The sequence below is a fragment of the Rattus norvegicus genome, chromosome 3 (assembly GCF_021556685.1).
Source record: "Rattus norvegicus strain SHRSP/BbbUtx chromosome 3, alternate assembly SHRSP_T2T, whole genome shotgun sequence".
NCBI classification, from domain to species: Eukaryota; Metazoa; Chordata; class Mammalia; order Rodentia; family Muridae; genus Rattus; species Rattus norvegicus.
In genome coordinates this window covers 70,259,889-70,331,977 of record NC_141536.1, presented here as the reverse complement: position 1 = coordinate 70,331,977, position 72,089 = coordinate 70,259,889, and the positions used below count along the sequence as shown (strand labels likewise).

General features: G+C 34.8%; 5 protein-coding genes across 5 annotated transcripts; 1 reads left to right on the top strand and 4 right to left on the bottom strand.

Annotated features, from left to right (window-relative positions):
- Nucleotides 1-23,012: 23,012 nt before the first annotated feature.
- On the top strand, nt 23,013-23,978 carry Or8u10 (olfactory receptor family 8 subfamily U member 10). Its single transcript, NM_001000303.1, is given in 1 exon segment — nt 23,013-23,978. A coding segment is annotated over 1 exon segment (966 nt).
- Nucleotides 23,979-32,385: 8,407 nt separating this feature from the next.
- Nucleotides 32,386-33,318, bottom strand: Or5m9 (olfactory receptor family 5 subfamily M member 9). Its single transcript, NM_001000686.1, is given in 1 exon segment — nt 32,386-33,318. A coding segment is annotated over 1 exon segment (933 nt).
- Nucleotides 33,319-38,975: 5,657 nt separating this feature from the next.
- On the bottom strand, nt 38,976-39,920 carry LOC103691839 (olfactory receptor 5M3-like). The gene has a single exon (XM_087655328.1). The coding sequence runs from the start codon at nt 39,906-39,908 to the stop codon at nt 38,976-38,978; it is 933 nt and encodes a 310-aa protein (XP_087511454.1). The 5' UTR covers nt 39,909-39,920.
- A 16,556-nt stretch (nt 39,921-56,476) lies between these two features.
- Or5m3 (olfactory receptor family 5 subfamily M member 3) lies at nt 56,477-57,409 on the bottom strand. Its single transcript, NM_001000302.1, is given in 1 exon segment — nt 56,477-57,409. A coding segment is annotated over 1 exon segment (933 nt).
- Nucleotides 57,410-70,233: 12,824 nt separating this feature from the next.
- On the bottom strand, nt 70,234-71,217 carry Or5m8 (olfactory receptor family 5 subfamily M member 8). Its single transcript, NM_001000301.1, is given in 1 exon segment — nt 70,234-71,217. A coding segment is annotated over 1 exon segment (984 nt).
- Nucleotides 71,218-72,089: the final 872 nt, after the last annotated feature.

Sequence of the window (72,089 nt, the reverse complement as noted above, 5' to 3'; positions counted from 1 at the left end):
ATGTCCTCAGTAAAGGCAACATCCTTTCCAAACAATTCTACCTAATCCTTTCTAAACAATTCTTCCTAATCCTTTCCAAACAATTCTACCAACTGTAGAACAAACATCTATACATGAGCCTGTGAGGACCATTCTTATTCAAAAGACCATGGTGTGTCAATTTTAATTGATTAAATCTATTAGCTTTTTCTGTTTCAGTTATATACTATTTCTATCTCATATAGTTTATACTTACACATAACTCCTCATGTTGATATATTTAAGTAGGTGAATTTATGTGAGTTTCTTGTTTTTCCTAGGCTGAAGGATACCCATTCTTTTTGATTTACAATTGAAAAATAAAAGAAAAAAAAGCAGGTAATACTACTGGTCACATAGAAGAAAAGTGTGGCTGGAGTCATTGCTTCTAGTCACCATTGTGCTGTACAGGCTGTTGTGGCTCAGATTAATTTTGAGAAAACAGCACATTACTACCACACAAGTCTATGTTTTTAAAGTGTCCAATTTACATCTCTAGATCATATAAAGTCTATTCCTATTCTTTTAAAAAGGTTCTCTTGTTGCTTTCAATTCATTCCTTAGTTTGTTCTGAAGTTGCTATCTTCATGACTGATTGTTTCTCCTAGCATTTCAATCTCCGCTAGTTTTAGATGAAATCCATATATAAAGGCATCAGAAATATAATACATATTTCATTTATGACTGGTTTCAAACAAATTAATTTTTACTTTAATCAAGCATAAAATTGAAAACTCACATCATTTTAATCATTTTATAGTAAGAAAAATTTTAATATTAGGAATTCTCTATGTCTCTCACTTCCTTTCTCTTATGTGAATATATAAAGATCTATAAATCATAATTAGTTTTGTAGCACAAATTATTAAATTAACAGAAAATTTAAATGTTTACTGAACTGTATTAGTTAAGGAAATATTATTCATCTTTTATATTAGTTTACATTTCACAACAAATACATGAACAACTCCAACTAATTTTTCATTCGTTTCCTTTTCTTTGTCCTCTTCTGGTCTCTACAGAGTCTGTTTACCAATTTATTTTGAAATAAACTTACTTGGGAAATTTAAATTTATTCTTAAATTGATTGTTCAATGACTTTGATTATTTAGACTTTTACAGACCTCAGAATCTGACGTAGCAGTAATGTTTTCTACAGAAAGGTTATTTGCTAACTAAAGAAAGGAAACTAATGACTCACAAAAACACTTTTTTTGCTGTATTCTGTCTAGTGTGACAGGTACTCTTAGGGCTCTGTTAGCATCTCTCCACACAAATGGCTTTGAGTGTTCTTTCTTCCCTTCGTCCTCATCAAGACTTAGCAACTGAGCTACAAGTTATGTACACTGTGTAGTGCTCAGCCTCAATCCCTTCTTGAAGTCTCACCACCTCTACATATAAGGCAAATACATACATATTATATAGATTGTCATGAAACATGTTGGGCACCCTAGGTTGAGACTTATTTCTCTATATCCTTCATCAAATGACAGTTCAATCAATTATTTCACTTTAGATTTCAAAACCTAAAATTTAAGTCAATATTCAAGTACTAAAAATTTTAAATATGGTGGTGTCTGCCTCTAATTGCGGCATTCAGAGGCCAAGATAGTAAATTGCCGCCTTGATGATTTCTTTCTTAAAAAAGAAAGAAAAACAAAAAATAATGTATTTTATATTCCAACTGCTAATAGAAACAAAGGTCAGAGACTAAAAGCATTTGCTTTGTAAATATGATTGCCAGCATTTCAATGAAAAGCCATGACGCTCATAAGATGATTTTAAACATCTTGCCTGATCTCAAGGATCTTGTCCATTCGTCACAGAATGCTAATCTCTTTGGTGAACAATAGAGCAAATGAGAAGTTAAATTCTAGGAGGTTGTCTCTCATGTGTGTAGTGGGAAAATGCACACAAGAAATAAGGAAAGAAAGGCAGGGAGTGAGGGAGGAAGAGCCAGAGACAAAGACAGAGATGGAGGATTAAAAAGTACTAATTTAGGCAAAACAGATATCGTTCGGAAAGCAGTAAAGACATGAAATACAGAAGACCATTTGACTCTCTTTACTACCACAGTTCCCTAAGAACAAGCTTTGTAATGGGAAATTGGTGTGTCCAGCAGGATAGATTTGTACTTTGGTACCTAAACTCCAACTGACTTACCTTCTTAGCAATAAGTTGGGCTTCCAGAGAGCTTATTCTGAAGTTGTCTTGGTGATTTATTATTTCCTAGGTCCCTCTAGATCTCAAAGTCTCCTGAGGTACCCTCAAGTTATTAAATCTCCTTCTGTGTTTTCCGCAGTGGAAAACAAGCTGTACACATTACATTATGGATTTTCTCGAAATCTCTTTATTAGAATCCTGAAGGAACACTTTCGAACATAACAATGAAATATTTCCTTTAGAGGAAAAGTAAACGCGACCACTGAAGAAAACATAATAAAATGTAATGCTGTGCTCACTGTTACTATGATATCTGGCTCTATAAAATCAAAAGCAATGATTAGATTTTGGATAAAATCCACAATTTTAAAATTATGTACACCCATTCATTTTCTTATGATATTTAAAGATTGAATGGGTTGAAGTTTGCACAGAGTTTAATAAACTTCAATTGGTACAATTTGAAACATACAAAACCAAAACAATAGTAGTGTTAAAAATAGTAAGGAGATATCACTAATAATAAATAAGAAACAAGTTTTTCCAAAATCAACCTCTAAGTTAGTCAATAAGAAAAAATTATTAAATCTCATGGTAATTTTTATCTTTAATTAAAATGATGGATGATTCGTCTTTTAATATTTCTTATAATTAATTTATGTAGTTGTGTTTCTTCCTCTAATGTGTATTTGCTTGTATGTATAGGTAAGAGAGAGAAAGTGTGTTACATATGACTTAACATTCTAAGATGTTTACATTTTGTAAGTTTAGAACTTAATATACCATTTTCTGACTAATTTGTATCTCTCTATCTTCTATGTATAAACTTATTACAAAAGGTGGTACTTTTTTTTACTATTGCTCATTTTATAGGACTGCTAATTACCCATACAGTATTTACTTTTGTAAATAAAAATTTTAGAGTAGAAAATAACTACTCTAATTTTACTAACTCAAAGTAAGATTAAATTTTAATTTCAATCTCAAATTAAGTATATTGTAAGAAAAGTACTAAGTGTGTGTATGTGAGTTTGCAAAATGTAACTAAAACTATAAATATATATTAAGTCTTATTTACAGCTGTATCTTCCTCAAAATCTCTTGTTCTTTTCAATTCAGCTGCTACCTATAACCAAAGCCATTCATGACTACATTATCACATTCTATTGAGAAGCAGAATACTTTCATTATTGGGTGAATCCCATCTGAAATATAAAAAATTTTATGTGTTGTCTCATTCTTTGTCTTTCATAATTTCACAATAATATCATATAGTCTATTTTTTCCATCTCACTAATTTTAAATTTGGATTCGCCCTCTTCTTTTTAAAAGACATATATATATATATATATATGTATATATATATTTGTTTATATATACACACTCATACACAAACACACATGCATATACCCAAGACAGAAGAGAGTGCCAAAGTTACCAAAGGTACCTATGTTCTATTTACTAGGAACTAAACTCATATCTTCTAGGAAAGCCATAAACAACCATTCCACCCAACCCTCCTCCTTTGAGCTTTGTCTCTATTTCTCATCTTATAGTCAATCTTGTTAATAACCACAATTAAAATAACTATTAGTAATATATCATATTTTATTAATTTATTTGTTTACTTTATATCTGAATCACAGCTTCCCCTGTCATCTCTCCTCCCATTCTTTCCTCTCGCCTTACTGTCCCCTTATACTAAACTCTTTCCTTTCTCTGCTGAGAAAGGGAGGCCTTCCATGGATAGCATCATGATTTAGCATATCAAGTTGCAGTAGGACTATGTGGACCTTCCCCTATTGAGGCCAGACAAGGAAGACCAGTTAGGGGAAAGGGATTCAAAGGCAGACAACAGAGTAAGAAACAGTCCCTGCTTCTGCTGTTAGGAGTCCCACATGAAGATCAAGCTGTACAAGTGTTACATATGTGCAGAGGTCTTAGGTAAATTACATGACATGCTTTCTGGTTAGCAGTTTTGTCTCTGTGGGTATCTATGGGCCCAGGTTAGTTGATTTTGTAGGTTCTCTTATGATGCCCTTGACCTCTCTGGCTCCTATAGTCCTTCCTTCCTCTGCCTTGTCCACAGGATTCCTCAAAGTTCTGTTTAATATATGGCTGTGGGTCTCTACACCTGTTTGCACCAGTTCCTGTGTGAAGCTTCTCTAAAGACAGATATGCTAGGCTCCAGACTGGAAGTTTAGGAGAATATCATTAATAGTTTCAGGGATGGGGGATTTCTTATGTCATGGGTCTCAAGCTGGGCCAGTCTTTGGTTGACCGTTCCCTCACTGCCTCTCTCATCTTTACCCCATGCACATCTTGTAGGTAGAACAAATTGTGGGTTGAAGGTATGGTGCTTGGGTTGGTGTCCCAATACCTCCACTACAACTCTTGTCTTGTTACAGAAGATGATCATTTTAGATTCCATATTCCTCATTTCTAGTCATTTTAATTAGGGTCACAGTGATGATTCCTAAAAGTTTCCATTATTCTCAGTTTTTATCTTGTCCAAGTGATAACCCACTCCCACACACTGTTTCTAGTTCTCTCACCATCGCCCCTCCCATCTCTCCTCCCATCCTACCCCACTTGATCCCTCCTGAAACCCTCTCCACTTTCTACCCAACCCTGTCTCCTCCTTCCATCTGTTCCCTCAGATTATTCTATTTCCGCTTCTCAGTGAGATTCAAGCGTAGCCCCTTGTGGGTTATAGCATGGTTATCCTGCACTCCATGGCTAATATCTACTTACTGAGTACTAACTATATTTGCCTTTCTGGGTCTGTGTTACCTCACTCAGGATGGGCTTTTCTAGTTCTATCCATTTGCATTAAGATTCCATTATGTCATTTTTTTAAAATAAATGAGTATTATTCTATTATATCAATAAATGAGTATTAATCTAGTATATAAATGTGCCATTTTCTTTATCCATTTTTTCAACTGAGTGAAATCCAGATTGTTTTTAGTTTCTGGCTATTAGGAATGAAGCTGCTATGAAAATAGCTGAGCAAGTGTGCTTTTCATATGGTGAAGCATCTTTTGGGTATATACTCAGGGGTGCAATAGATGGGTAGGTCTTGAGATATAACTATTCTCAGTTTTCTAAGAAACCATCAAATTTATTTTCAGAGTAGTCTTACAAGTTTGAATTCCCACCAGCTGTGGAAGACTGTTTGCTTTACATCCTTGTTTGCATGTGCACTGTCCCTCGAGAGTCAGACTTTAGATGTTCTGATAAGTGTAAGATGATCTCAGGGTCCTTTTGGTTTACATATCCCTGGTGACTAAGGACTCTGATCATTTCTTTCTTTTTTTAAAAAAATACATTTATTTTCATTTTAATTTTTATTGTTTTTATTTACATTTCAAATGTTATCACCTTTCCCAGTTTCCTGTCTAAAAAAACCCCTTCCCATCTCCCACCCACCCAACCCTTACTGCCTCCCTGACCTGACATTCACCTACATTGGGGCATCAAGCCTTGACAGGACCCACTGATGCCCAACAAGGCTATTCTCTGCTACATGTACAGCTGAAGCCATGGGTATGTCCATGTAGTCTTTGGATGGTAGTTTAGTTGCTGAGACCTGTGGTTAGTTGGTAGTGTTGTTCTTATGGGATGGCAAACCCCTTCAGATCCTTCAATCCTTTTTCTAATTCCTCCATTAGGGATCTTGTTCTCAGTTCAATGGTTGGCTGCTAGCATTCGCCTTTGTATTTGTCATGCTCTGGCAGAGCCTCTCAGGAGACAGTTATCTCAAGCTCCTATCAGCATTCACTTCTTGAAAGTAAAAATATTGTCTGGGTTTGGTGGCTGTATATCGACTGGATCCCCAGGGATGGCAGTCTCTGGATGGTCTTTCCCTCAGTCTTTGCTCCAAACTTTTTCTCCATATTTCCCCCTGTGAATATTTTTGTTCCCTCTTCTAAAGAGGGAACCTACACTTTGGTCATCCTTCTTCTTGAGCTTAATGTGGTCTGTGCATTGTTTCTCGGGTAATCTAAGATTTTGGGCTAATATCCACTTATCAGTGAGTGCATGCCATGTGTGTTTTTTGTAGTTAGGTTATCTCATTTGGAATAATATTCTCTTTTATTTCTTTTCTTTTTCTTTTTTTTAAGGGAAATGCTTCCTAAATATCTCTCTCCCTCCCCCGCCTCTCTCTCTCAGATTTTCTAATTTACATTTCAAATGTTATTCCCTTTCCCAGTTTCCCTTCCATAAGCCCCCTATCAAATCCCCTCTCCCCTTCTTCTATAAGGGTGTTTCCCCTCCCCAACCACTCCCCCTCTTGCCTCCCCACACTGACATTCCCCTACACTCTGGAGTCCAGGCTTGGCAGGAACAAGCACTTCACCTCCCATTGGTGCCCAACAATGCTGTCCTCTGCTACATATGCAGCTGGAGCCATGGGTCTGTCCATATTTAGTCCTTGGATAGTGGTTTAGTTCCTGAGAACTCTGGTTGGTTGGTATTGTTGTTCTTATGAGTTTGCAAGCCCCTTCAGCTCCTTCAATCCTTTCTCTAACTCCTCCAATGGGGACCCCATTCTCAGTTCAGTGGTTGGCTGCTAGCATTTGCCTCTCTATTTGTCACGTTCTGGCTGAGCCTCTCAGGAAATGGCTATATCAGGTTCCTGTCAGCATGCACTTGGATGATATTTTCTAGTTCCATCCATTTGCCTATGAATTTCATGAAGCCATTGTTTTGAATAGTTGTGTAGTACTCCATTGTGTAAATGTACCACCCTTTCTGTAGCCATTCCTCTGTTGAGGGATGTCTGATTTCTTTCCAACTTCTGGCTATTATAAATAAGGTTGCTATGCACTTAACTTATGTGACCCTAAAAACTCCACCAGAGAATTCCTAAACCTGATAAAAAAAAACTTTAGCAAAGTGGCGGGATATAAAATTAACTCAAACAAATCAGTAGCCTTCCTCTACTCAAAGGATAAACAGGCTGAGAAAGAAATTAGGGAAATGATACCTTTCATAACAGTCATAAATAATATAAAATACCTTGGTGTGACTCTAACCAAGCAAGTGAAATATCTGTATGACAAGAACTTCAAGTCTCTGAAGAAAGAAAATGAAGATGTCAGAAGATGGAAAGATCTTCCATGCTCATAGATTGGCAAGATTTATATTGTAAAAATGGCCATATTGCCCGAAGCAATCTACATATTCAATTAATTCCCCATCAAAATTCCATCTCAATTCTTCATAGAGTTAGAAATAGCAACTTTCAAATTCATTTGGAATAACAAAATCCCCTGGATAGCAAAAATTATCCTCAACAATAAAAGAACTTCTGGGGAATCACCATACCTGACCTCAAGTTGTATTACCAAGCAATAGTGATAAAAACTTATGGTGTTGGTACAAAGACAGTCAGAGAATAGAATTGAAGAACCAGAAATGAACCTACACACCTATGGTCACTTGATCTTTGAAAAAGGAGCTAAAACAATCCAGTGGATAAAAGGTAGTATTTTCAACAAATGGTGCTGATTCAACTGGAGGTCAGCATGTAGAAGAATGCAAATCAATCTATTCTTATAGCCCTGTACTAAGTTTAAGTAACAATTGGCTCAAAGACCTCCACATAAAATGAGATACACTCAAACTAATAGGAGAAAAAGTGGGGATGAGCCTTGAATACATGGAAACAGGGAAAATATTCCTGACTAGAACACCAATGGCTTATGCTCTAACATTGAGAATCAACAAATAGGACTTCATAATATTGCAAAGGAAAAGAACACTGCTTTTAGGACAAAACAGCAACCAGGAGATTGGGAAAAGATTTTTACCAATCCTACATCCAATAGAAGGCTAATATGTAGTATATATAAGGTACTCAAGCAGTTGCCTCCAGAGAATCAAATAACCCTGTTAATAAATGGGCTACAGATATAAGCAAAGAATTCTCAACTGAGAAAAATGAAATGGCTGAGAAGCACCTTAAGAAATGTTCAACATCCTTAGTCATCAGGGAAATGTAAATCAAAACACCCCTGAGATATTCCAACTCACATCAATCAGAAATGATTTTCATTTCTTTGATCACTAAGAACATTGAACATTTCTTTAGATACTTCTTAGCCATTCGAGATTCCTTAGTTGTAAATTCTCGGTTCAGTTCTATATCCCATTTTTGATTAGGTTGTTTTGATTTTTGGTGGTCAGCTTCTTGAGTTCTTTGTATATTCTGATATTAGCCCTCTATCAGGTGTGGACTTAGTGAAGATTTTCCCCAATCTGTAGGTTGTCAATGTGACTTAGTGAGTATGTCCTTGGTCTTGCAGAAGCTTTCCAGTTTCAAGAGGTCCCGTTTATCAATTCTTGATCTTAAAGTGGGAGCCATTGGATTTCTCTTTAGGAAATTTCCCCCTCTTCCAATGAGTTCAAAGCTTTTTTCCACTTTCTCTTCTATTAGATTCAGTGTATCTGGTTTTATGTTAAGGTCCTTGAACCACTTGAACTTGAACTTTGTGCAAGGTCATAAAAATGGGTCTATTTTCATTTTCTATATACAGACAGACAGTTAAATGAGCATCATTTATTTAAGGTACTTTTCTCTATTGTATATTTGTGGCTTCTTTGTCAAGGATCAAGTATGCATAAGTGTGTGGTTTTATTTCTGACACTTCAGTTCTATTCCATTGATCAACCTGCCTGACTCTGTTCCAATACCATGCATTTGTTTTTATCACTATTGCTCTGTATTAGAGCTTGAGGTCAGGGATGGTGATTCCCCAGCCATCATTTTATTATTAAAAATTGTTTTAGCTCTTCTGGGTTTTTGCATTTCCAGATGAATTTGAGAATTGCTCCTTCCATGTTTTTGAAGAATTATGTCAGACTTTAAATGGGGATTGAATTGAATCGGTAGATTTCCTTTGGTATGATGGCCCTTTTTACTATGTTAATTCTGCCAATTCATGAGCATTGGCGATCTCTCCATTTTCTGAGAACTTCTTTGACTTCTTTCTTGGAAGACTTGAAGTTCTTTCACTTGTTTAGTAAGAGTTACCCCAAGATATTTTATATTATCTGTGGCTATTGTGCAGGGAATTGTTTCCCTAATCTCTCTCTCAGCCTGTTCATCATTTGTATAAAAGAAGGCTACTGATTTATTTGAGATAATTTTATATCTGGTCACACTGTTGAAGTTGTTTATCAGCTGTAGAATTTCTCTGGTAGAATTTTTATGGTTGCTTATGTATACTATCATATCATCTGCAAATGGTGATACCTTTGTTTGTTCTTTGCCAATTTGTAGCTCCTTGGTCTCATTTGTTGTCTTATTTTTCTAGCTAGCAATTCGAATACTATATTGAATAGATATGGGGAGAGTGGGCATCCTTGTCTTGTCTCTGATTTTAGTGTGATTGCTTCAAGTATCTCTCCATTTAATGTGATATTGGCTGTGGTTTGCTGTAAATTGCTTTTATTATATTTAGGAATGAGCCTTGAGTTCCTGATCTCTCCAATACTTTTAGCATGAAGGGGTGTTGTATTTTGTCAAATGCATTTCAGTATCTAAGGAGATAATCATGTGACTTTTTTTCTTTGACTTTGTATAGAATATTACATTAATGGATTTTTGTATACTGAATCAATCTTGCATCCCTGGGATGAAGCCTACCTGATTGTGATGAATGATGGTTTTAATGTGTATTTGGATTTGGTTTGCTAAATTTAACTAAGTATTTTTGCGTCAATATTCATAACTGAGATTGGTCTGAAATTCTCTTTTTTATTGGATCCTTCTGTGGTTTTAGGTATCATAGTAATTGTGGCTTCATAGAATGAATTAGGTAGTGTTCCCTTTGTTTTGATTTTATGGAATAGTTTGAGGATAGTTGGTAATAGCTCTTCTTTGAAGGTCTATCATAATTCTGCACTAAAGCCATCTAGCCCTGTGCTTTCCTTGTTTTGGGAAACTTTTAATAACTTCTATTTCCTCATGAAATATGGGCCAGTTTTGATACCTGCTTTTGATCTAACTTTGGTATGTATTATCTGTCTAAAAAACCCTCCATTTCATCTAGATTTTCCAGTTTTATTGAGTATAGGCTTTTGTAGCAGGATCTGATGACTTTTCCAAATTTTTCTATTTTTCTTTTATGTCTCCCTTTTCATTTCTGATTTTGTTAATTTGGATACTACTGGCTCTGGGTCCTTTATTTAGTTTGGCTAGGGTTTATCTATCTTGTTGATTCTCTCAAAGAACCAGTTTTGGTTTTGTTTATTCTTTGTATTTATTACTATTTTCAAAGGACAAAGCTGAATGTAGATGCTCCAAGAACTGTCTTGAGGTCAAATACAAACAAATGAGTAAAACTTGAACTTTAAATTAAAAAAAACATAATCATAACTTAATCATCTTCCTTGATTTTTAATTGTAGAACTCTTGACTCCCACAGACTGCATCTGCCAAGGAACTGTGATAGCTGAGTATGGCCCCTGGGAAATTATATCAGAGCAGATGACAACAGGGTACTATATCTACTTTCTCATTCTTCTTTGGCCTATTTTTCTAGCAGGAGTCTCCCTTCACAGAATTCCTTTCAGGTGTGTATTAGCTACAAGACAATTTCATCAGGTTTCTCTACCCTCTGCCTCCCCTTACACACTGAACTGGTATTAAGGATATATTTAAGATTCCACTTGCTCACCACTCTTTGTCTGAAGACTAGTATGAATCGATATTTCTCAGAAATCTGATAATTCTTCAAGTGCACTAAAATTCTTGTCATTTTTCTTGATAATCATATACTCTGACAATTTATCGGAAGAAAAATTCCACTTTATACTTTAATGAAGTTCCAAACCTTTTGAAAAAGTGACATTTTAATATTTTTAAAAGTTGATAGAATTGGAGACTTGAGCATTGGCTGTGGATAAGAATATTGGCTGTTCTTCCAGAGGATCAGGATTTGATTCCAAGCATTTAAAGGTGGCCACAGTCATCTGTAACTTGAATTCCATAGGATCTGAAGTCATCTTCTGGACCTCCCAAGCACCATGTGCACATTGCAGTATCTACATGCAGGGAAAAACCCAGACACATAAAATAATAAAACAAAAATGTTCTTAAAATTTGTAAAAATTGATAGAATTTTGCAAGAAATGATAGGTACTTTGAACAGTGCTTTGATAATTACAACTTACACTATTTTATCTTTGTTTTTGTTATATGATCAAACATGTAAACTTGATATGAAACAGGTTTAGATGTGGAAAAGAAAAAATGTAGGCACTAATTAAATTTATGTTTATGGACAAATAATCTTCATGGTATTATAATGAAATACCTTAAATGGTGAAATTTTAAAAACGAAATATTTACTTAAGCTCATGGTCTAGGAGGCCTGACTGATCTGACCTCCTGACATTGCAGGAGAACATAGTTGAGCAAATGCTTATGGTATAATTCACAATGAAACACAGTATGGATTTCTCTGGGGTCTTACAATTTTCTAGGGTGACTTAAGAACTTGAAATAAGGCTTAAATATCCAGGTCTTACCTGGATACTATATCTCTAAATGACTGTGTAGGAGCTAACATAAGTGACATTTTCTTTCTTTTTTTTGTTTTTTGTATAATACTGAATATATATTTATATCCACATATAACATAACTTGAAGCTGAAATATATTATAAATAAAACATGTCTACTGACAACTTAGTATCAACAATTAAAATAAATCAAACTGGAATGAGGTAATTATATTAACAAAAATCCAACGAATGTACCTCCTCATACACACTGTTGCCTCACAAGGAAAGACACAGAGCCAGTAGTATACAAGAGTCTTTTGTGATGACAAGAACACACTGAAGTACAATGTGCTGTTTAAAGAAGAAAAAAACCTGGGATTTTCATGTGTTCAGAAAGTGTAGCTAGAGAAATCAGAAAGCCTCTAAAATTTCAGCATCACCCACATTGACTTGTTTACTAATAGATTTGGCGGTTTTTTTAATTAAATACAGGTTTTAACTTTTGGCCCCTATTGTATATAACTCCCTCCAGATTTACTTGTATAGTTCCCAAGAAAAAGCATTCTGTACATCCACTGCAGTTAGACAGAGATGGAGTCAATCACCTTGCAAATGTGTTAATCATCAAATATAGACTAGAAAAGTGCAGACCTAAGAAAACAGTCTCTATTACATACATATGGCTCAGTTTGTGGTTGGGAACAGTGCTTAGTGTACACATTCCTGAGACCATATGTGACATTTTCTTTTTTCTCTTTTCTTTTTTATTAATTTATTTAATTTACTTATATTTCAAATGTCATTTCTTTTAGCAGTCAGCCCTCCATGAGCCCCAACCTCATTCACCCTCCCCTTCACCTCTATGAAGATGCTCCCCTACCGCACATCCGCTCCCACCTCACTCCTCTAGCATACCCCTACTTTGGGGCATCAAGTCCTTCAGACTCTTCCATAGGTGTCCCTGAGCTCAGTGGTTGGCTGGAACTATCTGGATCTGTCTCAGTCTGATGCTGGTAGAGAGATCTCCCATGCTCACGGATCGCTAGGATTAACATAGGAAAAATACTCATCTTACCAAAAGTAATATAGATTCAATGCCATCCCCATCAAAGTCCCCACTCCATTCTTTGTAGACATGGAAAGAGCAATTCTCAACTTCATGTAAAAACAACATCATCATCATCAACAACAACAATAACAACAAAAACAGGATAGTGAAAACAATTCTCAGCAATGAAAGAACTTCTGAGGGAATCGCCCCAAGCTGTACTACAGAGCAGTAGTGATAAAAACTATATGGTATTAATACCAAGACCTACAGGTTGATCAATGGTATAGAATACTCAGAAATAAACCAACACACCTGTAGACATTTTCTAAACAATGAGATTTTCTTAAAACAAGCAAACAAAAAACATGTAATGGATAGTGGAAGTGGACTTGAGAACACATGAAACACTTCTTGGCACAGAATTAGACCTTGAAATTGGGCAATTTTTATAAGAATATTATTATGTCAATTACTCTAAATATGTAACTTTTTAAATGTCCGTAATAATTAATTTAAAAAATCTACTGCAAATGTTCTGAGTCAAACTTAAAACACTAAAGTTTTGAATGTTTATATCCTTTGAAGTTTCTAATGTTTTTGCATCTCTTTTAGTAATAGCACAGACAGGACAGGCAATGATGGTACATGGCCTTGATATCAGGACTTGATCTCCGAGTTGGAACCCAGAGTGTTCTACAGAATGAACTACAGGGATACACAATGATTTTCTGTCCTGAAAAAAAAACAGAGAGGGGGGGAGGAGGAGGAGGAAGAGGAAGAAGAGAGGGAAAAACTAAAAAGACCAAAAGGACAGACTAGAGAGGATTAAAAACTTGCATTATGGTAAAATGAAAACCTATGTCATAATACATACCACCAATAAAATTCAGAAATGTCAAGGGATCCATAAATTGAAAATTCATCAAATTTGAAAGTTCTTTGTACTGCAGCTATTGTAAGGTCAGTACAAATTTACATTAGTGTGAGATCCAGCATGTAATATTTTTACTGGCCTGAGACATATATGAAATTATTTAAATAAAGGCATCAAAGAATGGTCTGGTTTAGAATCTTAGTGTTAGTGATAACTATGTCACTTACACGCTTGTGTTTTACATAGCTTTAAAATTGGTCAATCATTTTCCAACTAGGTCAGAAACAGTGAGATGCAACCATATGCAAGACACCGAAGTTATAAACAGAGATGCTGTCTAAAAGTTTACTCTCATGCCTCATGAGAGCAGCATCTAGTTCAATTATAACAAAATACAAATGTATAGCAGGAATGTCATAGTTACTGAGAAAATATCTATCAAATTTTCTTCATAGGGCTGATGTTTAACATGCATTATTATATATTTGCAAATGTATCATACTAAACTGTATCCCGTGCCCTACTACTTTTTCTCCTATAAAGAATCAAGTAAAGGAAAAATACTAAATAAAGTGCATATCCGCCCCCCCCCAGTGTTAACTTAAAGTCTTGGATCTGAATGCTAATGTCATAGACAGTGAAAACCATTTTAGATTGTATGCTCAAATTGAATTAGAACTAGGATTTACAAATAAGAGAGAACACAGGAGCATTTGTCTTTCTATGCTTCAGATATCCAGTTTAATATAATATATTGAATTTTCCTGTGTATTAAATAGAATCTCACTATGAATATGTTACCTTAAGTATCCATTGATTAGTTAAATGACATTTTAGGGTGTGTGTGTGTGTGTGTGTGTGTGTGTGTGTGTGTGTGTGTGTGTTGTGTGTAACAAACATAGTTAAACAAGAAGAGTTCATAAATGTGAATACAGGAGATGTGAGAACTGGGAATAGAGAGATGGAAACGATATAAATATATTAGTATGGCAGAAATTCTCAAACCTAAAAAACCTTAATGTAAATTAAAAATAAAACCAATACAATTATGTGGCTAAAATGAAAATAAAAAGAATTCAGTGACGTAGTTTAGAAAGTGGCACAAGTCCAGCTGCAACCTATGAATGACAAAGAAAAAGAAAAAACAGGCATGAATAGGCCATGGATTCATATAGCCATATAAGTTATACACTTTCTATCTAATCCCTGCACTGGAGAAAACAAAGGAAAAGCTTTGAAAGATATTATTAGAAATTGTTTTTCAAAATATCCTATAAATTTTTAAGTAGGAGGCTTAACTTACTGTAACACTATGTCAAGATTTGACAGACTAAATGGGAATATTAACAAAAAGTTAATAAAATGAATAACTGAAGAAAGGAAAATTCTGGTCTGTATGTATAAACCTAAAAGAAATGAGAAAAGGAGTTGAGGAGATGTCTGGGTGATTAAGAGCACTTGTTACTCTTTCAGAGGACACAAACTTAATTCTTAACACGCATATGGTAGCTTAAATCATTTAGCTCTTGGTGATCCAATGTTCTCTACTGACCTCTATACGCACCAAGCACCAGACACACTCTTGGTACATGCAAATACATTCAGGTAAAACATCCAAACATATAAAATAAAATAAATCTATAGTTTTTTTTAAATTGAGAGATTGGTCTATTTCACTATATTGATAGATAAGAAAATGGGAATATTATTGGAAAATAAAAGTTGCTTTGGTTACTATATTTGATCTTAATAATTATATGTTGGAAGGGTACAGGGGAGATGCCATAACTTCCTCCAATGCGAGTAAATGTCAACCTGCACTCTGAAAATACTGTGAAGAAGTAGAGCTCCAATCCTAAGGATAAAGGGGGTATTAATGAATTTAAAATGACTGTGAGAAAACAGAAGAAATACAGTGGATTCTGGCTAAACCAATAGACCGAACTGTTAATAAAAACAAGTCATGCTGGTCAGACATCACCTGAAGCAAGGGACTAGGAAACTGGCTGCGTATTGAGAGTGAGTAGGCAAGTTGTTCAGAGGTCCTTGATAAACTGACTAGCCAGGGTTGTATTCTAACACAGACTTTTAAGAATACAGATGGGCTTATAAAGAAGCTTGACATACCAAGTAAAATGTGCTCAAGTAAATAATCTTACTATAGCTTTTATTTACACTTCTATAGTGTAAATAAAAATCTCCCCCTGTAAACAATACAATATTTATTATTTTATTATTATAAATAATGTGTGTACATTTGTTATTGTTACTAAAGGAATAATATAGTGTGTGATTAATTATAATTATACATATAATTGCATCTATCTGTATATAATACAGTGACTAAAAGCATCAATACTGCATGTAAACTAATTATACATATATGTATACATGTGTATACACACACACACACACACACACACACACAAACTTTGGGCTTTCCTTTTCTTATTTAAAATATTGAAAAATTTAGCCCAAATTATACAGTACTTGTTAGATTCAATGATACGATGTACAGATATGTTTTTAAGAACTCGCTTAGGACATATCATAAGTACTCTTATGGTTAATATTGACATTAAATAGTCTTGTGCTGTAAACAGTATTTTCTATTGTAATTGAGATTTCAACTTTATGATTTTCCCAAGAGTGCCCAGATAAAATGTGAAAGACTCTGGGCACAGACTAAGCGAAAGTCAGCTCAAAATGTTCCCACTAAACTGTTCTGTTTCCCAGAGGAAAGGGCTTCAATGTAGAAGAAAGAGCTGTCCTTGGGGAATCGCAATTATTTCAGTATATTCAAACTAAATTCATTAATGTTAATGAAAAAGTTGAAACTTTATATTTGCTGAGACTGTTTTCAGTTAATATGTCCCCATGAAAAAGCTAAAGAAACCTTCACTATAATAAGGCCCCTGGAAACTGATTAGCAAGTAAACTAAAGTTACAGTATAGGGAATTCTCTTTGCTATGAGTAGTTTTATAATAAGACCCAGAGAGACGATTTCGTCATCAGCACTATACAAACTATGGCTTCAGTTTTGTTCCCCAAATGATCAGTAAATTTTAATTAGAATTGAGAAATGAAAAGCTGCACTTAAAGAAAATGGCACTTTGCTTAACATCTTAGATCCTCTGAAATTTTGAGGTCTGTCAAGAATTGGAAACACTAAACTCTCTGATTTCATATTTCACAGTACAATCAGCAGCAAGAACTTAGGAACCCCTAAACTTTCTGTAAAGATGTTAAAATGTATCACACCATTAGAGAATACTACTCAAAAAACCTTTTCAAATTCATTGGAAAACGGCAACTAATAACCTAACTAAACCATTTGACATTTCTTCTGGACATAACACATTAAAGGAAACTAAGAGACAGATCCTCACTTACTAAATAGAGTAATACAGAAGTCGAGCATAAAACTCAAATATGCTCATGCACATATTAACACTGAATGGCCCCATGTTCTATATGTGCAACTTAAATAAGTAAGATAGTCTGTAAACTGTAACGATGAAGTAGATTATTGTTTTCTGCTTATGCATAATATGCGTTTTGAGGTGTGCACAAATAAGATGCTAATGACTATGGTCATTTCCTACAGACACAACCAGCCCCAAACACCAGTGTTTCCATAAGTCTTCCTGGTTGTAAACTCCTCACAAAAATATGCTTAAATGGGAAGTATAAAAATTTTGGTATAAAACCAATGTTATTTTCTGACTGTAGATAACAAAATACATAAGCCATGTTTTCTGTCCTTTAATAACTAAATTAAATTATATCATTAAGGACAAAAAATTGGTATAAAGTATTAAGAAATAATTTCATCCATGCTTGTTTACAAGGGGAAGGCATCACAGAGGATATCTTGCCACAGGCATTTAGTCCCTTGAAATTCACAAGGAAACCTGCCTGGATATGGTCATTGTGAGAATTAAGTGAAGAAAGTCTATGTTCAATGGAATTTGGATTAAAATGAAGGGAAAATTAATAAGCAGAAGTCTCTACAGTCTAAACTGAGTAAATTGACATCATTTGCCAGTGTTTAGTTAAGAGAAAAAATATCATATTGCTTTCTAATTTTATTACTATTCAAATTTCTAAATGCAGTACTGAGAAGGAACTCACAGCTTGTCATTAGAGAAACGTAAGTCAGGAATTGTTTTTGTTCATTGGCCCAATTCATAAATAGACCTCAAAAAGAGTACTACCTTGCTGTGTATACTGTAGCAGAAGTTCAAGTTAGAAATTGTGATTCCATGTTCTATAAGGCTTAGAAGTTACTAAAAGAAAAGTTGTGGCCACAGAGAAAATGAACATTACGTACATAACGTGATAGAATTAGTGAACGTTTTATTTTTTGTCAATATTATGTGTCTATTTGCATTATAATATTAACTTATAAAGATTATTCTAACGAGCTTTTCAGAACTTCGGGCTATTAGTTTGAGTCAATATATTAAGGAAAAGAAAGAAGGAAAGAAAGAAAGAAAGAAAGGAAGGAAGAAAGAAAGAGAGAAAGAGAGAAAGAAGGAAAGAAAAATAAAGAAGGAAAGAAAGAAAGAAAGGCTCAGCATTTACTGCTTTTACAACAAATCTGAATTTGGTTTATAGCATTTACATAGTGGATGGAGGGTGTTAATGAAACTAAGCTCCAGGAGATGGAACACTCACTTCTGGCCTTTCTAGATCCCTGCACAAGTATGCACACATACACATACATACAAATAAAATATGTCTTAAAATATAAAACAGAAAGTCTTTCTTTAAATGTAAGTATTGAGTATTTATTAAAAATAAAAATAAATTGAGAATTTGGAAAGCAACAATTAGCAAAAACAATATAATACAGCTTATATAATTTGAATAACATTCTATTATCATATAAGTAAGTGAAATAGAAAAAGAAATTTCTTTTGTCGTCATTACTTCCTTCATAATATCTTGTGTAGGTATCTTTGGTAGATTGACAGATAATGGGAGACATAGAAAACACAGGAAACTTGCAAAACATGAACGTAAAAAGATGAAAGTCTAAAGTATTAGCAAGATGAGAGACTGCTATTATTTCTGAAGATTGTACAGGAAGGACCTATGGAAAATGTATAAATAATGATATGGTATTAGTGAGATCGGTTACAAATATTCATATATACAAATAAATGTACCTATGGTTAATGTTTTAATCATACATCACAGTCAGTTCCAAAATCCTACTGACTATAACACAGAAAAAAAAGAGCAGGTTCTAGATAAAGTCTAAGTGAGTGAAGTGATTGCCACACAGCATGAGAATTTAAGTTCAAATTCCCAACACTCATCTAAACCACGAGTAGACATGGTGGCACTATAATTTCAGAACTGAGTAGGCAGAGACAGCTGGTACCTAGAGCATGACATGAGAGTTTAGAGAGACTCTGTTTCAATAAATAATGAGAATAATCAATGAAGACACTGGATATCAACTTCTGGGCGTTATACACAAATGTACACACAGGCTCATACTCTCACATATAATGTACAATACATAAAACATGTACATACTCTCATAAATATATCTTATAAACATAAAAAGAAAAGATTTAGAAAATTACTATAGGGGTTGGGGATTTCGCTCAGTGGTAGAGTGCTTGCATAGTAAGCGCAAGGCTCTGGGTTCGGTCCTCAGCTCCAGGAAAAGAAAAAAAACAAGTTCCTCATTTCAACTTGCCTTCTGACACAATTGCTGGAAGCTACAATCACCTTCCTAGAAAATTACTATGAAATGTAATTACTTGATTAAATTCAATATAGGAAATTTTAATTTCATAAAAAAGGTTATTTTTTAATATTTCAGAAAGGTCAATTCTACCTCCAAACTAAATAGAAAATGTAATGCAATTAAAGTCAAATGATTAGTGGCTTTTCTTTTAAAATATATATTCTAAATGTATGTGTACAGATATAAATGTATGTAGATATATAATGTATGTGTATAGTTTATAAAATATATGCATTATAAAATATAAATAATTTCACTATACTTTTCAAGAATACATAAGAAAATAGTTTATATTGTGGTAAAATATGTTAATTCTATAATAATCTTAACAATATAGTTTGAAATGGTGAATAAAAGCTCTAGTAATGGACTCATGCAGAAAATAGAGAAATTAACTAGGTTTATACTAATATTCAATAGTTTTTAATTATTTATAAATATCTATATATAAATAATTAAATATTATCTATACTAGTATTAGAGAATATTTTATTAATAGTATTTAATACTGTCTATACTAGACTAGTATTAGATAGTATTTACTTATTTTTTAATCTTCCCTTATGTGTAATTTCAATAAAATAATGATAATTTCCATTTTAAATCAGATTCCTATTATACAACTTTTCATATATTCATGGACTCTTTTGTAAGAGAGTATAGTTTTGGAAAACATGTTGACTCTGCATTTATATCACACTCATCCACCATAATATACTACTTAAAATCATAATATATATATATATAATCCCTTCTGTGTCTCAAGGGCATTGGACAATATTTGATATTTGCAGTTACCTGGTGTCCATTCCTCTGGCTCTTACACTGTTTCTGCTTCCTCTTCTACAGGGTTCCCTGAGGTCTGATGGAGAAATTTGATAGAGAAATCCCACTTAGGCATAAGTGTTCTGAGGTTTATTTTGTTATATTTTTAAAATGAATGAATTCATGCATGCATGAATTAATGGAAACCTAGGTACTAGGTAGGATGTGGCATTTATACCTGCTGGGATAGGAAGGCCGATTTTCTCCAATAGAGTGAAACTGAGTCTATCAACACTCCAGGACAGTCCTCATGTTCAGGAGTAGCTGACCAATGTATAATACACTCCACAGTTTTCCGTGTACCTTTATATGATTGATTACACATTGATGGGGAGAGGATCTGTAAAGACTTGGGGGAGGGAAAGAATGTTAACCAAAATGCAGTTGAATTTTAAAATTCTTTTAAATAATAAAAATATAATAAGTACCATAAAAAGAATTTAAGTATCATAATTTTAATTAGTGATTAAAAACAAGATGCTATCTATAAAGCAAAGGGGTGATGATAAAACTACTTTAGGCTCTGGGTCTTCAAAATTTACTCCTAAGATCATTGAACAGCAACTGACAACAGAATTGAGAAAACAGGAACACTGTGGCAATTAACAAGTTGAAAAAAATTGAAATCAAGGAATTCATAAAAAAATTATTTTATTTAATATGTGTAACTGGGGTCTTTTCATACACCATAGAGTATGGAAAATTAATTTTTCTTTCTGTCTTAGGGAATTTGGTATAATTACTCAATCTAAAGTCTAAAAGAAAATCTCATGTAGTACTTAGCACTGTTTTAAAAGTCAAAATAAATAATAGCAAAAACCAAGTCATATGTAATTTATAAAGTAGTTAGAAGGAGTAGATGGCTTGCTTTGTAATAGAAAAAATGAATAGGCTATGTGTTTGAGACGCAGATGAAAGAGCGTGGAATGGATTAGATGGGTAGAAATGATATAAATATAATGATAATACATGAAGTTCTCAAACAATACGCTTAGGATAAGTATTTTAAAATAGTTAGGCATAGTGTAAATAATTATGACTTTTATACTTAAAAAGATAAGGTAAATTTTCTACTTAGAAATTTCTAATTCATAGATGAAAAGCACAAAGTTAGTAGCTAAGAAAAGTAATGACTCTGTTTGGAAACCTTCCAAGTAAGCTGGAAACAAAATAAAAGACAAAGGAAAAATACAAAATTACTACATTGCATGGGGATGTGCTCTTCCGTGGTTGACCACTTATTCCAGCCTGGTCTTGTACTATTTGCAGGGACTATAGTTGACATACATGAGCAAATCTTGGTACTCTGTGGTAGTGAGATGATTCTGATTCAAATATTCTCATGATACCTTTGCCTTCAGAGGCCAGTCATTTTCTCCTTAGAGTTTCCAAATGTCAGTAAGACACCGGAGAGGCAGTGACCTTGGAGACTACTGTGCAAAGAATACTAGGAATTAATAATAAGTAAAAAAATCCCAGTAATATATATATATAAATGTTCCTCTCTCGTGTAAATTAGAAAAAAGACTTATAGAGAATTGCAGCAATTAGGCTGAGATTTATTCCATAATCAGGTAAGAAGAGATAGTCTGCTGACAGTTTGCAATAGAACTCTTCTCCATGTCCTCCATTAATTTTTCTACTAAGAAGTCCATGAACTTGTCCAACTGTGCTGAAATTACACAAAGCTGATGCTCACAAACATAACATGTCAATAATCCTATCCACAAGGTAAGTATTCCCAACTCTTTCTTGATTATTGAAAATGGTAGAGAAAAAATGATTAATAAAAAAGGCAGTTCTTGTGCAAGAAAGAATATTTGTTTGACTGAGAGTTGTTTATATTCTAGGAAGAAATCAGAATGAATTAAAAGAAAGTATTAGTCAACTACAGACTTGTGGATGGAGGCAATACACAAAAATAAGAAAAGTCTCTTCAAGATGTGAAATTTAAACATCATTTGTAATTGGAAGAGATTTCATGTGTTTTATAATGTTTCCTTTTACAATGGACACATCAGGAAGGAAAATAAATCTTATCTTGGTAAACATTAAAAGGACACTAGCCTGTGCCAACAAAATCCAGATTGTTTTCTTCACAGAATTTAAAGAGAGATTTGTGACAGAGGACTGAAATTGGTAGTGCAGTCTCTACATTCCCACATCAGAAAGTGGATCAGTATTCATTTTGTCTGATTTGTCTCTTCCATTTGATACCTGAAATATGAATCCGAATTACTAACATTTTTTTTAAATACCAGGTGAGTTCACAAGCTTCATTCTAACAACATTCTCTCAAAATTGGCTTTGGTTCTACCAATTACAAATTAGATGATTGAGAGAAAATTTATGTTTGCATAGATAGATGAATAGATGAATGGATAGATAAGTAAGCAGACAAAAACATAGATGATAGATAATAGAGAGACATAACTACATATACACGTATATATGAATATATACCTGTATATATGTACATATACATATATATGCTCAGAGGATAGTATTTTTTCTGTTTTCATACTGTATGCTATGCAAATCATCAACCATTGAGCAAAACCATAGCCCAATAGGTTTCTTTCTGTTTCTAATATTTAATATTAATTGCTTGCTTTAGAAAATTAGAAGTCACTGGTAAAGTTACATTTTTTATGTACTTGCTTGGCTACTACATTGACTAACATCAACTATAAACCAGAACACATAAGAGTTGTATTTGATTTCCATGTCTTTGCTTCACCAAAATTTGTGTTAGTCTTATCTTCATTTTTACTTTGCAGCTAAGACTTGATGAAATGGCTGAAAGGAATTCCACTGGCGTGACAGAATTCATTCTCTTGGGGTTTGCAGTCCACAGAGAAGTAGAAATCATTCTCTTTATGCTCATTCTAGTGGTCTACAGTCTGACTTTATTTGGAAATGTAGGAATGATTTCACTAATCAGGATGGATTCAAGACTTCATACACCCATGTACTTTTTCCTAAGTAATCTGGCATTTGTAGACCTTTGTTATTCCTCTTCGGTAGCCCCCAAGTTCCTTGAGATTCTCCTCCGTAATAAAAGGTCTATATCTTTCTATGCCTGTGCAACCCAACTTGGTTTCTTTCTGAACTTTTTAATTTCAGAGATGTTTCCTCTTGCAGTAATGGCTTATGACCGCTATGTAGCTATTTGTAATCCTCTTCTGTACATGGTTATCATGTCCCAGAAGGTATGCCTACGACTTGTAGTAGGCCCTTATTTTTACAGCTTTGCTGTTGCTATGCTCCATACAGTAGTTACTTTCAAATTGATTTACTGTGGTCCCAATATAATCAATCATTTTTATTGTGATGATGTTCCTTTGATGGCTCTTGCCTGCTCAGACACCAGCCTCAAGGAGATTCTAATATTCATCTTTGCTGGATTCAACATGATCAGTTCTTTGACCACTGTCCTGATTTCTTATTTGTACATTGTGGCTGCTATCTTGAGAATCCGGTCCACTGAAGGAAGGTACAAAGCCTTCTCAACATGTGCTTCTCATCTAACTGCTGTGACTATCTTCTATGGGACACTTATTTTCATGTATCTGCAGCCAAAATCAAGCCATTCCCTTGACACAGACAAAATGGCCTCAGTATTCTACACGATTGTTATACCCATGCTCAATCCTATGATCTACAGTTTAAGGAACCAGGAGGTAAAGAGTGCTCTGAGGAAAGCTCTTGAAAACTGCTACTTGTTGCCTCTAATGCACCTCAAGAAAGGAATTTTCTGACTTTTTTAAAACTTTGAGATAAATTAATTTTTATCATACTTTTGATGAGAGCAGTGCTTTCATTCACTATTTACATGATAAAGCTCTCTACCAAGACAAGCACAATGAAAGATCAGTAGAAAAATAGATGATAGATATAGATAGATGATATTTATAGATAGATAGATAATAGATAGATAGATAGATAGATAGATAGATAGATAGATAGATAGATAGATAGATAGACAGATGAAGGATGGATGCATGGATGCATGAATGGATAGGGTGTGTAGATAGATGATAGATAGATAGATAGATAGATAGATAGATAGATAGATAGATTATAAATAAACTTAGTTCTAGGAGTTGATTTAGTGAATAAATCACTCCCTAAGAGCCTGATTTTCTGACTTGAATCCCAGTATTGCTAGTGTATAATGGTGGTTCTGAGATCAAAAAATCCCAAACGCTCATTATCCAACTAATATGGTATAAATGGTGATTAACAATAAGAAATTTTGTCTCAAACAAGGTAGTGAAAGACCCCCCAAACTTGGGGAGACTCTCGCTCCAGTCACGGGTTGGGGTACCCCCCAGGAAACACGAGTAGCCGGTCTTGATGTAACAGCAAGAGGCAGTTTTATTAACGAGATCTCGGGCTGACATGTATCCCACACAGGAGATTGAGTCGAGCCCCGAGCCTCTCTAGGCAGGAGCTTATATAGGGAAAACCAGGGGTTTCATGTGGATACATATAATTGGCTAATACAAAGGGTGCACAGTTACTTTTTGGCACGGAATTGCATTAACAAAGCATTCGTGTAATCTAGCATCTCAGCAATATGGGAAAGGTGGCTTATCTCGCTCAGCAGAGGGATGACTCATATTAGGGAGTGAAGGAAGGGAAAGGAAGGGAAGGGGGTAGCTCCAGATGGCCGGTGTCCTTGGGGCCCTATCTCAAATTCTTTCAGGCATAGCCAGACTTTGTTCACTTTCAGGCATAGCCAGACTTTGTTCATGACTAACTTTTAGAAATTTTAACCCTTCAGTAGAAGGTAATACACAGCACCAGAGTACTTTGACATTCACATAAATGTCATGGAACAGGTTCACCTTTACCCCACATGAACACAAACATGAACACACACACACACACACACACACACACACACAGAGAGAGAGAGAGAGAGAGAGAGAGAGAGAAACAGAGAGACAGAGACAGAGAGACCAATGAGATTTTTTCAAATGTCATTATGTTAAGATTTTAATACATTATTATATACTGTATATGTAGCTCTGATGTCATTAATTTGCATCTCCTATACACGTGGAAAAATTATGTTTTGGCTTTCTACTTTCCTGTTTATCACATTTAAAAGATAATAGATGAAGCAAAAATGTGGTCTTCTAGGAAACCCATTTAAAATTTACTTATTTTGCTTTATGCAAATGAGTGGTTTGCCTGTGTGTATATGAGTATCATGTGCATATCTAGTATGTTTGAGGCTAGAAGAAAGATGGTGACAAATTCCATGACCAATCATTTATGGCTGAGTCTCTAACTCAGCCCTATGTAAAAGAACTAAGTGCTCTTAACCACTAAGGTATTTCTTCAAGCCCTTAGATATCTCCAGATTCTATGTAACTCTTGCTTATCTATAGCAGATATGCTTTCCATTACTTTGCACTGTACCTCTAACAACCACAATAGTTGTTCATTTCTGAAATTACTTTATGTAGCAGTTAATTTTATGTACCAAGTGAACTATGCAATGCCTACATATCTGACATTATTTCTAGATGTGTCCACGAGGATATTTCATGAAGGAGTTAGCATTTATAGTGAGAAAAATAACCCCCATTAATGTCTACAGGCATAACCTGACTTGTTGAAGACAAATCAAGAACAAATAATGTATAAAATGTTGATTTTTTTCTTGATTCTTTGATCTGAGGTATCAGTTTTCCTTCTCTTTTAAATATCATTGCAAAAGTAACTTGTATGTTTCTGATGGAATTGTTATCTTCAAGGGCTACTGTTCAATAAGCTCACCCTTGCTTGTTTTTTTTCTGAACTCAAGTTCTACTCAAATGTTCTGGGTGAAACTTCCAACCAAGTTGCCTGATTCAAACTGGTTTCTCTGGCTTCTGACTGAATTGTTTTGCTTGGTCACAAACTAACTATGAATTTGTTCTAATCTCTGGCTCCTTCTCATTCTCTGGCTCATTCTGTCATTATCTGTGTCTAGCTTTTTCTTTTCTGCAACCTGTCTGTAAAACTATCCTGGTTAAAAAAAATCTTCCTTTCTCTCTGCCTGCTTATAAGTAGACTTTTTCTTGTTTGTTCTCACGAGAGTTGGACATACTCTATTTTTAATTCTTCCTGTTAAATCTTTCTCTGATTCATCACTTTGCTTGTCTTTCAATTATAAGTCACTTTTAAACATGTCAAGTTCCTTCTACCAGGTAAATTTGCCTACATTGTTTGGGATTAAAGGTGTGCACTAAGGTTGTGTATGTATTCCATCAATATCATAGTGTAATCCAGAGCCTGTCTACATTCTAGACCAATCACATAGATTTAGAAGGTCTTTGTATGTTATCTCTTGCCAAAACATCCATGTTGCTGAATTAAATTTATTCTATATTTCAGATCTTGGTTTCCAAGCGTTTTGACTCAGGACTATATGCTAGCCCATCTTCATCAGCCTCAATTTTCAAGTCTTCAGACTGAGGCTGGAGTAATACAATTAGATATTTGAGTTCACAGGCTTTTCAACTCATATGTAATAATACCATCCTGTATCAATACATATGTTCTTTCTTGAAATTAACATATTTGGGATATATCTGCTACCAGAGTCATATGATCCATATATATGGATTCTATCATATATCTATCTATATATCTATCACCATTATCTATCTATTATATATACAATAGAATAAACATACACACACACACATATATATATATATGTATATATATATATATATATATATATATATTCTATAGTCTTTTCGTCTATCTACCTAGTCCCTTTAGGTATATCATTATAGAAAACACACATTGAACCAGTTAACATATCTCTTGACAAGTCATTTTCACTGCGTAAATCTGTTTCTGGAGACTGTATTGCTTTCTTTTAACTATCTCAAGCAAAGTTGAAGATTCTGTCGCAATTACTTAAGTAAAGTAGTGATTTCTAAATGTCCTTTTAAGTCTTGAAAAAAGATGACGATAGTACCATAGAATAGATATATAATAGAATATCTTAAAACCAAGTGGCCAACCCTGTGGCTGCCAATAGTCTGAGTTGAACTGAGTTTGAGAGTAGTCAAGGGAAAGTAACTCAAAACCTCATTAAACACATAATGAGAAAACTCATAACTCTGAGAATTTAGTATTTCATTCCTTCTAGATGCAACATTGTCCATGGGGTAACTGTACAAACTCCATTTTGGAAGTCATACTTTTAATTAGTTTAGAAACTAGTAGGTCTTCATAGTTTTGTCCATATAGAGTTAGTTTTGTTCAACTCACTGCTTGCTTGCTACCTCCTAATCTCCCTGCCTCCATTCTACATAAACCTTTAAAAACAGTCTAAATAATGACCTCATGCTTTCATATCTCGAGTGTTCTATTGTCTTGCCCAATTTTATTTGATTTGTGCTTCAACACAGTAGATTTAAGTTTTTTTTCATATATGCTTGATTTTTATTCATTCTTCCTTCATGCTACTTCTTAACTTACTTGATCTGTATGCCTGCTCAACAGCTTACCTGCTCCCACATGTCCCCTTTCTATTTTCACTTTACCTCTCTTGCATTATACAGGTCTCTAAATGAGGCCTCTTTCTAGTTTCTTAGTTTGCACATGTGCCAAGTCCTTAAGTAAAACACAAAAATCAGGAAACTAGAAACTAGAGTCCATACATTAAATAAATGCAGTATTTGTCTTACTGTTAAATAGGCATTCATCTTTGAAAATTATATGGGTTTAATTAATTTCATATTATTTTAAAATACATGTCATAATTAAATTTAAATTTTAGAGATTTGTGACATTTTATCACATGGAACTATGTGTTTTGTGATCTAAAATTTTAAAAGCCTTTTGATTATTAAAATGCAAATTTTGCCATTTATTCCCATGGGGTATAAAATATTAAGTTCCTTTCCAACCATTTAAATATTTATATTAGTGCCCAGGTTTCATGAAATCATAAGGCAGCAGTGGGCCAGTTTTAGCCTATTATCGGTACTTAGTCAAACCCCAATCTAAGTAAAAAATGTTAGAAAAATTCTCTGCCAACATATTTTTTCTGATTTATTATTTTATTATGACTTTCAAAAACTGTACAAAGTAAAGTTTATTTTAATGTTTTGATATATGCCTGAAATTTGTATTCATTAAAACTGCACACATTAGCATACTGTCATCTGGAACATCTGCCCATTTTCTGAGTTGAAAAATTCAAAATAATCTTCAAGATATTTCATAGCATAATTATTATTGACTATAGTCATTTTACTATGCAGTGCAATACTACGAATTATTTATTCTTTCTGACTACTTCTTTGACTATTATGAACAACTTTCTTTTCTCTCTTTCTCTCTATAGATCACAGAAACCATTATATATTTTTAGCAGAAAAGTAATTTGGTAGGGACTCTATGAAAACCACAGAGGGGTTCTTTTAAAATGAATTATAGCCCTTTACTAACAAGGTTAGCAGGAGAATACCTTATAAAATAACACACATTCTCTTTGAAGACAACAAACAAAAGTAAAGCTGGTACAAGCAGTCCTGCCCTTGAGCTCTACTGAAGTCAGGGTCTTAGCCTGTCAATGCTGTGATCTTCAGCAATACACTTAGTCTCTCATTTTTCTAATCTCACAATTGCCTATTGAAATCACTTATGCTCTGACCTTTAACAAGGGGGACTTGACATAACCTTGGGTGTACCAAATTTACCATGTATTCTGCAAAATGTACAAGGTTACTGCTGGAACTAAATTTCTTGAGTTAGAGGATGCAAACATGTTTTGAGAACTGCAGATATTCTACGGAGAGAAGCAATTGTGAATAGTCTAGATTTCACCATTCATAAATTATATTCCATTGAGATCACAATATACTGGGATCTGGTTGTACTGAACATAAAATCCTTAATGGGAATAAATTTATTGGTCTTTTACCCCATTGTACAAAGTTTTAAACAGCTGAATCCATTAATCTATTTATATTTGCCCATTGGATATCAATATTTTTTAATAATAGGACATGCTTTCTTCAAGAACCAAGGTTAAATTTTATAATAAATCCACACAATTAAAATACTACATATATTTTCAAGCACAGATATTCATGAAGTAAGAGACTAGAGGGAAAAAGGAAGCACTTTTAAAGTTCAATATCTGTCAATGATGTCTTCTCGGGATGACTTAAAGTAAGCCCTGATGGAACAGTTTCTACAGAATTATCTGGAAAATTAGCTTTTATATACCATTGACTGTCCCGGAGCTCATTCAGTAAAATACAGGAAAAAATGGTATGGGCAGGAATAAATCACTTAAGGGACATTACGGCTTTGGAGACACATTGTCCAAAAGAAGAACATTCCCATTACACTGAATTGTCACCTCTTAAAGCAGTTAGCTGTACTGGGCTGACTTTACTAAATAAATATTAATTTTACTTTGAAAAAGATAAAATACATATGAAAAGCTCAATTCCAATAAAGTAAAAGCTAAGAGAGTAAATGAATAGTCTTAACTCAGATGATACTATGTTTTCTGGTTAACTTTAACTGTCAATTGTGCACAATTTAGGAATGAAGAGAAACTCAATTGAATGATTGTCAACACCAGATAATCCTATGGGCAGTGTGGGTTTGTTTGTGTGTGTGTGTGCGTGTGCGTGTGCGTGTGCGTGTGTGTGTGTGTGTGTGTGTGTGTGTGTGCGTGTGCATGTGTGTGTGTGTGTGTGTGTTAACAGTTAATTGATAAAGAAAGGCCAGGTATACGTGGGTGTCATCATTCATACTCAGGTGGTTCTGAGTTATTTAACAAAGTGTCTGATACATTCTTGCCAATGAGAAAGCAACACTATTGGATGTGAAATGAGTTTTTTGGTTATAGTAATAAATACTCTAGAGCAGCAACAGACCTGTCCTCAAACCTTATTTTCTGCTTTTACTTCCCCCAGTGTTTGACTGGAACTTTTTGTTATAATCTGAATAAACTCTTTCCTTCCTAAAAAAATTAAAATGAATTATGGAACTACTATATGACCCAGAAATCCTGCAGCTGATTACTGACCCAAAGACAATAACATCAATGCGCTTATTATTTCAGTTCTTTTCACAATATCAAAGGGTAAGAAACATGAAAACTGTGTCAATAAATGGATGAATACATCATAGTGCTACATATGAAGCAATAAATATTATTCATCCAACAAAATATGAATATTTATCATTTTCCTAATAAGATAGATATGGGAGGCTCAATATTAAGCAGAAAACACAGCTACAAGAACATCTGTATAAGAAAATGGAATAAAACTAGGCAAAAACCCTCATGTGTGGAGGAACAGTAGTTCTGGCGGAGAGGATAAGATTGGGTAGAGTGGAGGGAAGGAAAACCGTGGTCAAGATGTATTTTATGAGAGAAAAACAAATAAAAAGCAAAGAAAAATAATAGTTGTGCTACCTAAGCTCACTTATATTCATGTAGAGAATAAGGTAAAATATTTGACTATATATTAATTTTCAACTTTTCAAAATAATGAAGAAAATACACAGCAAGAAGGAATGACATATTTAGGCTCACAGTCTCGGAGGTCTTAGTGCATGATTCTTTGGGCATATTGCTGACAGCCTGTAGCAAGGCAAAATATGACAGTGTGTGTAACTGGCACAGTAGAAGCAATCAGAGTTAGGAAGAAACTGGAATCAAAATATTCTTTTCAAAGTCATAACTCAGTGTTCTACTTCTTCTATCCAGGCTCATATCCTAAGGTTTTTGTCACATCTAACATTGCCAACAGTTGATTGCAAAGTCTTCTGCATGTGCTTTCATGGAGGTTTATGATTCAGAACACAATACACAGTTAATTTATGGTTTTATATTTTAGGATTCATTTTTATATATGACTCAGATAACTTCATTAATCACCATCTTAAATATTAAGCATCCATCATCATAATCATTAATGCAGTTGTGAGGTACTCCAACAGGATTTTCTTTATGTAGTAATTTGATCAGTGTAGAGTTTCGCTAGTTCAAGGAAGTAACTGGTAATACGGAAAGGATAAAAGACATAACACATGCCAAAAACGATACTTTGTAGAAGGGATCCTTATGGCGTTCTAATTGTTATAACTAATTTACCTTTAAATACAAAGATGTAGTAAGATAGGAATTAGAGTCTGGATAATACATTACCATAAACACATGCTTTTATGTCCTGACCTAACATAACCATTTCAGTGACCACAATTCTGTTTATTCTATGACCATTTCAAAATGTATATAGTAAACTTTAAGCACTTTCAGCTCTCATGATACTCCCTCTCCTACTGATACCTTTCTTTTTTCCAAAATTCTTTTTATTACTTTCATTTCAAGTGTGGTTGTGCACACAAGAATGTGTGTGTGTGTGTGTGTGTGTGTGTGTGTGTGTGTGTGTGTCTATGTGTGCTCTCCTTAGTTTCATTAACTTTGATTGCATGTGAACAGTAGGGTCTTCCTTATTGGAACAATCAGAAGAATCAGAGGTGACATTACTGGAGAACACAATGGCCCCCAGGGAGTAGAGGCAGATACTTAAGGATGAGGAAAAAAATATTTTTTCATTGAACTGAGAATGTGAACCAATAAAAAACACAAGCAGCATTATCTAAGGAGAAATACACGTTGAGTGAGAAACCTTAGGTTATGCTAGGATAGTTGCATATTCTCAATACAGTGTCATTGCTAAAATTTCCTTTGTATTAGAACATTTATAATATCATTTGCATATAAGGACCATCAAATTTCTATACCCTGGAAATAAATCAGTTCTGTTTTTCCTACTGGAGCTATAGATTTTATAGTGAAGACAAATACGGTTTACAAAAGCCTTAAGCCATAACATTCAACTCTACTAGGAAACTTACAGTTTAAAAAAATTGTTAATCCAAGCTTATTTGCAAATACTTCCAATAACTGACTTAACACAAATTAGTAAATAATATAGGTCTTCATAAAATGGTTGAGTATTTATGCTTAATAAAGGACAATCATTCTGTAAAGCATCACTGTGAAAACTGAATCTTCCGAATTTGTATAAGGGTTATAGGTAGAAAGAATTTCAAGCTGAGAATTCTATGCTTCTTCAACACATTTTTATAAACATGCTTCTAAAATATGTTTTGATTTCATTTCCTCAAGTTTGCCTTGGCAATTATCTTGCTGACTGCTTCCTTCACATCTTTGTTCCTGAGACTGTAGATCATGGGGTTCAGCATAGGAATCACACTGGTATAAAATACAGCCACCATCTTTCCCTGTTCCACCGACTCCTCTGTTGGCCTTCTGAGATACATGAATATAAGGGTCCCGTAAAACATGGAAACGGCTGTTAAGTGGGATCCACAGGTGGAGAATGCCTTTCTCCTGCCATCAGCCGAGTGCATGCGTAACACTGCTACTACAATGAGCATGTATGAAATGAGAACCACCGACAAGGAATATGTGAAATTAATTCCGGCAATAACTATCATTGTGTACTCTTTGATATGCACTCCTCCGCAGGCAATCTTGATGAGAGGAGGATCAGCACAATAGAAGTGGTTGATTTTAACATTTCCACAGAAATATAAACCGTAGGTCCACAGAGTGCAAATCAGACTCACAGAGAATCCATAGACATAAGGCACAGAAATTAGGCGGACACAGACAACCCTGGACATCTTGCTGCTGTAGAGCAGAGGGTTACAAATGGCCATGTAGTGATCAAAGGCCATCACTGCTAGAATGTAGACCTCCACGTGCACCAGAGCAATGAAAAAGTAGCATTGTACCAGACACCCGACATAAGAAATAGTTTTTCTTTCTGAAAGTAAATTTTCCAACATTTTGGGGGTAACATTCGAGGAGAACAACACATCCACAAAGGACAAATGACTTAGAAAAAAATACATAGGACTCTGAAGCTGTGGGCTTATGCTGATTAAAATTATCATACCAATGTTGCCCAACAGAGTGACCATGTAAACAACCAAGAACACCGCAAAAAGGAGAACCCGCAATTCCTGACGTCTTGTCAATCCAACAAGAAGAAATTCGGTTACATCTGTAAAATTTGGCATTGCTTTGATATAGAGTCTATATTATCTGCAAAGAAAAACATTTATAAATACATTTTTTCATTCTTAAAAAGCTTTGATTTAAAATTTTCTTATTCTTACAGATACTTTATTTTATTCAGTGTATTCAGTATTGAGTTAAACAGGCTATAGGTAAAATGGTTTGTTTGATCATGTCACAAAATAACCTCTAAATATTCAAATGTGATACAGGGTAGCCTAGTATAGATATTCTGGATTTTAGTTAGTGAATTATAATTGAATTTCAAATGTTAAAATTTGTTAGAATGGTGAAACTTGCAGTGACTTAACGATCAAGTTTTCCATAGCAATCCTTTGCTACATATTTTTATTTTGTGTGGCTTATCCCAAATATTCAGTCAGACAATGAAAATTGACAGGTAGTTTCTCATACTGTGATGAAATTCTGTTAAATCACTACTTGAGGGAAATTTGCAAAAAAGTTTGAATTTATATTCACATGAAAATCTCCAACAAGAGGAAGGATGGGAACTACAGTCAGGATGTTATCGTATGATCGATGGATAAATAAAAATAGTTGAATATTATCTTAGGGCAATTATTATGAAATTCTCTTTTCATTGTAGATTTTGTAATATCTATAGTTTCAGCATGAATAGCAAGTAGAACTCATTTATTTTTATACTCATTCTGAGCATATATTTGATAATTTTGATATACACAAAAATATAGTAAAACACTCATATACAAATGACTTTAAAATCAATGAAACTTCATTAAGAATGTGCAAAATATCTTACTGAGAGACTAAATTTGTGAAATACAGCTGAAGTTAACGGCTTTCCTATGTAAAAAACCTTGACCCAGAATACATAATCCATACTTTCTAATCAGAATTTAATTTGGTAGTACTTGTAAATAATATGCCAGCTTTACATATAAGATATAGCATCAAGACATATAAAAACATAAATTAAGGGGTTGGGGATTTAGCTCAGTGGTAGAGCGCTTGCCTAGGAAGCGCAAGGCCCTGGGTTCAGTCCCCAGCTCCGAAAAAAAGAACCAAAAAAAAAAACCCATAAATTAAAACTCACTGAGTTTGATCAGTCATGATCAAATGTGTGCTCTTTCACAGCATGTAATTATAGTTCTGTGATAACAGAGAATCTCTTGATTATGGAATTCTTTAAGTCTGTGTGATTGCATATGATATATATATGAAAAACAAATTGTCATACAATTTAAAAGTCATTGTGATCTTTGCTATATCAGTGTATTCCACTAGTATTTTTCCATCAATTATTATTTCAACCCTAAAAATTTCTAAAAAGAACTTTCTAGTAACACTGTACCAATTTTATAATATTTGTATAAATTTAATTAATTTCATTTGCATGAATAGTGCTATAAAACTTTTCTATCTGCATGTATGTTTTATAAATGATGAAATAGAAGCAGTTAGAGATTTAGCAGATCTCCTAACTTGTGGGTTTGCTTGTCTAGCTTGTGGGCTTATGCTACTAAGCAATGAATTTAGTAGCACTTTTGTACATTTATTACAGTCATTTCAATCTTATTTGATAGGTTAGTCTCTTGCATATTCTAATTGATTTTCACTGTTGATTATTCTCCAACACAGATACACACCATTCATCTTCTACATAAACTTCTATTAATTAATTTAGGCTTTTGTAACCTCAGTGTGTTCTAGGCTTTGGAGAAAAAGGCACTTCTTTTTTCTATCCTAAATTCTGATGAACTCTCTGACATACGAGCAGATGACTTCTCTAAGAACACCACTTTATTATTACAGAAATGAGTATCATCTATGAAAACAGTAGAGTCTATAATTTACAGAAAAAATTCCTTACATCAACATTGTACTTTTTTCATAAAGATGCACAACAAATTGCATATTATTGGATTACTTATTACAATTTTGTTTAAAATATTTTGTTTTAAAATATACCCAAATCCATTCCTGTATATTTAAAAACATAAGCAGCCCAATAAATTACTTTGATAAAAAATAAGTCAATGAAGATATAATAATTTTCTTTTCAAGGTTTCACCTACAATTGCTACATCCAAATGTATCAATCTTTACTTCAACTATAGCAAAACACACTGACCTACCTTGACAGGAAAAGAGAAAAGAAAATGATAATTTTGCAGTATTTATTTTATAGTTGTGATCATTAAGAACAGTGAGATAATCTCCCTAAGGTGCTACTAAAATAATTATGAAAGGAATGATGACTAAAATACTATTAATGTCTCCTGGGTAGAAGTCGAGGAGATTTATTAGAATATACATTCTGAAAACTGAGATATTAATATTCTTAACATCATCCTATTGTCTCCTACTGCCACATGCTTCTATTCATTTTCCCTCACAAAATAGCAATTATGGATCCAAAAAAGAAATGTCTGTCCACATTATTCTATTATTCTATGTAACTACTCTGAAAAGCATCATGTGTAAGGATAAGTGATTTCAACAATGCATGCTCTTTATGTCAATTTCAGATGTAAAAGCCAGATTCAAATTATGAAGTCACTAGGAGGAATTTTGGCAAATAGATAGAACTATAAGTATCCAGCAATTTAGGAAAGGAACTATTAAGTGAAGCACATCTGTAATCAAAACTACAGTTTTAATACTTCATATGAAATTGTGCAAATATCCTTTTCTCTAATTTTGATATGTAAAGGACAAAATGTTTTCATAATGCATTTGTGATGATCTCAAATAGCATAGACTACCTATCTCTTTCAACACCAATTATGTATTAAGAATGAAAAACATAATTATGGGACTAACCACCCACATCAAAAATATTTTCCAGAATGTCTCCTGTCAAAAGAAAATGCAGGAACAATAAATGGAGCAGAAACTGAAAGAAAGGCCATCCAGCGTCTGTCCCATCCCAGTTTATTGACATCAAACTCAGACACCATTGCTGACAGGAGCCCAGTATAGCTGTCCCCTCATAAGTTCTGCCATAGGTAGACTAATACAAATGAGGATATACACAGCCAAACATTGGAGTAAGTGCAGGTACTCCAATGGGGAAGTTAAGACAAGGACTGTAGGAGCTGAAGTGGTTTGCAACTTCATAGGAAGATCAACAATATCAACAATCCAGACCCCCCAAAGCTCCCAGGGACTAAACTACCAACCAAATAGTACACATGGGATACCCATGGCTCCAGCTGGGTGTGTAGCAGAGGATTGACTTATCTCAAATCCCTGAGTGGGGAGACCCTTGGTCCTGTGGAGGCTTGATGTCCCAGGATAGGGGAATGGTAGGCCACTGTGGCGGGAGTAGGTGGGCCGGTGGGTGGGTGGGGGAGCACGCTCATAGAAACTGTGAAAGAAAAGAAGGGATAGGAGACTAGTGGAGAGGAAAATGAAAAGGAAGATAACATTTGAAATGTAAATAAATAGAATAACCAATAAATAAAAAGAAAAACATAATTACTTTCTACAATCCCACTTTATCTGATTTGTTTTTCTTCTTTTATTTATTCCTTAATCTGTTTTTACAGTCTAGACTCCATACTCTTCCCCATCCACTCCCCCCCAGACCACAACCTATACCTCCCTACCCCTATCTCCAAGAGGATGCCCTCACCACCCCGACCCCACCAAACATCCCCACTCTCTGGGGTCCCAAGTCTCTCAAGTGTTAGAGGGTTAGGTGCGTCCTCTCTGACTGAGTCCAGACCCAGCAGTTCTCATATCAGCTGATATATGCTACCTGGTTAGTGGCTCAGTGTCTGAGAGATCCTTGGGTCCAGGCTATTGGGACTGCTGGTCTTCCCATAGGATTGTCCTCCTGCTCAGCCTTTTCCAGCTTCTCCCTAATTCAACCACAAGGGTCACCAGCTTCTGTCCATTGACTAGGTATAAATATCTGCATCTGACTCTTTCAGCTGCTTGTTGGACAGTCATGATAAAAGCCCACTTATAAACATGCCAAAACATCAGTAATGGTGTCTGGTCTTGGGGTATCCTCCTGAGCTGGATCCCAACTTGAGTGTCACCTCCTTCTCCTCATGCTCTTCTCCATCTTTGTCCTTGAAGTTCCCCCAGACAGGAGCAATTTTGGTTCAGAGTTTTTGTCTATAGAATAGCAAACTCATCCCTCTACTTGATGCCCTGTCTTTCTACTGGAGGTAGACTTTATAAGTTTCCTCTCCCCACTGTAGGGCATTTCATCCAAGAGATGGACCTTTGAGTCCTGAAGAATCTCTAATCGCCCAGGTTTCTGGTACATTCCAGAGGGTGTCCCACTTCCATACCTCCAAGTTCACCTGTTTTGATTCTTCCTGCTGGCCCTGAGGGCTTCAGTCCTGCCCCCAAATACCTATCATGTTCCCCTTTCCCCTCCCTGTCACCTTTCCCACCCAGGGCCCTCCCTCCCCCTTCTTGTGATTGCTTTCATCTACCTCCCAAGTGGGATTGAGACATCCTAACTTTAGGCTTTCAGCTTTTTAGTATTCTTGAGTTCTATGGATTATATCCTGGGAATTCTATACTTTTAAAACTAATATCCACTTATTAGTGAGTACATACCATGTATATCCTTTTGGCCTGAGTTACCTCACTCAGGATCTAAATTCCTTTATGAGATTAGGTATATTATACCCTGAGATGGAAAATATAAATTTATAAAGTAACTATGAGGGAATATCTTTAAGCCCAGTTTATATCGTACATCAGTCTTGTCTCCTAAGTTAAGGACAGAAATGTATGAACATATTTGCACCAAGAAATTATGATGCAATATGTAATAGTTCAAGAAGAAAGACTGTAAACAAGAAAATATGCATATAACTTACACTTGTTATCAGTGTATTTTTATATCATAAAGCTGTATTTAAAGAACATAACTTTTAATAAAGTGAGTTGTTAAATTAACTGTACATCCTTGTATTATAGATGTGAATAAAATGAAACATATCATCTGTCTTAAATTTGACAGGTTCCAAATCAATTTTAAATAATTCTGAATATTTTTTTCAAATTCAAAACTTAAGTAAAATAATGTTAGTAACACAGACTGACATTCTAAAAGAATGTCAGCTTAATTACTGAATTAATTAAAGAGAATACATTATATAAGGACATATCCATTCTCAAATACTATCTACCTTTGACCAATCGGAATATAGATAGAAAATAAAGCATAAACAAGTCATGGTTTTAATTTTAAAGTTAGAGTAATTAAAAGGATCTCACCCTAACTTTTAAAAAAACTATGGAAACAAACAAGGTTATAAGCATAATAGAAACTTACTCCTGTTCTCATATAGGAAGATAACTTAAATTTTAAATGGATAAAAACCTCATAGATTTACCACCTAAAAATTTAAATGAAAATGACATATACCATATTATTATTTAAGCATTTTAATATTTAATGTAGTGGCCTGTGCATTCTAAGTAGAGTCGTTATATTTATTTTATCCATTGGTATCAATTTTCTCTTTTGTTCTTTGGAATGAATCAATTTTTGATGCATTCATCAACAATTCACAATTCATTTTTTTATCTTCTAATTTGTGTGCCTTGTTTTTTTTCCTTCCTATCAATGAAGAATTCCTATTCTTATTCTTCATAAAGTATCTTTTTCCCCTGACAAACAATAGAAAACAAAATAGGAAATATTTTATTTTGTTAAGAACGTCTTAGTAATCACTTTGTCCATGGCTTCCTTGACATCCTTGTTCCTCAGACTGTAGATCATGGGATTCAACATGGGGATCACTGTGGTATAGAACACAGCCACCATCTTTCCTTGTTCCACTGACTCCTCAGTGGGTCGCCTGAGATACATGAAGATAAGAGTGCCATAAAATATGCCAACTGCTGTGAGGTGAGACCCACAGGTAGAAAATGCCTTGCGCCTGCCTTCTGCTGAGCGCATCCTAAGAATGGCAATGAGAATGAACAGGTAGGAGATAATGACAACAATCAAGGAATATGTGAAGTTAATGCCTGCAAGAAAGAGCATTGTATATTCCTTTACAAAAGTCCCTGCGCAGGCCATCTTGATGAGGGGGGGATCTGCACAGTAGAAGTGGTTGATCTCAGTTTTCCCACAGAAGTACAAGCCATAAGTCCATAAGGTTGCAGCCAGACTAGTCAGAAACCCGTATATGTAAGGGAAAGAAATAAGTCGAATGCAAACCACCCTGGACATTTTGCTACCATAGAGCAGAGGCTTTCCAATTGCCATGTATCTGTCAAAAGCCATGACAGAAAGAATGAAGATTTCCACATGAACAAGGGCAATGAAAAAGAAGCACTGTACCAAACAGCCAGCATAAGAAATTGTTTTCGTCTTTGATAGCAAGTTTTCCAGCATTTTTGGAGTAATGTTGGAAGAAAACCACACATCAATAAATGACAAATGGCTCAGGAAAAAGTACATTGGGCTGCTAAGCTGTGGACTGATCTTAATTAATATCATCATGCCAATGTTGCCCACCATGGTGACAATATAGACCATAAGAAAGATGACAAATAAGAGAACTTGCAGTTCCTTTCTGCTGGTTAATCCCAATAGGACAAATTCAGTCACATCTGTGAAATTGAGCATCTTCTCACTTCTGCTTATATTAATTACAAAAGCCTGTAAAACTAAAATGAAATAAATAAATTAGACACACCAATGTACAGAAACACTTTCGAAACAGACCATTCTTTAGAGACTAATATCTTAAAAATGATTAACAATGTTTTGCATGTCTTTATATATTTGCAAATTATCTTTTTGCAAATTTATTCTAAATGGTAGTAATTGTTCCCTATTAATATAAAATAATCATAATAGGAATAAAGCATTTCACAAGTGTCACATTGTATTTCATCTTCAAGGGAGCATAAATTGCATTTCTTTTATCCCAAACAAGCCTCATTCTTAGTATGTATCGAACAGTGAACTTGAACTTTAGGTTATCTTTCCTTTACTGTTCATGTCCTCTGGTCACAGGCATGTTTATCCAATACTGAGCTACAGTTTACATTCCTAAATAAACGATGGCATATTAGCTGTTGTTAAGTTATCTTAGATTCCTAAAGATCACTACCCACCTAGCAGAGTTATAGGAGAAGGAGGTGGACAGAAAGGAATACCATTAGATTTATTCTTTCTTTCTGAACTGACAAACTTGAATAATGCATAGATATATTCTCATATATAAATACACACATATATACATATATATGTGTGTATATATATAAAACCTCACAAAGTCAAAATATTAATTAAGGCAGTTCACTAAAACAATAGATATACCCATTCTACAGAACAAAGTATCAGTTTTAACTAATGAGAACTTGAGATTTTAAACAGGGTGATAGTGGAATAAAGACCTCATTATACTTTCAGATGAGTAAATACCATGTGTAAAACAAGTATTATTTCCACAACTCAATTGTAACTTGCAGCATTATGCTGTCTTGAATATCATTTTGTTGAGTGATATCTCTAAGTTCTCACTAGTCACTGGTTAATCTGAAAAGGAAAAACAGAAAGCAAGAAAGAGAAAATTTTACACCTAAGGGAAAATACACAGACTCTCATCAGTGTACCAATTGCTTTTCACTCACTTAGTTTAGGAAGAAATTTTACTCTATGATACTAGGAAAGGCTATGAACTAAAATCACTCAGAATAGCTCAATATGACTATAGATTGTTGAACTAATTAACAAAAATTTATGACTTAAACTAGTGATAATTAATCCAGTTTGATTAAAAATAACCAAAGGGCAACAATATTCATAAAGTCATCTAAAATCTAAATAAGCTAATTTACATGGTATGACACAGAGTATTTGTCTACAAAGCAGAGTTCTGTATTGATTCCCAGTAAAATATAAACTGGAAAGGTGATAACACTTGTAATCCCAGTACTCAAATGGTACATAAGACAAGGATATCTGGGTTTCATTGTCATCTATAGCTACATAGGAAGTTCAAATTCATCCTGGGCTATATGAAACCTTATTGTAAAACATAAAATTAAATTTAAATAAACGAATAACATAAATAAGTGTCTTAGAATATAGTTTTATTTTTCATAAAGTCTTTTAGAATATAATAAAAAATCTCATGTTTGAGGAACAATTATGAATATAGATTTATAAATCTGCAGATAATCTTTCCTCTGACTCAATACAGTGCTTCATGTGTGAGTTCCCGTTTCTTATTTAAATATAAATAATGGAATTCATGCTTGAAAAGTAAGATCTGATTGTGAGGTAATAATGATGACCTGACCTAAAAGAAACAAAAATAATAAAAATAATGTGGTGTTCTGCTTGACAACTGTTAAAAAGTAGAAAACACTTGACGTTTATTTAACTGAGTTACTCATCATTTAAAGACAAAAGTATATTTAAATATATAAAACTATCTCAAAGCAAATTACCAATATTGTGAGGATTTCTTTTCCAAATCAGGCACGGAGCAACAATGCGTATTCTACTTGAATGGACTGCATCTACTGACAGATCTTCATTGAGTCCAGGCTCTACATCATTATTTTCTAACTTGGGGATGTTTTATGCTAGGTCTGCTTTGATTTAATTTCTCTGCTCTTTAATGTTACTAAATTAATATTTTACTATATGTCACTCAGAACACCTTAATAATATATATTTTAAGGTATGTTTGTATAAGCATTTCTTATGATAAGTAAAATAAACATAATTACTAAATGTAACCCAACAATAAAAGGTAATTATAAAAATCGATGAGCGCTGGGAATCTATGCTTCCTTGTCTCTAGCCATTTTATACATAGTGTGTCTAAAGTATGCCTATAATGAGTAAAGACAAATGAGGTTAAGATGTAAACATATTGGATCTACCCATTTGTTACCAACCTGAGTGTGACTAGAAATATTTCAGTAGAACTTCATAGATAAAAACTGAGCACTGTGTAGGCAGGTGTTAAGCAAAATGGAAAATAACTTAAACCTGTAAGATTTATAGAATCCTCCCTTATATGTTTTCCTTGGGTAAATGGATTACCTTAAATATCCCCCTAGGACTGACCCAGGGGAAGGAGATCTCTTGAGGAAAAGTAAACTCATTACTTTCTGTAGAAGTCTTATATGTATTTATTTTCCCCAAAGTTCCAATTATTTTGAATGTTTTGCTAAATTGTTTTATTATTATAAACCAATATGTGGCTAAAGAATTTACAAATAATAAAATATTATTCATTTCATAGTTCTACAGGCTGTGAGCACCAAAATAAGAAGTTGCATCTGAAGACTCTTGAGCTCTAGAGACCCTACCCATAGACGCTAACACCACATTAGGCATAAATACAAAAGTAACAAAAAACAAAGCCAAACTCACCTTTATAAGGCAGCTACTCTCTAGATCATTGACAAACAAACCTGTAAGTGGATTTTTCTGTTCACAAGATTCATGGCTCATTCAGATCCAAACGATCCTACCTGATCTCACCCTTACCACATAAAAACTTGGTTTGTATGTAAAAATGTATGTACCACATGAATCATTGGGAGGACCTTTAACCTTCATAGGTGGTTCTTAAAATCAAACAAACTATACTGAAATGTTAAGTTCATGTTAAATCCGTTCGTGGCATAACTAAACTATATACCTTCTCTATCCAGACTATGGCAATCATGTATTCATTGAGATATGAAAGATAGAATTTTATCCTTGATTAAATCTACGGCATATAAAGGGTGGAATGCTGGTTTACCCTATCAGAGAGCTTCTTGCACAAGCATAAGGACCGGAGTACCAATCTCCATTTTAAAAGCCAAGGATGACCCATTCCACAACTATAACCCTATTCCTTTTGGGAGCAGGTTGTCAAAGAAACGTCCTATCAATTAGTTTTGGATAGCTGTTAGTTTCAGTGAGAGACCTTGTTTATAATGAATAAAGTTGAGATAGGGAATGGCTCCGCAGGTAAAGGGACTTCCTTCTTTTTCAGAAGACATGAGTTTGTTTCTAATCACCCATGTTGCTTGGCTACAACCACCTGTAACTCATGCTTTACGAAATTCATTGCTTTCTTTAGACTCCATAGGGACACCATCCCCCTGACACACACACACACACACGTACACCCACACTCACCTACCCACCCACCACTCCCACACATACATACATTTTCAGACACACAAAGTAACATATACAGTTTTCTACACATAGGAAAGAACATTCTAAACAGATCTCAATAATATAGAAACAAAGAAAAACTAACAAGATACATCTTCATGAAATTAAGAAGTTTCTGTAGAAAAAAAGATACCATATTCAAGAAAAGAGGTAGCCTACAGAGTTGGAAAACTTTACCAGTTAAGTCTTCTGACAGAGAGTTTATGTCTGTAATAAAAGAAACTTAAATAAATAAAATGAAACATTTAAATAAGAGTTCTCAAAATAAGAAATGCAGGGGGCTGGGGATTTAGCTCAGTGGTAGAGCGCTTACCTAGGAAGCGCAAGGCCCTGGGTTTGGTCCCCAGCTCCAAAAAGAAAAAAAAAAATAAGAAATGCAAACAGGTATTAATTTTGTTTGAATGTTCAACATCCTTAGCAGTCAGAGAAATGAAAATTAAAATTAAAATCAATTTGTAATTACATTTACTCCAGTAAGAAAGACTAAAATACCAAATAAAAATGACTACAAATGGAGGCAGAAATGTAGGCAAAAACAAAAACAAAAAGCAAAAACAAAAACAAAAACAAAACAAAAAAAGAAAACCCAGTAAACTGGAATACAAACTGGTAAAGCCATTCTAGAAGTTCCTCAAAAAGTTAGACAAACAAAGGTCAGAATAAGAAACAGACAGGAGATAGAGGACAATAGAAGAGGGGAAAAGAGCATGGAAGGTGGGGACAGAGTATTTACCCTGAGGGGAAAAGAATTGCTTCCTTCAGACTGAGAGAAACAGACACGGCACATTGAGAATTAACAATTTCTAGTGCTAAAGGGGGAAGTTCTAAGTTAGGATGAGGTATTTAATTTTGATTGGACATATTACTCAGGTAGGCAAAAGTGGCCTTTTGATTCCTGAATTTCAAGACTTTCATAGCTGTATATTGATAGTCAGCTTCAGGAGAAGGAAGTGGCCAAATAAGGAAATATATCATGAAGACTAGCCTTCGGAATGTAATCTAATGTATTTTATTGAGGAAGAAGGAATAGGAGAAGGTAAAGGCCTGACAGCCATGTTTGCTGTGCTCGAGCCTGTTAGAGTACCTTTAGTAGGTTCAAAACACATGTTGATAAACATAATCAGCTATAAACAGATTGAAAAACACAAACCACATGCCCATCTCGTTATAGGAAGGCTTTTGAAAAGAATACAATATATATTTATTATGAAAGTCCCAAAGAGACTAAGGATACAAGGAAAAAACCCAACATAAAATCAATTCTTTTTCATCTTTATTAACTTGAGTATTTCTTATTTACATTCCTTTGTTATTCCCCTTCCCGGTTTCCAGGCCAACATCCCCCTAAGCCCTCCCCTTCCCCTTCTCTATGGGTGTTCCCCTCCCCATCTTTCCCCCATTACCACCCTCCCCCCAACAATCACTTTCATTGGGGGTTCAGTCTTGGCAGGACCGAGGAAGTAAGCCCACAGCCTACATCGGTCTGAAGAAACCCAAAACATTTCTACTACAGTCAGGAAGAAGACAAAGATGTGTACTATCCTCATGCCTATTCAATGTGATACTTGAAATCTTAAGACTACTGAAGGAAAGCAAGAAGATGTGAATAGAAAAGGAAAATGGCAGTGTATCTTTATTTGAAGATGAGAGAGCCTTATAGATAAATACTCCTAAAATTCCCCCAGCATGTTTCTACTGCTGATAAATACATCCAGCCAGGTGGCAGGATACCAAATTAACACAAAAATTTATAGGTCAAAGACAGGCCAAAAGAGAAAGAACTTAGGAAAATAATACTTTCCACAATAGCCTCAAAACTAGGTACATTAGATATATAGATGTGGATAGATGGTAGATTGATAGTTATGGATAAATCGATAGATAAAATATATAGATGATAGATGAAACATATATTATATGATTGATAGATAGATAGTTAATAGCTAGATAGAAAATAGATCAATAGACAGACAGATGATAGATAACTACATAGATAAATGATAGACAAAGGATAGATAGATGAGAGAGAGAGAGAGAGAGAGAATAGACATATAGATAGACAGAAAAACAGATGGTATATATTGATTTAGATATAGACATAGACAGACAGACAGACAGACAGACAGATAGGGATAACTCTTAAGTGTCTTAGATAGGATTATTTTTGTTTTGATGGAGCACCATGATCAAAAGAAACTTGAGGAGAAGATTTTGTTCATTTGTTTGTTTGTTTATTTGGCTTACATACTAAATCACAGTTCATTTGATGGAATGCAAGGCAGGAGCTCAAACTGAGCAGGAACCAGAAGTCAGTTGCATTGTAGAGTCCATGGAGGACTCTAATGGCTCATTCCTCAGAGCTTGCTCAACTTGCTTTTTTGTCTTTTAATTTTATAGATCAATCCATCTTACATAATATATCCTGACTATAGTTCCTCTTCTGCTACTCTACCCAGTATCTCCCCATATACCATACCATCAAAATCTACATACTTCTGTCTTCCAAGAGAAAAAAAGTTGCTTCTAAGGGATAATAATAAAGTAAAAGAAAACTAACAAATCAGTAAAGAATAAAACAAAGAAATATAAGTAAAAGACATGAAAGTGGTCGGGGAAAGCACAAGAAACAAAGTTAGATGTAAAGATACAGTCACACTTCCTTTTTTAGCTCTAGGATCCCATTAGGTACAGACCCATAAAAACTCTATGAATGCTGCCTCAGTCTGTGTGAGTTCATATGTGTATGGATGGACATCAATCATTTGACCTAGAACCACATTCTCAATCTGTGGGTCATCATCTCTTTGGGTCAAATGAACCTTTCACAGGGGTTGTTTAAGACATGAGAAAACAAAAATATTTGCATTACAATTCACAACAGTAGCAAGATTTCCATTATAATGTAGCAAAAAAAATTAATTGTTGGCATGTCACTACAATGAGGAACTATATCTAAGAGTCACATAGTACTAGGAAGGTTTAGAACCACTGACTTAGAGGATTTTGTTTTCTTGGAGTCCTCCATCTTCTCTGAAACTTGCATACTTTCTTCCTCCTCTGCCATTTGATTCCAGAGTTCTTAAGGGAGGGATTAGAGCTAAGTGTTCCAAGGTCTTTAACTCTTTGTATAATATCAGGTTGCAGATTTCTGTATTTCTTCCTATCTACTGCAGAAGATGGCTTCTCTGATGAGTGATTGCTGAGCCAGGCACTGATCTATAAGTAGAGTAGAATGTTGTTGTTTTAGAAAGGAGGAAACACAGTGGTTTATTTGCAAATGGGAAATCCCAAAGAATTTAAAGCATGAGACACTTAAGTGTTAATAAGTGTTAATAAAAAAAAAGGCATGTGTGCTAAAAATTGTAAAATACTCATGGCAAAGTGAAAAATCTAAGAAAATGCATATATGCTGTAATTTCTGATTAGACAAATCAGCAGAGGCAACTGTCAATTTTATTCAAATTGTTACACAAAGACTTAATGCCCTTTGTGTAAAAACTTCAGCAAGATCATTTATAGAGACCATATTATTCTCAAATTTATAGGAAAATAGAGCAGAATAGCAGAAACATAAAATAGAGGAATAAATTAGAAAGATTAATCTAGTATTAAGATCTATGGATCTACAATAATCAAGGTGGTATTATATTGACAGAAGGATAAATGCACAAATCAGTAGAAGAGAAAGATGATGGAAATGAAAATCAAATTTGCACGACCCCACCCCACACACATGCATACCTTTTGTTTAAATAGAAAGTTAAAAAAATCAGTTGAAGTAAGATAAATTTTCCACATAAAACATATGTATGACAAATGTATGCCTCAAAAATTCAAATTAAATCTAGGAGAAAATCTTGAATACAAAGTTAAAAGAGGGGGTTAAAATTTGGCTGAACTAGGAGTTATGGAAATTGAATTTGTCTCCTAGTGTGCATGTAGCCAACTTAAAACGTATAGCAAAACAAAGACAAATATTTATGCAAATGTAATGTACTTAAAGTTAGCTGTGAGACAAAGCAAAGAATTCTCCTCTAAGATGAGACCAGAGTTCCAGGTTGTCCCATCATTTCTGATGTATGCTACAGAGACAGATCTTATTTAAGTATTAAACTGAGAAAAATGGGAAATTAAGGATCTTCTAATTTCAAAAGAGCAAACAGTCTCTCAAGTTTTTTGGGTGGGAAGAAATAAGGTCTCCCCTAGCCCTACACTTAGTTTGAAAGAATTCCTAGTCTCTGGTTCTATTCTTTTGATAGGTGAGGAGAAGTCTTTTTTATTTTTCCCCCTCTGGAGTTCAACTTTAAGCTCTGGCTTCTGCATGCCTGTTATGCAAAGTGCTGAATGAAACTGAAGTGGGGAGATGGAGGAAATGATTCTCTTCAGATTCTCTTGCCTCCCCTGTTGGAGTTTCAGCAGTTTTATAGAGAATATACACTGACATCAGGAATTCAAGGTCAGACCCTTGTCAATATAGAATACCACTTTGTCCAACAAGGTTTTAGATTACAAACAATTTCAGTAGCATATATTTCTTTTCCCACTAAGGCTCCAGTAAAGCATCATGGTTGCAAGTATTTAGAGAATTGAATCTCTCATGTGGTAGAGAGGGATACCTTTCATGGTAAAAGTCCCAGAGAATAACAAGATTTCATAAGTCATTTCCAAGCTGTATCCTAGGAGTACAATTCTGGAGACAAAACCTTTTCTGCATGGTGCAATTTAATATCTAAAGTACGTTTTGTGGCTTATACTAGCTCTTATTTGAGTTCTTTATATATTTTGGATATTAGCCTTTTGCTGGATATGGAGTTGGTGAAAATCTTTCACCATTGTATAGGCTCCTATTTGTCCCATTGATGATGTTGTTTGCCTTACAGAAGTTTTTCAGATTCATGAGGTCCCATTTATTAATTGGTGATCTTAATGCCTGCACTACTGGTATTGTGTTCAGGAATTTGTCTCCTATGCCAATATGTTCAAGGCACTTCCTCACTTTCTGTTTTATCAAGTTCAGTGTAACTGAATTCACTGAATTGAAGTCTTTGATTCACTTCGACTTGAGTTCTACACAGGGTGATCAATATGGATCTTTCGCATTCTTCTACATGTAGACATACAGTTAGAACAGCACAGTTTCTTGGAAATCTTTTTGTTTTACAGTTTTCAATGTGTATGTATGACTTACTTATATTAAAAATCAGGTGTTTATAAGTATATGAATATATATCCGTGTCTTTGATTCCACTGATCAGCTTTTCTGTTTTTATGCCAGTATCGTGTGGCTTTTATTACTATAACTTTATAGGACATCTTGATTTCAGAAATGCTGATACTTCCAGGAGTTATTTTATTGTATTGGATTGTTTAAGTTAGTCTGTTTTTGTCATGGTTGTTGCTTGTTTGTTTCGCCATGTGTAGTTGAGCACTGTCATTTCAAGAAGAGTAAGAATTTTGTTGGAATTTTGACAGGAATTGAATTGAATCTGCTTTTGATAAGATGAACAATTTTACTATTTTAATCCTACTGATCCATGAGTATGTCAAATATTAGTATCTTCTGATATCTTCTTTCATTCCTTTATTCAAGACTTGAAGTTATTGTCATACATACCTTTTACTTACTTGGTTAGTTGCCCCAAAATAATTTACACTCTTCGCAGCTATTTTAATGGATGTTGTTTTCATAATTTCTTTTTCAACACATGTGTCATTTGTATCTGGGGAAGCTACTACCATTGGTAGAATTTTGGGATATGCATATGTATATACACATGCATATGCATATGTATATGTGTATGTATATATATATATATATTCATATCATCTACAAATAATATTTTGACTTCTTCCCAATTTGTATTCAATTTTCTTCTTACTCTACCTAGAACTTCAAATACTAGATAGAATAGATATTTAAACAGTGTACAGCCTTGTCTTGTTCCTGATTTTAGTGGAATTGCTTTGAGTTTCTCTCCATTTAATTTGATATTGGCTATAGGCTGTAAATTTCCTTTATTATGTTTAGGTATGTCCCTTTTTCTCTAGTCTCTCCAAAGCTAATATCAAGAAGGGGTGTTGAATTTTGTCAAAAGCTTTTTTAGCATCTAATGAGATGATTTTGTCGTTCCTGGAGGTGGTCCTGGGAATTGCAATAAGTGGAGGGAGGGGAAACTGCAGGAAGAATGTAATGTATAAAAGAATAATATTATAAATAAATAAATAGTATGTAAAAAATTTAATAAAAATGAGAAAAATATTTTCCAAAAAATTAAATAATTAATTTTTAAGAGAGAATCCCTTCTGGCCTGCACTTTCCACCAGGGCAGATAATCAGTGTGTCTGCCCTTATGAAGACCCCACCATCTGAAAGCTTCCCAGGAGATCTGCTGCACCAAAAACATGTAACAGATCCTCCCAAATAATCATAGCAGCTGGGATCTATGAGGATACCAGGAGGATTCTGAACACATCCCACTCCACACAAACTTCATTCCTACCTACACCTGCAGCCATGACAGATAATCAGTATGTCTGCCCCTCTGATTACCCCACAGTCAGAAGGCTTCCCAGGAGATCTGCCGCAGCTAGGGCAACAGATTATTGGTGTTTGTGCAGATCTGAAGACCCCACAGTCTAAAGGCCTCCAAGCATTTCTGATAAAACCAGGGCAACAGTTTTCCCAGTAGACTTGTAGTAACTAACAGACAAAAGAGACACACAGGTCAGTTAACAGCAGAAATAACAAGAAGACTAGAAGCAAGCACAAAACCATAATCAACAGAAGCAAATATACTTTGGCACCATCAAACCCCAGTTCTCCCACCAGAGGAAGCCCTGGATACTTCAACACACCTGAAAACCATGATGCTGATCTAAAATCCTATCTCAGAAAGATAATAAAGTCCTTTAAGGAGGATATAAATAATTGCTGGAGGAAATACAGGAAAGCACAGGTAAACCGAAATCTTTAAGGAGGAAACAAATAAAGCCCTTAAAGAAATACAGGAAAACACAATCAAACAGGTAAAAGAACTGAACAAAGGGCCCCAAGACCTAAAAATGGAAGTAGAAACAACAAAGAAACCACAAATGAGTGCAACCCTGGAAATAGAAAATCTAGGAAAGAAGTCAGGAGCTATAGATGTGAGTTTTACCAACAGAATACAAGAGATAAAAAGAGAGAATCTCAGGCACAGAAGACACCTGAGAGGATATTGACACAAGGACCAAAGAAAATTCAAAACATAAAAAAATTGTAACCATAATATCTAGGAAATCTGGGACACAGTGAAAAGTCCAAACCTAAGAATAATAAGAATAGAAACTAGTGAAGATTCCCAGCTCTAAGGGCTATAAAACCTTTTTGACAAAATCATAGAAGAAAACATCCCCAACTTAAAGAAAGAGATGGCTATAAATGTACAAAAAGCCTAAAGAACATCAAATAGATTGAACCAGAAAAAAAACTCTCTACTCACATAATAATCAAAACACCAAATGCACAGAACAAAGAAAGAATATTAAAAGGCCAAGTAGCATACATAAGCAGACCTATCAGAATTATACCAGACTTCTCAACAGAGAACCCAAAAGCCAGAGGAACCTGGACAGAGGTCCTGCAGATCCAAGAGAACACAAACACCTGCCCAGGCTACTATTTCTAGCAAAATTCTCAATCATCATAGATGAAGAAACCGAAATATTTAATGACAGAACCTAATTTAAACAATAATTATCTACCAATTCATCCCTATAGAAGGAAAACTCCAGTACAAGGAGGATACCTAAATTAAAGAAAAAAAAAAAACCAAGATATTAATCATCTCACAACAAAGCCAAAAGGACACATAATGCAACCTACAACAACAACCATAACAGAAAGCAATAATCATCTGTCTTTAATATCACACAACAGACTAAATTCTCCAATAAAAAGACATAAGCCAATAGACTGGATATGCAAGCAGGATCCAGCATTTTGCTGCATACAAGAAAGAGTCCTAAATGACAAAGGCTTGGAGTAAAAGGCTGGAAAATATTCTTGCAAGCCAATGGCCCCAAGAAACAAGGAGGAGTAGCCATCTAAATATTCAATAAAATAGACATTCAACCAAAAGTTACCAAATGAGATGGGGAAGAATACTTCATATTCATCAAAGAAAAAAACACACCAGGAGAAAGTCTTAATTCTGAACATCTATATTCCAAATCTAAGGGCACCCACATTCATAAAAGAAACTTTACAACACCTCAAAACACACATTAAGAAACTTTACGACAACTCAAAACACACATTGAACCCCACACAATAATGATGAAAGACTTCAACACCCTACTCTTACCAATAGATAGGTTATTGAAACAGAAACTAAATAGAGACAGTATTTAACAGAACCAAATGAAATATATATATTAGAATAAGCCCATGTATCCTATCAGATCACTATGGAGTAAGGCTAGACATCAATAACAACAAAAATAACAGAAAACTCACATCCCCATGGAAACTAAATAACTCAATGATAACTTTGTCAAGTAAGAAATAAAGAAAAAAAAACTAAAGACTTCCTGGAATTCCATGAAAATGCTGACATAGCATACCCAAACTTATGGAACACAATGAGAGCTGTGCTAAGAAGAAAATTCATAGCACTAGGTGTTCCCTAAAAGAATTGGATATATCCTACAATAGCAACTTAGCAATACACCTGAAAGCCCTGGAACAAAAAGAAGCAAACATACCCACAAAGAGCAGAGGCCAGGAAACAATCAAACCCAGGTTCAAAATCAACCAAATAGGAAGAAAGAGAACTATATAAAGAATCAACAAAATCAAAAGTTGGTTCTTTGAGAAAATCAACAAGATAGATAAAACCATAACCAAACCAACTAAAGGGCACAGAGATAGAATCCAAATTAACATAAGCAGAAAGTGAAAAGTGAGACATAGCAACAGAAGCTGAGGAAATTTAAAAAAATCATCAGATCCTACTGCAAAAGCCATTACTCCTCAAAACTGGAAAATCTAGATGAAATGGATGAATTTTAAAAGAGATGCCAGGTACCAAAGTTTAACCAAGACAAGTAAACAATCTAAACAGGCCCATATCACCTGATGAAATAGAAGAAGTCATTAAAACCCACCCAACCAAAAAAAGGCTCAGGCCCAGATTGCTCTGTTGTGGAATACAACCCAAATTTCAAAGAAGTGAATAACCAATACTCTTCAAACTATTCCATGAAATAGAAACAGAAGGAACACTACCTAATTCATTCTATGAAGTCACAATTTCTCCGATACCTAAACCACACAAAGACCCAATGAAAAAAGAGTTAAGACAAATTTTACTTATGAATATCAATGCAAACTATTCAATAAAATTCTTGCAAACTGAGGTCAAGGGCACATCAAAACCATGATTCACCACAATCAATTATGCTTCATCACAGGGATATAAAGTTGATTCAATATATGAAAATCCCTCAATGTAATCCACTATATAAATAAATTCAAAGGAGTAAAAATCACATGAATATTTCATTCAATGTTGAAAATTAATTTGACAAAAATACAATGTACCTTCATTTTAAAAGAATTGTTGGGATCAAGAATTCAAGGCCCAAACCTAAACATAATGAAAACAATACACAGCAAACCAAGAGCCAATATCAAATTAAATGGAGAAATACTTGATACAATCTCACTAAAATCAGGGACAAGACAATGCTGAGTACTTTCTCTGTATCTATTATATATAGTACTTAAAGTTCTAGCTACAGCAATAAGACAAATTGGCAAAGAAGAGGTCTAGGTATTAGTATTGCAGATTACATGATAAACCCAGGATAGTGAAAACAGTTCTTAACAAAAAAGAACTTCTGGCGTAATTACCATTCCTGACCTCAAGCTGTACTACAGAGCAATAGTGCTTAAAACTTCATGAGATTGGTACAGAGACAGAGAGGTTGATTAATGGAATAGAACTGAAGACTCAAATTAAATCTACACACTTATAGACACTTGATCTCTGACAAAGAAGGCAAAAATATGCAATGGGAAAAAAGGAATCTCCAATAAAAGGTGCTGGTCTAACTGGCAGTTCGTATTTAGACAAATGAAATTAAATCCAAACGTGTCACCTTGTACAGTGCTTATGTTGAAGTGAATCAAGTTCCTCAACATAAATCCAGAATCTTACAGAAAAGAAAGTAGGAAATTGACTCGAACTCATTGGCATTGGGTAAAATTTCCTAAACAGATCCCAATGGCTCAGAATGTAAGATCAAGAAATGATAAATGATACCTAATAAAACCAAAAGGCTTCTATAAGTCAAAGGACATAGTGCAAAGGACAAACTAGCGGCCTACACTTTAGCAAAAAATCTTCACTAACCCCACATCAGATAGAGAGATAATGCTCAATATATGTATAAAGAACTCAAGAAGCTAATCTCCAAATAAATCAACCAACCCAATAAAAAAATTGATGTATAGAGCTAAACACAAAATTCACAGCAGAGCAATCATAAATGGGTGAGAAGCACTTAAAGAAATGTTCAACGTTCTTAGTCATCAGAGAAATAAAAGTTAAATGACCCTGAGATTCCACCTTACATCAATCAGAATGGTTAAGATCAAAAACTCAGGTACATCACATGTTGGCAAGGATGTGGAACACTTATCCATTGCTGGGGTGATTGCAAACTGTTGCAACTACTCTTGTAATCAATCTGGAGGTTCCTCAGAAAAATGAAAATAGATGTACCTGAAGATCCAGCTATACTACTCTCTGGCATATACCCAAAAGATGTCCCACCATACCATAGGAGCAAGTGCTGCACTGTGTTCACGGCAGCCTTATCTGCGATAGAAGAGAACAGAAGCTGGAAAAAAAGAGATGTCCCTTAATAGAAGAATGGATAGAAAACTGTGGTTCATTTACACAATGGAATACTATTCATTTTTAAGAATGAGGAGATCATGAGTTTTGAAGTAAATAGATGGATCTAGAAAATATCATGCTGAGTGAGGTAACTCAGACCAAAAAGACATGCATGTCATGTATTCACTAATAAGTGACTATTAGCCAAAAAAGCACAGAACACCGAAGATACACCCACAGAATTCAAGAAGTTTAACAAGTAGAAGAACCCAAGGGAGGATATTTAATCCCACTTGGGAAGGAAAAGAAATTATTGACAGGATACAGAGGGAGGGAAGGAACTGAGTGGGAGAGAGTAGGGGGAGGGGAAAAGAGGAACATGATTAGGTTATTTGTGGAACAGGCAAGAATCCCTGGGGACCAGTAATATGAATGAAAACATGCAATCTTGTTGGGGCAGGCAGGTGGACGGACCTTCTAGAATATTCAAGAGACCCAGGAGGTGAGAAACTAAGAAACAAAAGATACAGATAAGGAAACTAGACTCAATTGTTTTTATGGACAGAAGGGAGTATAGTGGTAATTGTTTAAGTATACAGAGATGTTAAGATCCACAGAAGAGAGATTTAGTATAAAAATGCTTTAGAGATAATTTGAAAAGGTTTTGCTAGGTACTCAAATTCTTTAAAAGTGGGCTCCACGGGAATTCTGGGATTGATTCCTGCCATGATAAATTAGATATCTGAGAATCGACTTATACAGTAAGCAGAAGGGAATTAATAATAATAAAATATTGAGGTATTCGATCTTAAAAATTAGGTTGATTTCAGGGCATAGGGTATCTAGCCTATCTCAGACAGTAGAAATTTATGCCTTGAGAATTTTATAAAAAGAGATCCTGGAAATAGTTCACACAGTAAGGAGACAGAGATATTAAATAGATAATTTAGGCCTTGATCTAATGAAAGTTGGGGCAGGAGACAATACAAGCACTGTTTCAAAAGCTATTTGTTTAGATTAGTGTATTTGTTTGAATTGTTTTATTTATTAAAATGTGTGTGTTTTTGAAAAAAAGAGATTATACACACACATACACACAGAGAGAGAGAGAGAGAAAGAGAGAGAGAGAGAGAGAGAGAGAGAGAGAGAGATGAGAGAGGCCAAAAACTCTCATTTTATGATTCAATTTTTCTAGACATGACACTAAAGGAAGAATTTCCCCCAAACACACATATATGCACATGTTTTCTACAGATGTAGGTGGCCATTCTTTATGATTTTGAAAAAAACACTTCTAATGCTGTCAATCAACTAGAACATTTAGATTAGGGATATTACTATGTTCTTGCCAAGATAAGCCAATGCTCTTCACATTCAAGCAATTACCCCAGTCACCAAGACTATATTTCTTATAAACAGATTTAGCTACCCTTCTCTCCTTCAGTCCTAGGATTTATATTGCATTTTTATGTCATATCTATTATTCTGTATACTCATCTGATGGTAAGAATTTCCATGAGGTTAGGAAATACAGATAAGAAAAATAAGACTTTATTTTCCTTTATTGGTAAAGAATGATGAGTGATGGAAATAAAGTTAAATCAGGACACATTTGCAGATCATATCTAGAACAATATCACAAACAGATTTCTTGGTTTAATTTTGAATTCAGAGTATTCCGAGAAGACACACCATCACCCAGTGTTCACTTTATCTGTTGATGCACACCAATCAGTTTGCTGCTTTTGGAAAGACCTTCCATTTTCCATATATTTTCTATTTCCAAATATTTATGTTAGAAATCCTACACAGACCCATAAATGAAGCATTTGCAAGTTACTTTGTCATGTCTTATGCACATTACAAGATGATACTACTTTAACATAAAAATAAGTTAACATAGCACAGCACAGAGCTTTCTTGCAATCTTTCTAATTAACTATTCTACAATTTTAGTAACCAATATTATAACCAACATAAATCTCCTATTCTATTTTGTTTATGTCTAAAATGCATCCAGTTTTGTTTTTCTTTGCTTCCCACAAAATTTTACATTTCCATGTGTGAAGAAATAATGCTTACCTCAAAAAGAGAAAACATATCTAAACTTTACTTTGTTAGGAACTTTCGGCTAATCACTTTCTCCATGGCTTCCTTGACATCCTTGTTCCTCAGACTGTAGATCATGGGATTCAACATGGGGATCACTGTGGTATAGAACACAGCCACCATCTTTCCTTGTTCCACTGACTCCTCAGTGGGTCGCCTGAGATACATGAAGATAAGAGTGCCATAAAATATGCCAACTGCTGTGAGGTGAGACCCACAGGTAGAAAATGCCTTGCGCCTGCCTTCTGCTGAGCGCATCCTAAGAATGGCAATGAGAATGAATAGGTAGGAGATGATGACAACAGAAAGTGAGTATGTGAAGTTAATGCCTGCAAGTATAATCATTGTATATTCTTTTACAAAAGTCCCCGCACAGGCCATCTTGATGAGGGGGGGATCTGCATAGTAAAAGTGGTTGATCTCAGTTTTCCCACAGAAGTACAAGCCATAAGTCCATAAGGTTGCAGCCAGACTAGTCAGAAACCCATATATGTAAGGGAAAGAAATAAGTCGAATGCAAACCACCCTGGACATTTTGCTGCCATAGAGCAGAGCCTTTCCAATTGCCATGTATCTGTCAAAGGCCATCACAGCAAGAATGAAGATTTCCACATGAACAAGGGCAATGAAGAAGAAGCACTGTACCAAACAGCCAGCATAAGAAATTGTTTTCGTCTTTGATAGCAAGTTTTCCAGCATTTTAGGAGTGACATTGGAGGAAAACCACACATCAACGAATGATAAATGACTCAGGAAAAAGTACATTGGGCTGCTAAGCTGTGGACTGATCTTAATTAATATCATCATGCCAATGTTGCCCACCATGGTTACAATATAGACCACAAGAAAAATGATGAAAAAGAGAACTTGTAATTCCTTTCTGCTGGTTAAGCCCAAAAGGATAAATTCAGTCACATCTGTGAAATTGAGCATCTTCTCACTTCTGTTAATATAAATTATTACTCTCTGTGGATTTAAAATGAAATAAATTAGTTAAATATTGTATACTATAAAAAGTACTTTGTAAACAGGTAATTTTTGTAAACAAGGAATATTCTTAAACATGTAAAGTCAATGATGAAAATAAAAAATAACACCATTTTGAGAATCCAAAAAATTCGCATTCTTGAGAATTTTGAAAACTTATTCATGAATGCAGAATATAAGACCTGTACTTCTTACAGATATTTCACAATATATTTTGTATGGAAAACCCTAGTGACTTCTATGATATTAACAGTTATTATAAAGAAAAGCCAATAAGTATTCCTAGTCAAACACTAACTTAAATCCTATATGTTCTTCCAGATTTATAGTCGCATGATCCCTCTGATAGAATTGTGCTATGAGGAATTATGTCTTCCCATGTCACTCAAAACACACACGCACATGCACACACACACACACACACACACACACACACACACAATTACATATTCAATCCATTAAAGTCAATTAACACGGAATGGGAAGGCTCAGTAATCAATATTGTGCTAACTTCACAAGCATGCAGACATTAATCTCACAGCAGTCCCTAGGTGAAAAGCAGGGCATGGTGTATGGATGACATGGAGACAAAGCAAATGCTGGGGCTCTATGTTCAGTTGGGATAGCTGAACCAGTGAGCTTCAATTCCTAATATGAATCACTGCCTCAAAACAAGTAGACAGTACTTGAGAAAGAACATCAGAGTTTTCCTTTGTCCAGAACAGTTCCTGTATGACATACAATTCAAGCCTATATAACAAGAAATGAAATTTTGCGTTCTCATATTCACAGTGGAGAAGGAATTATAAGCATACCAGATCATGCATGCTATCATACATAGAAGGTTTTATATAAATAATGCATGCAGTTAACGTTGCTCCTCTACAAATATCATTAAAATTTGCAGGAGTTATATCCTTATTTGGAATGTCTGAGATGGTTATGTTTATCAGTGATCATGTAACATACATGAAAAAGTATAGGTGATGGTATTGTTTAGTACTTCCCAGAAGATATTTTTAAAAGAGCATGCTGAGTGACGATTCCCCATTTTGTGGATAATAAATTAAAATAGAAAACTCCTGTGTTGGGTGGATATAAACCACAAGATACAAAGGCTGCAATCAAGCACCAAGGAAAGGATCTGCAGGGCATTTAGAGAATTACTTGTGATCTAAAGTAAACACTGAGTATATTAGCCCCCATCCTATTATTTTATTCTAAGCAAAATAATCTATGAAAATGTTTCCTGAATCACATATGAAGCAATATTTGATATCACAGTCAAATATTTTTGTTTCTATTGTTGTAGCTTGGTTGAATTCAGGAACCAACATTTATATTCTGGAGTTGGCCACATTTGAAAACTGCTTTATTTGTTCCTGATTTCTCTGATGTTCAATGTGTGATAACTTACTCATAATCTATTATCGGTTTTATGTCATACAGTATGAAAATAAATTATACAAATAATTATACATTTACAACCATGTAATCCTATGCAATCCCCTAACTAATAGTGAACATGCAGAGAAAATTTATTAATTACTGAATGTACTCTATCAAAAATATATAGCAATTGAGTATAATCTATACAAAATCCTGCCTTTCTTTTATCTCTGTCTCATATACACATACAGAGGAGATCAATCATTAAAATCTTCTTATAAAGAAAGCAGATAAAATGTAAGGCATAAGCTTCATCTGATAACCTCATTTTTAAGCAACTTGAAAATGAAGAGAAAATGAAGAGAAATGAATAACATAAAGATGAAAAGCTGAGAGCTGCACAGGCAGATGCAGAACACTGTGGTACATACCTCAAAACTGAGAGAACTTGGAAACTTTGAGGAGAATCTTCCCTTAAATGTTTGTCATGGATAAAAATAAGTAATTACAGATTTCCCCTAGGTGTGACTCGGGGGAAGCATATCTCCAGAGCAAGAGCAAACTCATTAATTCTCGCTAACTTTTACAGAATTTTATCCTGATCCTTATTTTCTGCTATTGTGATAGTGTTTTTACATAATTTGTATTATTATGACTGAATATGACACTGTAGAATTTATAAATAAGAAATGACTATTTGGATCTTAAGCTACAGACTGTAAGGAGAAAGATCATGGAGCTGCATTTACTTCTATTCCACAGATGACAAGAATATCCAGAGAGGAGCAAACAATTTCTTCTAAGGATCACTTTCTGGCCTTTTAAAACTATATATTTTTCATTATAATATGGTTGAATAATTTTCTTCCTTTCTTTCCTTCCTCCAACTTCAACCATGTTACCATTATTGCTCTTCCTCAAATTCATGACATCTTTTAACTGTTGTTACATATATGCACAAATATACCTATGTATCTACATACCTACATACATATGCACGTACACACACACACACTCATATATACATATATATATCTATGAGTATATATATACAGATATATATACATATATGTACATATATATGAGTGTGTGTATATATATATATATATGCCAAAATACATAAATATGACCTACTCTGTCCATATAATGTTATCAGCATGTATATAATTCAAGGCTACCACTTGATATATATTTGGATAAACAACTGAGGGTGTTCCTCCAGAGGAAAGACCTTTTGTGTTTGAACTGAAGGATGGCTATTCTGACTGAATTAAACTGAGCAGGCATGAAGAAGAAATATTTTTACACCTGAGTAAGAAGTTCAACCACAAAGACTGTAGAAATTAGTTCCACTCTTTTGACTATATTAATATCATATTTTCATTTTTCTAACTTTTTTGATTCTTTAAGATTTTCACATCATGAACTCTAATCCCACTCATCTCCCCATCCTCTCATATCTGCTCTATGCCCTTCTAACCTCCCCAAAAAAGGAAATGAAAAATAAACAAAAACTTTAACAAAAATTTAATAAACAAAAAGTATAAAAATATCTCATATTTTTTCTTTCAAATACTAAAAAAATCTTCATGCACATAACATACAGTCAGAGTGTGCTGGATATTAGAGTGTGATAGCAGTACAAATCCTGTTATCTTGGATTGTTGCCAACTTGTTTGAGCAAGGCACTGTACCACTTTAATTGTTTCTCTTCTATAAAACAATGGCACTAACAACTGTCTTAGGTTTAGTTTGCAATGACTGACTCAATTAAACTAAATTTGCATGTTAAACAGTATGTTTACTTGAGTAAATGCAATATTTTAACTAAAATTATTCTTTTCTTATTTATGTATTTATATGAGTTGTGAAACAAACAGTGCTTCTCTACTTGGCTAGAAGATATTTTTAGTCATAGCGGATAAGAATTTATGAATTTTTCAATAGATAAAATTTGTGACACATACTGTAAGCTCTTATAAAGTCCTAGGATTGCAGTATGATAGTTGAATTATATAATGAGTAGGTTTTGATGATGCTAAACCAATCTGTGTTTATTTGTTTGTTTGTTCATTTATTTACTGTTCATTCACTCTCTCCATCACCCTCTCCTTCTCCTCTGAGAAGGGGTAGATCTCCCACCCCCAGATAACATCCCCACTTCCCCAGCACTTCAAGTTAATGCAGGACTAGGCTTGTCCTCTCCCACTGAAGCCAGACAAGTGGGACCAGCGAGGGAAACAGGATCCACGGGCAGGCAACACTCATGGACAGCCCGGCTCTAGTTATTGGGAGACCTGCATGAGGAGCAAACTGTACATTTTTTTAGCTAGAACCTTTTATGATTTATACATGTATTTGTTCCCATTGTAGCATCCACTATAAACTCAAACATTATAGATGTCCTTTTAATATATAAATCATTTACATCACAGCTTTTCAAGCTCTCCAGTGATTCTACCCTATCTCCAGTAAAGTCCCAAACCATGTTATTAAAACACCCAGTCATTTTATCATCCCTCTTTTAATTTTGCAAAAATAACTTGACAATATAAATATTATTATATTTATATAAATATAAATAATATTAGTCTCAAAACTACCTTTGATATTGTTGACCACTTTGTGTAGAGGCTAGACTGATGCTCTTTAAATATCTGTAGGGCTAAATCTGTAACTACCTGAAATATATTTTCCTAAACTTAATTATCTTTTGTTTTACTTGCTATTGTGAATAGTTGTATGCTAACATTCAAACACAGGGGTTCATCTAAACTGGCAAACACTCTAACACTGAGCTAAAACGTCAGTCCCTAAATCCTCATATTTGAAAACAGTTTACAAAAGCAGGACCTGATGGACATACTGTAATACAAGTTATGTGAACATATGAGGGAAATAATCCATTATATGAAAAATACAGCAAAGAAATACTGATAAAAGGATTTATCTATGCTGGCTTTTGTGATTATTAAGTAAATGATAGTCACTATACTTTATGAAAACAAATGCTGAATTTTTACATCATAAAATATACACAATTAAAAAATGTTTTAAAAAAGTTTGGTATTTCAAATGTTCATGAATCCAATGAGCTTTTGTGTGGAAGATTATAATGTGACTGTAGGTAAAAATAATCCTACTGGCCAGAATCCTTTCTGGAATTCTGATAGTTTGATGTGAGATGGAGTTTGGCATGGCACAATTTAATTTCTTCTCAGGTAAATGCTAGTGGCCATTTCAATAGAAGGCGCTCATAGTGATTTTATTTTTATCCTCGCACTATGGGGTTGACAGCAGTATAAATGTCCTCAGGAACATTGTCTCTGTCAGCATCAAGGAGTAACCCACACACATTTTAAGAACCTAACTCCCACCCTGCATACCTTATTGAGAAGTTCAGAGGGATCATGTATATGGGACTAAATTGTTCCATATTACATCATCTATCTGAAATCAGAAAATTAACCTCAAGAGATGAAAAACTCTCAGTAGAATTAGACCTTTAAAGTGGATGCTTTGTTAAGAGATTCCTTTTCTTCCTGATTTAAAATGTTTCCTGTGAATCTTGATGGATGCATCACATAATTATAAAGGAATTAGTTTTGCATATGATAATACCAGAATCAAAATATTTGACAACATATATACTCTAATAGCAGTATTTTATAATAGGCAAATAAATACATGTATTACTAGTGAAGAAGTCCATTTTTTTCTTGTTTCCAATAAGGAATAGATTATTTAAAATGAGATACTGGAACTGAGGCAGTACCTCAGTTGAAAAAAGGCTTGTTTGCATTTGTAAGGAACTAAGATTGATTCTCTTTTTTTAATTTAACATTAACTCAAACAAATCAGTAGCCTTGCTGTACTCAAAGGATAAAGAGTCTGAGAAATAAATTAGGGAAATGACACCCTTCACAATTGTTACAAATAATATAAAATACCTTGGTGTGACTCTATCCAAGCAAGTGAAAGATCTGCATAACAAGAACTTTAAGCCTCTGAAGAAAGAAATTGAAGATCTCAGAAGATGGAAAGATCTCCCATGCTAATGGATTAGCAGAATTAATATTATAAAAATGGCCATCCCACCAAAAGCTATTTACAGATTCAATGAAATTGCCATCTAAATTCCAACTCAGCTCTTCATAGACTTAGAAAGAGCAATTTGCAAATTCATTTGGAATAACAAAAAACCCAAGATATTGAAAACTATTCTCAATACTAAAAGAATATCTTGGGGAATCACCATTCCTGACCTCAAGCTATACTACAGAGCAATAGTGATAAAAACTGTATGGTATTGGTACAAAGACAGGCAGGCAGGTAGATCAACAGAATAGAATTGAAGACACAGAAATGAGCTCGCACACCTACGCTCACTTGATCTAAAACAAAGGAGCTAAAACCATCCAGTGGAAAAATGATACTATTTTCAACTAATGGTGCTGGTTCAACTGGAGGTCACCATGTAGAAGAATGCAAATTGATCCACTCTAATCTTGTACAAAGCTCAAGTCCAAGTGGATCCAAGACCTCCACATCAAATCAGAGACAGTGAAACTACAGAAAACAAAGTGGGGAAGAACCCTGAACACATAGACATGGGGAAATCTCAGAAAAGATCATCAATGGCTTATGCTCTAAGATCAAGAATTTACAAATGGGACTTCATAAAATCGCAAAATTTTTGTAAGGTAAAGGACACTGTCATTATGAGAAAATGACAAACAACAGATTAGGAAAAGATCCTTACCAATCTTACATGTAATAGCCAATATATACAAAGAACTCAAGATGTTAGACTCCAGAGAATCAAATAACCCTGTTAAAAATGTGGTACAGTGCTAAATAAAAAATTTTCAACTGAGGAATATTGAATGGCTGCGAAGCTCCTAAAGAAATGTTCAACATCCTTATTCATCAGGGAAATGCAAATTAAAAAAACCCTGAGATTCCACCTCACACCAGTCCGAATGGATAAGATAAAAAAAAAAAAAACTCAGGTGACAACAGGTGCTGGAGAGGATGTGGAGAGAGAGGTATACTACTCCATTGCTGTTTGGATTGCAAGCTGGTACAACCACTCAGGAAATCAGTCTGGAAGCTCCTCAGAAAATTGGACATAGTACTACCTGAGGACCCAGCTATACCACTCCTGGGCATATACCCAAATATGCTCCAAGTATATTAAGGATACATGCTCCACTATTTTCCTAGCAGTCTTATTTATAATAGCCAGTATCTGGAAAAAATACCAGATGTCTTTCAACAGAGGGATAGATACAGAAAATGAGGTACATTTACTACTCATCTAGTAAAAACAATGACTTCATGAAATTCTTAGGCAAATGGATGGAACCAGAAAATATCATCCTGAGTGAGGTAACCCAATCAGAAAGAACACGCATGGTATGCACTAACTAATAAGCGGATATTAGCCCCAAACTCGGTATACCCAAGGTACCGAGTTTCTTAGAAAGGGAAGCAAAACACGCATGGGATAAAATACTGGGACAAATAATGGAGCAGAAACTAAGGGAAAGGCTATCCAGAGACTGCCCGACCTGGTTTTCCATCCCATATAGAGTCAGCAAACCCAGACACTATTGCAAATGCCAAGAAGTACATGCTGACAGAAGCCTGGTAGATATGACTGTCTCCTGAGAGACTCTGCTAGAGTCTGACAAATCCAGAGGTACATGCATACAGCCAACCATTGGATTAAGAGCTGGTTCCCTAATGGAAGAGTTAGAGAAAGGACTCACTTAGCTAAAGGGTTTTGCAACCCCAAAGGAAGTACAACAACCACAGAACTGTCAGGGAATAAACCACTACCAAAGATTTCATATGAGGGACCCATGGCTCCAGCAGCATATGTAGCAGATGATGGCATTATTAGGTATCAATGGGATGAGAGGCCCTTGGTCCTGTGAAGACTGGATGTCCCAGTTTAGGGGAAGGCCAGGGAGAGGAGACAGGGGGGTGTGGGTGGGTTACTGGGGGAGTATCCTCATAGAAGCAGGGGGAGTCAGGGTGGGATTGGGGGATACGTAGAGGGGAAACAGGAAAAGTGGATAAGTCTTGAAATGTAAATAAATAAAGTATCTGATAAAAACTTGATACTTAAGAATGATTTCATTATTTTCCTCATCCTGCATTGTTTTTTACTTATTTTGTTTCTTTTTTTCTACAGTCCAGTCATTGCTCATTTCCAGGTCCTCACTCCCAGAGTTCCTCATCCGATTCCTCCTCCCCCTACCACCTCCAATGTTCAAAAGGATGCCCCCCTCACAAGGACTTTCCACTTCCTGGAGTCTCAAGTCTCTTGAGAGAGAGTTAGGCACATCTTCTCCCACTGAGGCCAGAGCAGTAAATCTTCTGCTGTTTATGTGTCCAAGACCTTGGACTAGCTCATGAATGTTGTCTGGTTGCTGGCTCAAGAACTGAGAGATCTCAGGGCATCCAGGTAAGTTGAGGCTGCAGGTCTTTGTATAGTGTTGCCATTCTCCTCAGCTTCTTCCATCCTTTCACTAATTCAGATATGGTTCCCCAACTTCAGTCCAATGTTTTGGTGTAATATCTGCATCTGCCTCAACCAGCTGTTTGTTGGACCTCTCAGACCACAGTTATGTTAGGCTCCTTAAACACACCCTAGCATCAGTAATATTGTTAGACCTTGGAGCCTCCCCTTGAGATGGATCTTAAGTTGGGCCTGTCCTTGGACCATCTTTCACTCAGTTTCTTCTCCAAGTTTTTCCTTGCATTCTTTCAGATAGGAACAAAACTTGATTAGTTTTTTTTTAACTGTGGGATGGTAACCCATCCCTCCTCTTGATGCCCTATCTTTCTACTTGAGGTGGATTCTACAAGTTCATTCTCCCCACTGTTAGATATTTCATCTAAGGTTCCTTTCTTTGACTCCTGAGAATTTCTTACCTCCTGGGTCTCTGGTACATTCTAGAAGTTTCCTCTACCTTCCATCCTCATTGGTTGCATATTTCCATTCTTTCTTCTGGCCCTCAGTGCTGCTTTCCCATTCCAGCCCCCAGCCAATACCTGACCATGTTCCACTTTTCACTTCCCTGTCCTCTCTCCCACTCAGATCCCTCCCAACCTCTGCCTCACATGATCGTTTTCTTCTCTCTCCTAAGTGGAATTGAACCATCCTCACTTGGGCCCCTTGACTTGTTAACTGTCTTGGATTCTGTGAATTGTATATTGGGTCTTCTGTAGTTTGGGAGCTAATATCCACTTATTAGTGAGTACATACTATGTATGCCCTTTTGGTACTATTCAGTAACTCACTTAGGTTGTTATTCTCTTGTTTCATTCATTTGGCTCAAAACTCATAATGTCCTCATTCTTAATAGCTGAATAGTATTCCACTGTGTAAATGAACCACACTTCCTATATCCATTCTTCCTTTGTGGGATATTTGGATTGTTCTAGCTTCTGGCCATCACAGATAAGGTCACTATGAACATAGTGGAGAATGTGACCCTGTGATGTGGTAGGGCATCATTTAGGTATACTCCTAAGAGTGGTATAGCTGAATCTTCAGGTAGATCTAATTTCCATTTTTCTGAGGAGCCTCCAGATTGATTTCTAGAGTGGTTGTAACAGTCTGCAATCCCAACAGCAATTGAGAAAATTTCTCCTCATACTCAATAATATGTGCTGTCACTTGAGTTTCTTTTTGGCATATGGTGGAATCTTAGGGCAATTGATTTGTGTATTCCTGATCACTAAGGACTTTGTTCACTTCTTTAATTGTTTCTAGGCCATTGGAGATTCCTCTGTGGTGAATTTTGTTTATCTCTATACTCCTTTATTTTTGATGGGCTCTTCAGTATTTTTGGAGGTTAGCTTTTCTGAGTTCTTTAATATTTTGGATATTGGCCATCTATTGGATGTGGGGTTAATAAGATGAAAGATTTGTTCAATATATGAAAGTCCATTAATGTAATCCATTATTTAAAAACAAATTCAATAAAAAAATCACATAATCATCTCATTAGATGCTGAAAAACACAACACCCCCTCATGTTAAAAGTTTTGGAAAAGTCAGGAATTCACAGCCCATACCTAAACATAATAAAAGCAAAATACAGTAAATCAACAGCCAATATCAAACAAAATGAAGAAATACTTGAAGTAATTACAATAAAATAAGGGAGAAGACAAGGCGGTCCACTCTCCCTGTATCTATTTTATATTGTACTCAAACTTCTAGCTAGAGCAATAGTACAACAAAAGGAGATAAAAAGGATACAAATTGGCAAAGAAAAAGTCAAGGTATCACTCCTTGCAGATGATGTGATAGTGTACATAAGTGACCCAAAAATTCTACCAGAGAAATTCTACAGTTGATAAACAATCTCAGCAAAGTGGCTGGATAAAGTTAACTGAAAAAAAAACAGTAACCTTCCTTTATACAAAAGATAAATGAGGTGAGAAAGAAAATAGGGAAACACCACCCTTTACAATTGCCACAAATAACATAAAGTATCTTGGAGTAACTCTAACCAAATAAGTGAAAGATCTAGATGAGAACTTCCCAATGGAAGAGTTAGAGAAAGAACTGAAGGAGCTGAAGGGGTTTGAAACCCCATAGAAAGGACAGAAATATCAACTAACCAGATTGCCCAGAGCTCCCAGGTACTAAACCACCTACCAAAGAGTACACATGGAGGGACCAATGGCTCCAGCTGCATATGTAGCAGCAGATGGCATTGTCTGGCATCCATAGGAGTAGAAGCTTTTAGACCTGTGAAGGCTCATTTTCCCAGTGTAGGGGAATGCCAGGTTGTTGAGTTGAGAGTGGAAGCATTTTCATAGAAGCACAGGGAAGGGTTATGGGAGAGAGGATAACTGGGAAAGGGGATAACACATGAAATGTAAATACATAAAATATTCAATAAATTTTTTTAAAAAGAAAGAAATTGAATAAGACCTCAGAAAATGAAGAGATCTACCATGTTCCTGGTTTGGTAGTAAGATCTACAGATTCAACACAAACCCCATCAAAATTCCAACACAATTCTTCAAAGTCATAGAAAGAACAATTTTCAATTTCATATGGAAAAACAAAAAACTTAGGATACAAAAAACAATTCTTAGCAATAAAAAGCTTTTGGAATATTACCATCTCTGACTTCAAGCTGTAGTACAGAGCAATAGTGACTAAAAATTGCATGGCATTGATACAGAGATGACAGGTTGATCAATGCAATATAATTGAAGACCCAGAAATAAAACTACATATTTATGTACACTTGATTTCTGATGAAGAAGTCAAAAATATGCAATGGAAAAAAGAAAGTATCTTCAATAAATGGTGCAGTCTCAATGACAATTTATATATAGAGAAATGAAAATAGATCCATATTTTCCACCTTGCACAATGTTCAAGTCCAAGTGGATTAATGACCTCCACATAAAACCTGATACACTGAATCTAATAGAAGAGATAGTGGGAAAGAGTCTCGAACTCACTGGCACTGCTGGTGGTGGAGATGGTCAGTGGGACTTCCTAAACAGAACTCCAATGGCTCAGGCTCTAAGATCTAGAATTGATAAATGGGACCTCATGAAACTGAAAAGCTTCTGTAATGCAAAAAAATAGTCCATAGGACAAATCAGCAATCTATAGATTGGGAAAAAAATCTTTTCTCCTTTTGTATATCAGCATGGCCATGTTTCGCACAGCAGAGAAGTGATCTGGTATCCCAAAAAGATCACCACCAGAAATCTGAGATAACAGCTGTCCTCTGTTATACTAGTCTTCTTCATAGTTTTTGCAAAAGTAATTAAAAGTGAAAGCAGTTAAGTAACTTAAATTCTAAATCATTAAATTTTCTGCTGTGGTTCAGGACCTGACTGCATAACCTACTATTTGATGGTCTAAATGCATGTCTTTTTTAGATTGAGATTATAAAATGGTTGTGCATGTGATTTAGTGTTATACTGCTTCCCAGAATTTAAGACTCTGGATTCAACCCTCAGTACTTTTTTTTTCTTATTCATTCTATATCTTGTTGACTGCTCTCCTCCTGACACCTCCTCCCACAATCCTTCCCCTGTCCCAATCTCCCCTGAGCGGGTGGGGGCCCCTTGGATCTTCTCCCACCCTGGCTATTCTAGTCTCTATGAGCCTAGGCACTTCTTCAACCATTGAGTCCAGGCAAGGCATCCCAGCTGGAAGGATATATCCGACATATAGGCAACAGATTTGGGTAGCCCCCTTCAAGTTCTTTGTGACCCACATGAAGACGAAGCTTCAATCTGCTACGTATATGTTGGGAGAACTAGATCCAGCCCTTGTATGTTCTTTGGTTTGTGTTTCAGACTCTAAGAGTCCCAAGGTCCAGGTTAGTTGACTCTGTTGGTCTTACTGTGGAGTTCCTATTACCTTCAAGGCCCACAAACCATCTTCTCGAGTATCGTTATTTCAAAGACATAACTATTATATCCTGCAGTAATATCCACTTTAATTTAGACTAATATGAAAATATTCTATTCTAAAACAAATGGAACTCATGTAGAGCAAGAATTCAGGAGTTTGATAAAATGCTAATACTTAAAATTAATAAAAAAGATACTGCTAAATCAAGTTCATATTAAAATGATAAGTAGTAATATTAACATGATTCAAAATTGTTTAATTCTTCAAAGAAATGAAGATAAATTGTCCTGTATAAAAATTATGGATGGGGTATAAATGAAAAAAAGCATATTTACTCACCATGATAGTATTTGATAATTAAAACTATATGTATAATTATTCATCAATAATTTTAAAATTATGAAGTAGAACTAATTTTAACCATTTGGATAAATGCACAGAAAAATTCTGCCAAGACACATTATCTTCGAATTCATGGTGTTTAATACTCAGCCTATTAAGAAAGATTGTATCATGTTGTGGAAACAAGCACATTCAACAGATGATCTTAAAAACAAAAGCTATTTATCATTATGCTGTATTTTGTGGAGGTTGTCTTATAATTACATATCATTCCTTATGGTCAAGTAGCCAATGTCTTAAATATAATAAGAAATAAATTAAAGAGATATCAAATGATTGGTACTGACAGAAAATTGTCCCCTATGAATTTTAACATAATTTGTCTTCCAGGTGTAGCCACAAATTCAAAGGGGTGAAAAACACAACAGAAAGCCAAAGGAACATGTAATAAAATTTGACTAAAAAGGGAGACAGATGCAGGCATATGAAATTTTATAACCAAAATTTAATGAGTTTCCATTTCAGAAAAGAATTAAACTAATGCAATCCCCTGCTCTCTATTGTCTTGTCATACTTTAATTTCCTGTCAGTACTATTTCTGCAACTTTGGAAACAATTAGAATTTCTACAAAATGTGCCATGAGTACAAAAGAAAGTTTAATCTTTTTTTCTCAGAAAAATACATTTTTTTGTGTGACAATTCTTTGCTTATTGCTTCTTTCACATCTTTGTTCCTCAGGCTGTAAATCATGGGGTTCAACATGGGAATGACAGTGGTATAGAACACAGCAACCATTTTGCCTTGTTCCACAGATTCTCTGGATGTTGGTCTGAGATACATGAAAAAAAGTGTTGCATAGAATATGATGACAGCTGTCAGATGGGAGCCACAGGTAGAGAAAGCTTTGCGCTTGCCTTCTGTAGAGCTAATCTTCAGAACAGCAGGAAAGATATACAGGTAGGAAGTGAGAATGATGAGCAGGGAGAGGGAGAGGTTAAATCCAGCTACAACAAACATGGAGGTTTCTTTGTGATAAGTGTCAGAACAAGCCAGCTTAATCAGTGGTGGATCAGCACAATAGAAGTGATTGATTTCATTGTGGCCACAGAAAGCCAGGTTGTAAGTCCACATGGTCTCCATCAGACCAGTGAGTGCCCCATACACATAAGGTACTGTAACTAGAGATGTGCACACATTCTGGGACATCTTGCTACCATAAAGCAGAGGGTTGCAGATGGCCATGTATCGATCAAAGGCCATCAGAGCCAGGATATAGATTTCAACATGAACCAACGCAATGAAGAGGTAACATTGGACCAAGCATGCAGAGTAGGAAATAGTTTTCCTCTCTGAAAGGAAAATCTGGAGCATCTTTGGGGTCACATTGGAAGAGAAGCACATATCCACAAAGGATAAGTGACTCAAGAAAAAGTACATGGGTGTGTGGAGCCTGGCATTGGCCTTGATGAGCAGGATCATGCCCAGGTTGCCTGCCACTGTGACCACATATACCACCAGAAACAGTACAAAAAGCAGAATTTGAAGCTCAGCATAGTTGGTAAGTCCCAGGAGGATGAATTCAGTCACAGAAGTGAAGTTTCTCTTCATGATGTACTACAAAGGAAAATAAAAATTTATGTTGAATTAGACAATCCATAAAGAGGGTGACAATTTAAAAATATTTTGCTAGAATTGCCCCTCTTTTCATTTTTTTGCCTTTTTTCTATCATGCCTTCTTCCCCATTAGTCTATCAGTACACTTGAACTTAATGTTTTAAACACCAGCAAAAACACATTGGCTCCTGAGTTTCAACCTATGTGAGAATCTTGTTGTTTTTTTTTAATTTGCTTGTATTTTCTTTTGAACCATAAAAGCTCTTAGCCTAATTTAGAATTCTTACCAATCTCCATTTCTGCTTTGTACATTTTACTTTTAAACCGCATATCTATTTCTAATTCTCAGATTTTCTTCTATTCATTGTTAATAGAAAAAAGAACTTTGCTGTTTCTGAGATAAAATTTTCTAGATAACTTTACTCAAAGGAGGACTAACCATAAGAAATTGCATGATACGATGGATTTTAGACCAAGCCTTATAAAAAAATTTTATGCTGTATATATATTTTTTAAAAGGGGTAGCTTACAATCATTTTATGTCTTTATAAATTATAATTTACATTTTATATATTTCCTAATTAGTGGGAAAATGACCTACATTAATGGTTTGAGAAAACTTTATATCTATTTTTCAGTTAACTCGGTAAAAATTATACAGGCTAATTATTGAGATATCAGATCTGGATTGGAATATAGAAGTGACTTAGTTCAGGATGTTTATCTGCAGTTGTGAAAGTAGATAGGTGTCCAGTGATCATTCATCACAGACTGGAATTTCACAGTCTTGGTTAAGAATTCCCATTCAGAGCCTGCCCCACATGTGGCTCATACATATACAGCCACCAAACTAGATAAGATGGATG

Bases quoted from the DNA above. Each gene is read 5' to 3' on its own strand.
- LOC103691839 (XM_087655328.1), bottom strand. From the start codon at position 39,908: ATGCTCAATTTCACAGATGTGACTGAATTTGTCCTATTGGGATTAACC.